Here is a 61,618-nt window from a genome sequence, read left to right on the forward strand (position 1 = left end):
CTTGTGTCGTTATTAAACTCGTATTTTTGCTCAAAAACTCATTCATGAAATAAAAATAGAAAAATCTATTTCTGGTCAGAAATTGATTTCCGGAACATAATAGTTATTATTCGCGCCCTACTATTGAAAATATTAGGTATACCTATCTTGCTATGTAAATCATGTGTCACTCCACTCCTTATTCGCCACGTGTCCGAGTAGGGCTCACTTTTCAGACTTTTTTTCTATCTCCTTTGTTACTCTCTCTTCTCTCACTATTTTCTTCTTTTCTTTTTACCTTTTTGAGGCCATGAACAATGCTCGCAACCGTGGGCAAAAGCATTATCGTCCAGCCATGGACCAAGCTCGTGACCAGCCATGGATGAGCGGCTCATGAGTGACACCAACGCTCATCAATGGCCGGCGTTGGTATCGTTCGAGCAAACTATTAATCCCTTTGCTAAAAGATACCTTACCCGTATTCGTAAAGGACATAGCTATTTGGGGGGAGAAAGAACAGCATTGGTGCCAAAAGTTATGTACGGAGCTCACTTTGGTGTCAAAAGTTTCACTTGGATCACTTAAGTGCCAAAAGTTTACCCCGGCGATCACTTAAGTGCCAAATCGGAGAAAAAACGATTACTTAAGTGCCAACGGCGAGAAATTCCGACCAAATTTAATACGTGGCTTTTATATTTAAATTTTAATGACACGTGGCATTTCCATGTGTATAATTCAATTTTTAAAATTTTTTTTTCTGATTTTTTTCTTTCTTTTCTTTTTCTTCTACCATGGCCGGCCTCGCCGGGCGTCACCTTCCTCCGGGCGAGGGCCGGCGAGGCCGCCGTGGCCTCGGCGAGGGCCGGCCTCGTCGGGGCTCGCCCTGCCCAAGCGAGCCCCAGCGAGGGCTCGCCTTGCCAAATCCGGCAAGGACGGCCCTCGCCCGGAGGAAGGCGACGCCCGGCGAGGCCGGCCATGGCCGGTGGCCGGACGCCGGCCATCGGAAATAAGAAGAAAGAAAAGAAAGGAAAAAAGAAAGAAAAAGAAAAAAAAAGAAAAGAAATGCCACATCAGCCCCCGGCAAGCCACATCAGCTTGAGAAATTAATAAAAAAATACCACGTCGGATTTCCGGCGAAGTGGCACTTAAGTGATCGTTTTTTAAAATTTTTGGCACTGAAATGATCCAAATGAAACTTTTGACACCAAAGTGAGCTCCGTACACAACTTTGGCACCAATGCTGTTCTTCCCCCGCTATTTGGGTATCCACCTTTCTCATCCACCGTGGAGGACGGAGGGATTCTTTCGAAAGATCTCATGATCATTCCATTGTATGACACCAAAAAGTTCTAATTGAATGATCTCATGATCATTTGACCTCTCCCTCACCTAAGCCCGGCCTCTGCACTGACAACCAGATCTAATTGAATGACACCAACGATGGCCATGAATAAGCGTCAGCGTCGCTCATGAGCCACTCATCCCAAGCAAGTGCAACGTCTTCGAAAATGATAACAATATTAAAAAATAGCCGGACGCTATTTTTTTCCCTTTTTTTCCCTTTTTTTCTTTCGAAAGATCTCATGATCAATTCAATTCTAAATGTTTTGTATTTGTACAAATTCAGTCCATCCAGCCAATTTTGGCCGGCTGGCGTTGACGTGGATGCCGGACGATGCTGACGTGACAATTTTAAAATATTTTATGTTTATTTTTTTTGAATTTTTTTTATTTTTTTCCTTTTCTTCTTCCCCTGGCTGGTCCAACAACCGGCTAGGGGCTAGGACCGATGACACTAGTCGCCGCCCACTAGTGAGGCTCGCCCTTGCCGGCACTGGCGAGGTCGAGCAGGGGCCATGGCGAGGCCGCTCGGCCTCCCCTAAATCTAGGCGAGGTCGAGCGGCCTCGCCATGGCTGCTGCTCGGCTGATCTCACCCTCGACAGTGAGGTCGAGGCTTGCCAGTAGCCGGTGACATTGGTTGTCGGCCCTAGCCCCTAGCCGGTCGCCAATCGCTGGACCGGCCAAGGAAAGAAAAAAAGGGAAAAAAATAAAAATTCAAAAAATTCAAAAAATATTAAAAAATTGTCACTTCAGTGTCGTCCGGCATCCACGTCAGCTCCGGCCGACCAAAATTGGCCGGATGGACTGAACTGGCATAAATACAAAAGGTTTAGGACTAAATTAGTAAAAAAAAAAAAAGGTTTAGGACTGAATTGATATAATTACAATAGGTTTACGACTGTTTCGATAATTTTCCTTGGAAATACACTGGGCAAGCAACTCGTCTGACGTGGAAATTAAGCATAAATGGCTCTTGGAAACGACGTCGTCTCGAAAACACAAGATGGCATGATGCTTCCAGTCTTGCAAGAAAGAAAAGATCTTGGAGAGGGTTATGGAACTTCGGTCATTTCAGGGCGAGCATTCAGATCTTGACAATGTATCTCTTCGCAAGCTCCGCCAGGAAAAATGCCAATTCCATAGGATGCTCGTTCTTGAGCGAAGAATCTATGAAGCCTCACAAACTCTCCTTCACATTATGTCCATCGAGCACCCCTCTTGATGGCCGCGAACAGCAAACCCCTCTCCATTCTTGTCATCCTAAGCAGCTTCCCTTCCGGACAAGAGCTGCCTCTCATTTCAAAAGATATGCTGAATATCCCTGAGTCTGTCCCGGCCCTTGAGATTTTGATGATTTGGGAGAAAGAGAAGGAGTAGACTTAATCTTGCATTAGTTCTCCATCTCGATTCATTTTCTTCGAATCCGGCTTCCCCATAAACAACTCCGCTTAAAAGAGCCAATCATGCTGAATTTTAACATTGGATCTACATCAAATGAGTCGCTTGTCACGTATGTTTCCACATCAGCAATTTAATAAAAACATTGGACGGAAGCTTTGGGATTTTTGTGACACGAAAATTAGTTCGCGGTAAACACTTCACAGAAATACCAGTTTGTGATTTTTGGTGACATGTAAATTAGTTTTGGCAAATGTAATCGCAAATGCATCACAAATGTATCATTTTGGAATTTTTTTTTATAATAATGTCCCTTAGTTTTAATACTAATATTTCTTAATAATGCCCTATTTTTGGCAAAATAGGATTTTGGAGTGCGTCTACACAAATTAAAATGGTCAGATTTATTGCAGAAAAGCACTAATAAGCATTAATTAAAAGGCTAATACCACAAAAATCCCAAACTGATATATCCATACTGTATTCATCAAAACTAATTTTTGTACCATAAAACTCCCATATTAGTAGGGGTATGCAAAAGAACCGGGAACTGCCTGGAACCGGTGGTTTCTAAGGGAATCGGTCGGGTTCCCGGTTTCAATTTTTGGGAACCGGTGGGTACCGGTTCGGTTCTTGGTTCCAGGTGTGAAACCGCCCACCTGTCCATCCGAACCGGACCGATAATATAATAATAATATAATATAATATAATATATTTATTTAATTTTTATTTTTTTAAAAAGAAAAATCATAAATCCCTAAACTAAACCTAATTCACTCGACGCTCACAGCCTCACATTGAGCTGAGAAACATCTTCTTTCACTTTTGCCTTATGCTCACTCTTACTCTCTCACTTTTCTCGGTCGATGCTCATCTCACCGTCTCCGACTCTCCATCTCCGTTTCCATCTCTGTCTTTCCATCTCCGTCCTTGGCTAGTGGGGACCGGTTCCATGGATCCACTCGGGGACCCGTTCCATGGACCCACTTGGGAACCGGATCGGATTGGCGGTTTAGTTACCGAGTGGATCCATGGAACCAACGGGCGGTTCCCGGTTCTAATTTTTCGGAACTAGTCCTTAGTGGGTGGTTCCCGGTTCTAGGGTGGGAACCGCCCACCCGGATCATGCTCACTCCTACATATTAGTACATTCGTAATATATTTACCCAAAACTGGTACACACGTGCATCATGAAAAACTCCAAATTGGTAAATCCATGTCACATTTACCCCAAAATTATGGTATGAATGTATCAGTTTAGGGTAAATGCGGCATGAATGTACTGGTTTGGAGATTTTTACTGCACAAAATTTAATTTTGGGTATGAGTTTGAGATTTTTTTGTGATATTAGCCCTTAATTAGATATGGATTAGAAACCAAGCCAGTCATTATTATAACTTCCCTTAATTCTCACGCAAAGAAAATCCTCCCTTTTTTCCATTTTCTTCCACCCGCCCCCATACCTTTTCTTTTTCCATACACAGAAAGAAGAAGGGAAAAAAAAAAAGAGCAGGATAAGGCTTTATTTATTCATATATATAGATGTATATTTTCAAAAATAGAAAAAAACAGGCTAATTCCAAATTCGTGAGCCGAAACTCACTTGAAAGAACTCCAGAAATCAGCTCCGCAAAAGGGATTTCTTCCGATTCCTCCTCCGATTTCTAGGGCTCGATTCTCGCCGGAATTCCGAGCTCCTCTTCCCACGCATCGCCCCCCCCAAATTCCGAGATCAATCTCTACCTCCCTCTCGCCGCGCCGCCGGAACCGGCGCGATTTCTCGGCGGATTCCGGCCGATTCCCGAGGCGGCGGCGGCGGCGGCGCCGGAGGAAGCGAACGGGCAAGTCGGCGAAATTCCCCGGTAGGAGCATTGTTCGGGTCTTTTAGCGCCCCTCTTGATGAGCGGCGAGTTGGTGAATCTCGATGCGGGGATGCGGGATTGGATGCTGAGGGTGATTAGTTCTGAGACGGTGTGGTGGGGGTGACGTCGGTGACTTCGAGTGTGGGTTTGGTTTGTTCAGTTCGCGGGTCGTTTTGTCTTCGCGCTAGTTTAGGGGCGTGGGGATGCGTGCCTTGCGAGCCGGTTTGCTGCAGTCGGTAGTGGAGGGATGAGGCTGAGTTTTGATTCGGGGAGGGGTGAACTTGTGGGGCGCGCGCGCGCGCGCGCTAAACTGATTCGGTGAGGGGGAAGGTGGGATTAGGTTTTGGGGTGCTTGTTTTCTTGGTCTGAAATGTCGTGCGGGCCGAAATGCGTGCGCGAGTCGCGCTTCTCGCGGTGTTTTGTGACACGAGTTGGCTCTTTTCTTTCTGAACTTACTGTCTTAGCAGCACAGAGTTGAGCGTTTCTTTTTGGGGCCTTGATTTTAACTTGAAAATTTGATCTTTCTACTTCACAGGATGTTATGCTCTGGCAGGACAAGTTGGTAGCTGATTATAGGAATTGAAAGTTCAAGAATTATCATTATGTATGGTCAGGGGAGCTATGGTCATCAGGCTGGTCAAGGTGCTAACGGGCAACATCATCTGCCCGCTGCCTTGCCTCCTCCGACTTCTTCCCAACCTCCGGCTGCATCGAATTCGGTAATGCATCGGCCTCCTGCTGCTGTCCCGTCTCAGATCAATCAGGTCTTACCGATGTACGATCATGTTCCTCGAGGACCACCTTTTCAGGGTCCTCCTAGTGGGATGACGAACACTACTAACCCGATTCATGCATCCCTTCCCCAGCCTCCTCCGGTACTTGGAAGAATGCCGGTGACTGGTCCGTATCTCAATTCTCAGCATAACCCACCATTACCTCCTCTCGTTCAAAGGCATGCTACATACTGGCACCCTATCACTTCACAGCCTCAGCAGCCTAGTTCTGTACAAGGTCCTCCAATCCCCAATCCAAATTCAGGCTTCGTTGCTTCGGCTCCTGCAGAAACTCACACAGCTCCCCCACCCCCACCGCCTCCCCCTCCCCAACCTCCACTTCCATCTGCTTCTTCATCACCTGTTCCACCTTCTCCACCATTCTGTAGACCTCTGCTGCCCGCATCTTCTATGGCCAATATTTCTTCTTCCAAATTGGCACTTGATGTTTCTGGACAGAGAAACGACAAAGTTGTCACCTCTGAAGTAAGGGGTGTGGAGTCATTAGGTAAACGGTACGGATCCTTTTCTGCATTGGATAGAAGTACGGCTTTGGAGATAGACATCCATCCAGCTCCACCAAAACCAGCTGACGAGAAAATCATGAAAAGGATCGAAACTTTATGCCAGTTTATTGCTAAGAATGGCCCTGGTTTTGAAGATATGGCTCGAATCAGGGAGTCTGCAAATCCTGAGTTCAAATTTCTTTTTGGTGGTGAGCCTGGAAGTGATGCCGCGGTTGCACATGAATATTATCAATGGGCAAAGAAAAAATACACTTTTGGAGATAAGTTGTGCGAAGATGCCTCAAACTTAAGGCCTTCAGAGGCTGATATTTCCGTGCAATCCAAACCATTCATCATGACTTCTGTAGCGCATCCGAATTCTGATTCTGACATGGAGATGGAAGGTTGGTGCAAGTTTCATGGTGACATTTTCTTTCAATTCATGTCTTTTCTTTTGAGAGACTGCTCGAAGTGTGTGGATATGTTCTATTGTCAACCCATGCAATCTTTTCCTTTATGTGTTTGTACGGTAGTTGTCGAGCCATTCATCTAATTCGAATTTGCTCTACTTAATATATATGTCTGCTGTCTTTGTGTTTCTTTTTTTTTCCCCTGCTTTGCAATATATTGGATTGCTAAGGTTGGTCAATTATGAAAGTATTTGGTTCTTTTCTTGTTTCAAGATGATATTACCCAGGTTGACATGGATCAGGAGATGAAAAGACCGGTTGAATATTATCGTGAGGACTCTGATTTGGTTCGTGATGATCCTGACGGGAAAGAGCTGGCAATGCCACAAATTGTTCAGTGTGCATCAGCTCAGGATATTTTGTGCGATAAAGTTCCTTCTTCAGAGGTTCTAGGTCGTGGCAATTATGGACATCAAGGTAGCCTTGAATATTTATCATTTTCTATCTGTATTATCAGCATATTTTGGGTCTTCGATGAATGACTGGACTACAATTGCCTGAACTAGAATTCATGTGGTGGTACTGGAAATTATACTATACCGTATTTATTTATTAGACTTTAGCTTTAGATGATGTTCTCTCTGTTATAGGTCCAAAATGAAACCCAAAAGTCCCATCTAAACCCTGGTATTTCCTAGTCAAGTCTGATTACTTGTGTAATGCTCTGGGGCCGTGTGGTTGTTAAGTTCCTAGGCAATTTCAATGTCCATTTTGATTCGAAGTCAAGGCCTGGTGGATAGGGCTCCAACCCAATAGTTATTGTCGTACAGGGATTTTGGTATTCTTCTCTAATGTGTTGTGCTTCTTTCTTGGGCCACATTCCTAAATCGGAATCCTTTTTGGCATGCAAGACAATGCAAACATAGTCCATGAGATATTGACTCCGTCTATGTCTATTCCTTTGCTCCCCTTTTTTTTCATTCTTTGTTGTGCCTCATTTTCAAATGTTGGTAATACGTAAAGCTTTCAATTTTGAACTAAGTTTTCCTTCACAACAATCTTGTTCACTTGCGTGTGTGTATCTATTTACTTTTTTATTAGTTTTGTTGAATTGTCATTTTCTTAAGCATATATTTCGAGTTGGGAGATTTTCAATAGCTTTGTGTTTGTCGGTGCCTCTTGTGTTACTGTACTGGTTACCAGTTTCTAGTTTAGTATATATGATAGTGATGTGGACTGACCTCATCATAATTTGATGTCTCATCGGACTTGGTGTCAACGAGTCTTCGTTGCCAATTAAGCTTTTTACAACAAACTAAGCCTTATATCATGTAGCAGGGTTGGCTTTATTAATCTTTTTTGTGACATTACATTGGGTTTGTATGAAGTCCTCTATAAGCTTTATATGCTCCATATTACTTATCATTCTAATGTGAGTGTCCATCACTTGATCACATCTCATCACGTTGTGACTTCTTTTTCTTTTATAATCCTAAAGCAAACTGATGTTGTTCATGCGGTAAGTGCAGGATCTGGTATTTGTCCTAATCACGAGCGGTTGCTACCTGAAAGTCCATCAAATAGGATCTGCTCAGACTCTAATCTGCTGGAACCTGCTGGAGCTGGCATTGCCAAAAAATTGACCGCGGTCCCAGCTGATGTTTCAAGCCCTCCAATTTCTGCATTAGCTGTCAAAAGTGGTAGGCCATTCAGATTAGTGCAAGACTATGCTTCCGATGACAGCTCGGAGAACTCTGCTGTGCCGCATTCCAAAGAAGAGCATACAATGGTTGAACTGTCAGTTGCACCTGGTTATTTGACCAAGTCTGATTATACTGAATGTAGATCTGAGTCAGATTTACGAGCTGCAAACCTCGGCAAGATTGAACAGGTCATTGGACCACTATCAGAATCTGGGAAATCATTTGTGGCTCCAACTCGTGTTTCCCATGTGGAGACTAGGATCATGGAAACTGTTGCAACCTCATCTGAAATTGGGCTGAGTGATAAGCCTTCTGATATGAACTACAATGACCAAGGAACAATTCACAATGCTGCATCTTCAGAAGCTTTCGCTAGAAATAACAGCTCAAGAAGTCTAAGCACTGGGTCACATGAGAATCGTAAGTCTGAGAAGGAAACCGGAGGAGAGAAACTAAGGTCCAATTCAACTGCAGTACAAGTGGATGAATTTGGGAGGCTGGTGAAAAAAGGAGCTAGTGACAGTGATTCCAACGATTCATTCTATGCTGGGAGGCGTCATAAGAAAAGAGAGAGAAGTCGGAGCAGGAGCCAGTCTCCTGTTGGTAGAAGGAGTAGAAGGAGGAGGAGTTTGCAGAGGACCAGAGACAGACGAAACCGATCTCGCAGGTATCTGCCAATATTCATATAAATATATGTAGAGAATGTAGGAGTAGTAGTGTACTATTATATACATGAGTTCATCTTTCTCCTGTCGCTTGGTATGTTTGTTGCTTCAAACTGGTGATTTGTATATATCTATTTGGAGTTATCTCAATCTGAATGCTTTGGTCAAGTCTCTGAAGCTCTTACAGTTTTTAGTAACACAAGATCAGCAAAATATTAAGAAAATAAAAAGGAAATTTCTAAGTGCACCAATTTTTTTGTTCCAGCTGGTCTCCCAGAGGGCGAAGAAGCAGGAGCAGGTCTCCTGTTTTGAGGCATGTGAAAGAATTTGGCAATGATGGTATGAGACGGAATAAAAGCCGGAAGCCCGAGTGTTTTGACTTCCTTCGAGGTAGGTGCTACCGTGGTGCTTCTTGCCGCTATTGGCACAATGAAGCAGAGATGGAGCGATCAAAACGCCAAAGGAGGAGAGCACAGACTCCTGAAATGCCTTTACGCTCCAAAAAACCTGATTCAGTTGAAGAAATGGAGAATCTGTCTGCCAGAGTTCCATATAGCGGGGATGGTGAAGTTAAGAACAAACCTTGGCAAATTCACAAGAACGTGCCCGATGGAATCTCTGATGCTGTTAAACATGAGAAAGGAGATGATTCTCTGGGACATGCCTCGCGAGCTTATGTTTCTGGTAGGGATGGTTTAGCTGGTGAAGATGAACCCAAGAACGATAAGGAGGTTGACATGCATCTGTCATATAGACAATTAGTTCCAGAAGATGATTCTTCTGCTAGAATACCATGTCCTAAGAAATTTGAGGAAGGAATTGGTACTCACCAGCCAATCTCGGTTGATAGGTTTATAGACAAACCTCTGGCGGGTGCTGAATCGCTGAAGTCTTTCACTGATAATGCTTTCAAATCTGCTAGAAGGAATCTATCAGCGTTGTCTTCTCAGTCCAGTCCTTCCAGGGATGGGCCTCAAAATGCTAATAACCTGCCTCAGCTTGATAATTCTTCTCAGCCATTGCCTGACAAAAAAACTGTGATGATCTCTGCAAGTGAATCTCTTCCAGGTATAAGGATATAATGTCTGGTCGACTCATGCATATTCATCAGTTGTTGCAGTAAGTGTTTTAGTTATTGTCTCAGTATCTGGCTTTTAAGTTATTTTTTTCTTGTGCTATATTGCAGATATTCCACACCATCCTCCTCAACTGCCTCAACATCTTTCCCCATACATGCAAGGTGCAGTCACTGGAAATTTGCAGCAGGTGTCTGGTGATCATGTTGTGCAACAGTCTCCTTACGCATCTCAAGGTCTTCCTTCATCAGGCAATCAACAGCATCTTGTTTCTGCAGCACAGAATCCCAACTGGAGCTCCGTGCTGCCGCCTCAGCCATTTCCACATGTACAATATGATTCGGCAGTGAAGGGAGGAGCGGTCGCCCCTGCCCTTTATACGGAAATTCAGCAGAGTCATGTGTCACATACTAACTTCAGTTCTCAGATGTTGAAACCTTACCCAACTGGGAGCTACTCTGCAGAACCGGTTCCTGGTCAATCTCTTAAGCCGAGAGAAGATTATAGATCAAGTACCTACCCTGCTGGCGATAGACCCGGTCCGCAGGTTGCAGGTCCTGGTTCCGCAGGGCTAGCCCATCTTAATGAACCGCAACGTTACCCAAGTGGCAGCCTGCCACCACCTGAAGTCCTGAAGTTCTCTTCGCAAGTTCATCCTTATATGCAGCAGCAAAACCCATCCCCTGCTTTGCAACACGGTGGATCTGCCTTTGCATCTCCAGGAGGGCCGAGCTCATCTACATTTTTGCCTGATGTTTTGGGCAGGAAGCAGACTTCTGCTCTAGATTATGGAGGACTGAGAAGTTCTTCTCACAACCCTTATGCATCTACTTTTGAGCAGCCACTGATCTCCAAATTTGGTTCTGGTGCTTTTGGGCAAGACTACCACAGTAGATATAACACAGCTTTCCCTTTCAGTCATGCATCGGTTGATGGAATAGGCATCGGCAGTGTTGGATCAAGACAAACAACTTCCTCACCAAAATCTACCACGTTGATGGACCGGGCTTTACCACGTGTGGGAGGTGATCAATATGATCCACTTTTTGACAGTATTGAACCCTCTTCAAGTTCAGTCAAGAAAGTTGATCGTGCACATAAAGGGGAATCAGTTGATGATAGCGATGTCATCCTGAGGACCAGCGATTCGAATACGCCATTAGATGTGGAAGAGAACAATAAAAGGAAAGAGATTGGAGCCTTTACTTTATCCACATCTGTAGATGATGATGGGTTTGGTGAGACTGCAGAAGTGGAAGTTGGTGCAGTTGAGAATGCGAGCATCAGTAATCCTATTGATGCAGCAGATGCCACTGAGGTTGAGATGGAGATTGATCAGATTAAAACCCCTGGGAAGAGCAAGAAGCGCAAGGATTCTAGGTCAATGAAGCTTTTCAAAATTTCCCTTGCAGAATTTGTGAAGGAAGTCCTACGGCCATCGTGGCGGCAAGGAAATATGAGCAAAGAGGCATTTAAGACTATTGTGAAGAAAACTGTTGACAAAGTAACTGGAGCTATGAAGAGCCACCACATACCGAAATCTCAAGCAAAGATAAATCACTACATCGATTCTTCACAACGCAAACTTACAAAACTTGTGATGGTAAGTCCTGGTACAAGTATTCACTTCTAACTAGATTTACCATAATTCCAGTGAGGAGAAGTTACATTAAGCATTCTTTTCCTTTCCGCACTCTAACAGCCTGATGGAAGCAATTTGCAGATATCCTGCGAATGCACCTCATGATTATATTTGGGCATGGTTATCTAATGCCACCCTGTTGGTGCTTTTGCAGGGATATGTCGATAAGTATGTCAATGTGTAGATATGAAACTGATGGATTTCAAGGCCATATGTATCATCCCAGAGGTTGGGCTGAGCTCTGTACGATTCAGATGTTGAAATGATATTGAGCAGATAATTCAACCCACCAACTGTTTGCTTTAGTCTATGGATGGGAGTGAAAATTGATTGAGGTTAGGGAAAGAAAGCATCCCGTTACTGCAAGGACAGCATTGAGGTTAAATGTAGATCGAGGAAATCCAAATTACTAGTGTCTTTGACATCAGTACGTTCTCACCGTGCATTTCGAAACAAAATTTGCTTAACCAGTTTTTCACGTTGCAGCTCCAGTGTCACTACTCCCATGCTTTCATTTTCCCCGTGTTTATATTAAATGGTATCTCATTCCATTTCTGCCATTAATATAAACATATGGATGAGATTTTCCTCTCATTTCGTAAATGCACACTTTATGGGTTATGACTTCATCGACAAAACTGAACTCGATCCTTTTCTCAGCCTTTCAGGTATTTGACTGAGTAACTTTGGAGGGCGAGGAAGCTGTGTGATTCATGTACTCTTGTCGTAGGACCGAGAAGAGGGTGTCTCGATTAGCAGTCTCGGAGAAGTTGTTCGTAGAGACTACAGAGCCCGATTACATTTTATCCTATTCGGCTCGACGTTTTTGTGGATTGATGTAGAAAGCTTCACTTGATCCTGAAAGTAGTACAACCTCCTCTGGAAGTTTTTGCTCCCCCAAAGTCGATTCGTCTTTGTGAAGGTGTGTTGTCAAGGTTATTGTGATGAGAGACTGACGGTCTTGTTCCTCGTTGTGAGCACATATGTTCAATATAATATCGCCTGATAACGCATGTTTCTTTTGTTAAGATGTGTCCTATTAGAATCATATGGTAAGATGGACAAAAATCTTAATTTGAATTAGTTAATGTAATTGTGAAAATATCTCCCGTAAACATCTTAATTTTCCAAAACCGTAGGTAGGTCTCATTCATCTCAAACTTAGACCTCTTTTTACGCGAATTTGCATTTGAAGATTTATATATGGAAGTAGTATTTATGTGAGATTCAATGTAAATCTAGCTTTTCGATTAAATACGATATTTGAAGGTATAATTTACTATAATATGGCAGTTTCGCGACTTGATGGTGGGTCTGGCTGCTCGCTAGCTCGTCCGATTCGAGCTTGTGTTACAAAATCGAGAAGGCATATTTGGTTGCCCTTTGATAAGGGCATCTAATGATACACTTTGCGAACCGAATGTCGAATGTTTAACCAATTGACGGAGTTAATTATTTCGTTGAATATTGAATGTCTAACCAATCAACCGAGTTAATTATTTCGTTTAAAGATATGGATAGATGAAACTGAAAAAAAAAAGTAATAGTTTTTTTTTTTTTGAAAAAAAAAGAGTTAATACTACAAAAAAACTTTAAATTTGTACACTCATGATAAATTTACCTTTCATTAGTTTTTGTTTTAATTTGGATTAATATCACGAAAAATTCAAATTGATACACTCGTGACAAACGGAAGGCCAGCATTAAAATTTAACAGGTACTAATGAAAGTTAAATTTATTTCAGGTGTATCGGAAATAAATTTATCACAAATGCATAATTTTAAAATTCTTCGTGATATTAAAAAATAAGGAAAGCGATTAATAAGAATCTTCGAGTCAAATGGAAACACTCAACAGAAAAATCTCAAATCTTGAGAGAACTCCGCACTAAGCAGCGGATTTTCTTTTTAAACAAGAAGAGGCACCCTCTCATTTTTTCGGGTCGTGCGCTTCGGACGCGAGGTGAAGGACGCGATGAAGAGAAGAAGGTGAGGGGGCGGGCGTGCTCTCTTCTCTTCCCCTCGCCATTACCCTCTCTCTCTTGCATGCCCTTCTCTCCCATTTTCCGTCAATGCGTCGTGCGTTTCGTGTGGCGTGGGCATGTTCTTGCGCCCTTCGTTTGAGACCAAGAGGGCTGTGGGATTTCGGAGTTTTTTCCGGTTTTTTTTGGTCCCGCATGTTGTTTTCGTCCGGTTCTTTGTCTTGGGAAGGAAAGGGTGTCTTGAAAATGCTCGTGCATTGGTGGTTCCCTCGTCAAGGTTGGAATTTGCGAAGTGGGTTGTTGGCCTTTCGTGGTGATGCTGCGTTCTGGGTCGGACGAGGACCCTGCTCCTGTTGTTCTGCATGTAACGATACTTTTTGGGAGATAGATGCTTTGTGGAGTGGGTGAAGTGAGGGCATTTGCTGTCACAGTAGTGAAAGTAGCCAACTCCTTAGGCTAATAACCAGCCTAACTGTTCCTCGGGTTAATCGGAGTCGAGCGAACTCTTGGCGGCGATGGTTGTTTCGAGTCTTGGATATGACTGGTTCTTGGTAGCTGTGATATTGTTGAGTTGATTCGGTCGTTTCATAATGTGAATGATTCTTTCACCGTGTAAGTTAACCAAATCTCTGAGAAAGTGAAGAAATTGACTATAGTCCCTGTTGACTAAATATGTTGAGAACTTGTATGGCGGACTGGGAAAGTAGGAGATTCTCCATTTTTCCTTGTAATAAGGTTGATTGCCGTAATGTTCACGATTGTGATCTCCCCATTTTGCAGCTGGAATTTACAATTCACGTGTGCTGGAGACATGGTTGCTAATTTTGCACGAGTTGTTGCCCCTTGAGGTAATCAAAAGGAAAAGCTGGGTGTTTTGCGTGCTTCTCTCTTTGATTTTCATGTGAAGGTTCCTCAAACTGATGTATTAGTGCTTGTGGCTTTGTAGATGGATCATAGGTGGCTTTTGATACTTGTCTGCTGCTGAAGAAATATCTTCAATTGTTTGAGTAGGAAACAGAACGTCATTCATATATGAAAATATATTGGGGCAGTAAACCAGACGAAGAATTGGTATTAGTAAGAGAACTTTTATAGAAATTGTCTGAGTAGGATCCGGTTAATCCTTTTCAGTTAGTGATGAGGATAATTTTGTGTGTTGAAATGTCAAGCAGCTTCTACATTATTGCTTTACGGTGATATAAGTTCAGAATTCCCATTTAATTACGTTAGGAGAAGCAACATCTGATAGATTAAGTCTCATGCATATGAGAATGGATGCAAGAAGGGATAACTTGCATGCAGGAAATAGTTGCCTTATTGAAAAGATATTTGAATGGCCTTGTTATAGATTTAACATTGTTTCTTCGTCTAGTTTATTGCTCTAAGTCTTATCCATTGTTGTATTTTTTCCCCGATCAGAGAATTAGGGGTTTTAGTAGAACTGACTGATTGCATCTTATGGCGGCAGAGCCGTGCGGTGGTGGTAGATCAGTAGTGGACAAGAAGAGAAAGAGGAAGAGGAAGCCGAGGAATAGAAATGGTTTGGATCTTAGGATGGATAAAGAGAATAATTTTCCAGAGAAAAATTCATCAGTGAACGTGATTATTGCTTTACCTCCTCCATCTGATTCCAGCTCAGCCCTGGAGAATTCCAATGCTCAGCCATACAACGAATTAAATCCTTTACCTGCAAAGAGAAGGAAGAGGAATAGGAAGAAGAAAAGAAAGATCCAGGAAACAAGCACTACTCAAGGTGATATTGGTGCAGAAGTCCCATCAAATTCTGTTCTGCAAGCGAATGAGCCGGACGTTAAAGATAATATAACATGTTCCTCTGGCAATTCCCATCAAAGTTTGGATGATGAGAAGATTCGACCAACCGGTGAAACAAGCTGCCTTACCATGAAGCAAAAGAGAAAGATAGAGAAGAGAAAGTTGAGGAGCAGGAGGAAAAAAGAGGCAAGACTCTCTAGGAAGAGCAGTAAGCTCACTGAAGTCCCAAATAATGTTTCGCGAGTCGCTGAACTGGATGAAAATTTTCTGAAGGAATCTTCCTCAACCAGTGGCAAGCAAAGTGACATTAAGAAGAATTTCTGTTCATTAGAAAAAGAAGTTGTGCACGGAGAGGCTCATACTAAAGAGACTTCCTTTCATTCCGATGAAGCTCATATCTCTCATCTTTCAGATGGCAAACCAGAGCAAGTAGAGGAAAGGATACAAGCTGCATCAGCCCAGGCTTCCATGGGAATCTTCAATTTTTTTCTCAGCCTTTCAAGTATTGGACCGCGTACTCTGGACATGGAGGACATGGGAGGACGAGGAAGTTGAGGACTAATGGACTCGCCGTAGAGAAGTGTCGAAAACTTCCATTTCAGGCCTCAATTAGAAGTCTTGGAGAAGTTGTCCAGAGAGACCGCAGAGCCTGTACTCATTCATCCAGTTTGGCTTTATGTTTTTTGTAAATTCATGTGAAGCTTCAGTAGAACGACCTCCTCTGCAAGTTTTTTGTTCCCAAATCAACTCGTGAAGGTGTGTTATCAAGGTTGTGTCTTTGTCAAGCTTGTTTGATGAGAGACTGGCGGTCTTGCTCCTCATTGTGAGCATATATGTTCATAAAATAATATCACCTGATAATGCATGTTTCTTTTGTTAACACGTGTTCTATTACTATCATATAGCAAGATGGATAAAATCTTAATTTGAATTGTTAATGTAATTGTCAAATTATCCCATGAACATCTTTATTTTTCAAAATCTTATGTAGATCTTCTTCATCTCAAACTTAAAAGACAAGTCTTTTATCTTTCGAATGCATCAATGGTCGACACATATAACGCTCGTTCCGCACGTAATACGAGTCCCTGTCGACCGTCGTTAGCCTTGTTGAGCTGCAGGGTTTATATGCTTCCTCGCCATTGTAGTACCTCAGTCAACCTGATTCATCAACAAAACAATTTGAGTTCTTTTAAATTAGCCCTTTGACAAAATTTAAATTTTTTATTTTGCCCAATTCTTTTAAGAGTTAATACCACGAAAAATCTCAAATCGGTATGTATACCTGTGACAAATTTATCTCAAACTAATATTACCACCAAAAACCCCAAACCGGTACTCCGTGACAAATTTACCCTCCGTAAGTTTCCGTTAAATTTTACCGTCAAATTGCTGAGTTTGATGACATGTGACAATTGACGGATGTATCAGTTTGGAGTTTCGCAGGTGTATCGGATTTTGATTTTTCATGATATTAATCCAATTCAAACGAAAAGTAACGGAGGGTAAATTTATTACGAGTTTTTCGTAGCATTAACCCTTTAAACTATTCCTTGGACAGCATTCAAAATTTTTAATATGGCCCAAAAGAAATCCTAATGACTGAATGACGATTAAAAAGTTATTAAAAGTTGTGGGCCTCAGAAGCGAAGGAACCCAAGAAGTTAAACGGACAAACCCTACTCGACAAGCAGTCTCTGAAGACAAAGTCCCACGTTTTTATCCAAACTAAAACATCAAAGCCCGTTTAAAAGCTCAAGCTTTCTCTCTCTCTCTCTCTCTCTCTCTCTCCTGCTCTTCATCTTCTTCAGGTCTATCTCTCCATAGTCCAATCTAAAGGACCACCGAAACAGGAGCCATAGCAGTCGGGGGCTTCTGTTTCCTTTTGGGGCAAGCAAGATCCTTCACGTCGCACGAGGAGAAGCAAGATCCTTCACGTCCATGAGGTTCCTCTCTCTCTCTCTCTCTCTCTCTCTCTCTCTCTCTCTCTCTCTGTGTCTCTCTCTCTCTGTTTCTCTCTCTTGCTGTGCGAAGAATGGTGGGTGCTGCTCGACTTTGCTTCTGCATTTCGTTTTCCGTTTTGATGGGTTTCCGTCTTCTGGGTATTGCGTTCCGAGCGTTCTTTCATGATTACACCGCCTCTCTCTCACCCTCTCTCTGTCTCTCCGTCTCTTTCCGTCTCTCGCTCAATTGGGTTTGCTTCGAATCTTGGATTTGACTGTTTCTTTTTCTATTTTTTTTTGTGCGTAGCTGATATTGTTGAGTAGATTCAGTCGCTTCGTATTGTGAATGATTTTTTCATCATGTGGGTAAACCAAATCTCCGGGAAAGTGAAGAAATTCGACTGTTTCCTGTTCAATTCCAAGCCCATGTTGATTTGTTGTGTTTGAGAACTTGTATGGCGGACCTGAGGAGCTGGGAAAGTAGGAGATTCTACATTTTTCCTTGTAATAATGTTGATTGCCATAAGCTTCGTGATTGTGATCTCGCCATTTTGCTGCTGGAGTTTACTATTCCCGTGTGTAGGAGACAGAGACGTGGTTGCTAATTTAGCACGCATTGGTTGCCACTTGAGGAAATTGAAAAGAATTGCCAGTTTAGCTAAAGCTGGGTGTTTTACGTGCTTCTCTCTTTGATTTTCCTGTGAAGGTTCCTCAAACTGATGTGTTAGTGCTTGTGGCTTTGTAGATAGGTCATAGGTGGCTTTTAATACTTGTCCCCTGCTGAAGCAATATCTTCAATTGTTTGAGTAGGAAACAGAGTGTCAATCAAATCTGAAAATATTTTCGAGTCAGTAAATCCGACGAAGAACCGGTTTTAGTATGATAGTTTTCTTTTTTAGAAATTGTTTGAGTAGGATCAGGTTAATCTTTTTCAGTTACTGATGAGAATACTTTCTGTGTGTCAAAATGTCAATCAGCTTCAAGTTATCGTTTTACGGTGACCTGAGTTCTGAATTCCCAGTTCATCATGTTAGGATAAGCACATCTGATAGATTAAGTCTCATGCGTATGAGTATGGACGCAAGAAGGGATAACGTGGATGCAGGAAATAGTTGCTTAATTGAAAAGATATTTGAATGGCCTTGTTATAGATTTAACATCGTTTCTTGGTCTAGTTTACTCTTCTCGAATGCTGTATTCTTTCCCCAATCAGAGAATTAGGTGTTTTAGTAGAACTGACTGATTGCCTCTTACTGCATATGCTTGCTCGTATAATTATGATTTTTAGAAGGGAACGTAATTAAGGTGTATATATCAAGCTTACGTGTTGGTTTCATCCACATTCACGATGCAGCTTGGGAACGGTCAAAGGGGCATTAAGGATTGAAATAATTTAAATATCCATCTCTGGGAAAATTTTCTTGTTCAGCTTGAAAGAAGAGATCATTGCATGTGGACAAATCTCTATTATCATGTCATGAGGGACCAGACTGCAAAGTTAGGATGCTGGGCATTCGTGTTGGACTTATAGTTCAGCAATATGGATCAATTGTTTTCTGGTCGTTGTTTTCTTAAATAAGTTATGGAGACAGAGCTGTGTAGTGGTAGTAGCTCAGTGGTGGACAAGAAGAGAAAAAGGAAGAGGGAGAAGAGTGACAGAAATGTTTCAGATCTTGGGGTGGATAAAGAGAATTATTTTCCAGAGAAAAATTCGTCGGTGAACGTGATTATTTCTTTACCTTCCCCAGCTGATTCCAGCTCAGCCCAGGAGAATTCCAAGGCTCAGCCATGCAATGAATTAAATCCTTTACCTCCAAAGAAAAAGAAGAAGAATAAGAAGAAGAAAAGAAAGATCCAGGAAACAAGCACTACTCAAGGTGATATTGGTGCAGCAGTCCCATATTCTGTTCTGCAAGCTAATGAGCTGGACATTAAAGATAATATAACATGTTCCTCTAGCAATTCCCATCAAAGTTTGGAGCATGAGAAAATCCGACCAACTGGTGAAACAAACTGTGTTACCATGAAGCGAAAGAGAAAGAAGGAGAGGAGAAAGTTGATGAGGAGGAAAAAAAGAGAGGCAAAACTCTCTGGTAAGAGCGATACGCTCACTGAAATTCCAAATAATGTTTCACAAGTCGCTAAATTGGATGAAAATATTCTGAAGGAATTTCCCTCAATCAGTGGTAACGAAAGTGTCACTGAGAAGAATTTGTGTTCATTAGAAAAAGAAGATGTACATGGAGAAGCTCATACCCTTTTGAGTGATTTCAGCGATATGAGTACCTCTTCAAAGAAGAAAAGTGTCAAAAAACTCGAAACCGATCGGAGGAAAAAACCACCATCAAGGTTAAAAACAGGAACTGTGGATCTTTCTGAGGATCTCGTTCATAAAGAGACTTCTTTTCATTCTGATGAAGCTCATATCTTTCATCTTTCAGATAGTAAACCCGAACAAGTAGAAGAACGAATACAAGTTGCGTTAGCACAGGCTTCCATAGGAACTTTGAAAGCAGAAGCCTCTATTCATAATCCAGAGCAGAGGCTTGATCTTCCAGAAAAACCTGAGACTATCAAGCTGCATGGTGCAGAAGATGGTTATGCTGAAGTTGTTCTAGTTGAAAGTACGACTGTGACTGAGGCTACAGAAAACAAAAATGCCGAAAAGCTTTTCCAGGTTCAGACAGTGGAAGAGCATGTGTCTCATGTTGATAAAGGAATTGAAGCTGCATCCAATTGCAATGGAGAAGCTTCAGTTGATTTTGGGCTTGTTTCTTGTTGTGAGCACTCAAACGGGAATGATGTCAGGGTAAAGAGGCAGATCGATGAAGTAAATCCTTTGTCAGAATTGTTGGTGTCTGAACGTGATATTAAATTAGATATTGATATCAACAAAGGAAGCATGCCTTGGCAAATTCCAGACATATTGTCAGAGAGGACTAGTGGTGAACCTTCTAAAAAAAAGCTTCTTATACTTGATCTGAATGGACTCCTGGCAGATATAATTCCACATGTTGGCTACGGATGTAAACCGGACTTAATTGTGTCAAGAAAAGCAGGTAAAGAGTTGAGTATTGGTGAAAGGTTGTTGATTTTTCTTATATAATCTAAGAACATAGTTCTAACTCATTGTTCTTTATTCTTGCAGTATTCAAAAGGCCCTTTGTTGATGATTTTTTACAGTTTTGCTTTGAGAAATTTGCTGTTGGGGTTTGGTCTTCAAGGACAAAGTATGTTGTTCCGTCTATGACCTGTTCTTGTAATTCCTTTAGCACCATCATAAGACTCTTCTCTCTGGGTACGCGCGCACGTGCACGTGCGTGTGTGCATGGTTGTCAGGATTGTGATTCAGATTGTAGGATCACGATCATACAATCCTACTGCTCAAACCTCTGAACAATCTGGATCGTAAGAAAATTGTATTTAGCTGGGATCGTGATCCGGATCATAGGATTGGGTAGGATTGCCATCCCAACTACGATTCCACTGATCCAGCTTTAGAAGGCAATTCTGTCTTTTCAGGCAAGCAAGAATTTATATCCGAGTGTTCTATCACAAGGGAACCCTACCTTTGAGCTTCAATACACTTTTTAAGGTTAATATGCATCTAATTACAGTGATTTAAGTAAGAATTTCATATTTTAGGGGTCAATTCAATAAAGTTGTAGGATGTTATGATTTTCGATCTGATCATCAAAGATTGCAAAAGGATACTACTTGGGATCCTGATCCTGACAACCTAGTGTTCTGTGGGTGGTGTGTGTCACTTCACAATAAAGGTTGCCCAGCTTTAATAGTCACTGTGGATTATATGGTTTTAGTTGTTCTTTTTACAGGAGAAATGTGGATCCAGTTGTAGACTTTCTTATGGGCGACTCCAAAGGGAAATTGCTTTTCTGTTGGGTAAGCAGCTCTCACATGAAGCTTTTCTTCTCTATATTGGTGTCCATTTTGTCCCATTGTTCATCTTGCATGGATGTAGACTGACTGCAGACCATTAAGAAAGAATAAGAGCTACTTTTCAGTTCCTCATCTGTTTGGTGTAAGATTGATCTCTGAAGCTTAATGGGACTAAGAGCCTGAGTGTAGGATCTGCCTCTTTAATTTCGGCCGAGGAGTGTGGGAAAGTTTTTCTACGTTTGCTTCTATTATCCTGTGGCCTCCTGTTCTTCAGATGGAATGAATACCTAGTATTTATTTTCCAACTGATTATATTCTCTTGATCTTGTTGTCCTTTTATCCTGTGATTATATCTTTTGTCTAGTAAATTAGATGAATAAGTTTTCTCTTTCAACTTTGTGATTGCATTGCTCCTTCTTGAGAATTTATAGGTATATCCTTGGAAGCGAGCCACATTTCACCCTGCTTGTTTGAACTTTATGATATTTTAGTCTTTCGCATTAATAAGAATCCTTAACATCCCTGGTTAAGTTGGAAATTGACTTTGTACCCATGATATGTCCCCATTCCCTTTTTGTAGTTATCCTTAGATCCTTGGTTTAACTTGCATAATTACATTAAAATTTTGCTTACAATGCCTAATTAGTGAAAGCATATACTGAAACTCCTACGAGTAACCGTTTCTGTAGTAGGGTATAAAAACAAAACCGTTTCTGTAGTAGCTATTGGTTCCCAGTTAAAATGTAAATGTCTTAACCTTTGTGCATCTTAGTGATAATAACATCATATCATTTTTATTTTAGTTTATTGCAGTCATTTTTTATTAGATTCTAGTTTATTGCAGTTAAATCTTAATGGAAATTGATGTTACAGGATCAGTCTCACTGTACTATAACAAAGTTCACTACCATTGAGAACAGGGATAAACCCCTGGTTTTGAAGGAACTTAGGAAATTGTGGGATAAGCTTGAGCCAAATCTTCCATGGGAGAAGGGAGCGTATAATGAGTCAAACACTTTGTTGTTGGATGATTCTCCGTACAAAGCCCTTCGCAATCTGGTAAGTCAGATGAGTGGTCTCGTCTTTACAACTGATTTCATTCATATTTGAATAGTTTGACTAACATCGGTTTATCCCTGTTGGACCTATCCTCATCCAGGCAAACACTGGAATATTTCCCTACTCATACCACTATAGAGATGCCAAAGACAATTCTTTAGGTGAGAGACGTTAAAATATGCATGTATTTTCTCTGTTTTAGAAATTACAAATATCGAAGACTTTATTTCTTAAGGCACCTTCGCATAGATCACTTTTTTTATGTTTTATTTAAGATGCATGGAATAATCTCTTGAAGAAGCCATAGCAGGTAGCTGAATGAATGATGGTTCTTTTGGAAAAGGCTCTAATTTCTCTTCTGTTGTGCATTCTAAAAGGGTGCGATAGATAGCTGAATCGATAGCGGGTGCTTTCTTTTAGTTTTTTATGTATAATTCGACGGGAAAATACCAAATAAGTGCCTGAAGTGCTCTCATTTTCTTAAATAATGGTCTAAAGTGGATATTGTCTCAAATAAGGGCCTGAAGTGTTCTCATTCTCAAATAAGAACCTGAAGTGGACTTTGTCTCAAATACGGACCTGAAGTGGCCATATCAGTCTCAAAAAGGGACCTGACTTCGCTGGCCGATGGGCATTTTCGATATTTACTTTTTTTTGAATATTTTTTTTTTATTTTTTTCAATTTTTTTTCGTTTTTCTTTTCTTTTCTTTTCTTTTTTCTTTTTCCTCTTCCCTCCGCTGGCCATTGCCGGGTCTCGTCGATGGCCGACGGAGGTCGCCGGACTCAGGCAAGATGCCGACGAGGGTCGCCTCACCTAGGCTGGGCGGGCGAGAGCCGCCCTTGCCGGTGTCGTGCGAGGGTTGCCTCGCCCTCCCTTGGGCTGGGCAGGCGAGTGCGACCCTCGCCAGATTCGACGAGGGCCACCCTCGTCCTCGCCTAGGCTGGGCAGGCGAGGGCAACCCTCACCAGATCCGGCGAGGGCAACCCTCGCCCTCGCTAGCCCAGGCCGGGGTGAGGGCCGGCGAACCCGCCGGCCATCGCCGTCGCCGTCGCCCCACCGGTGATGGGGTGGCAGCCACAAGTACGAGGGCTGGCACTGCCGCTGGTATTTTTTTTAAAATTATTTTTTTAATCTAATTTAACTAAAATTTATGTTACAATTGTTTTTGGACAAAAATACCCTTGACCGGCCGGAAAATTTGGCCGGCTGGCGAGCCGGTGGGGTTAGGCCCTTATTTGAAACTGTTATAGCCACTTCAGATCCTTATTTGAGAAAATGAAGGCACTTTGGGCTCTTATTTGGAATTTTCCTTAATTTGACCGGGGATAACAGAGTGACATAAACTTGGTCAATGAGTTCATCATCCTGGACATTCTTATAGTTGGCACTTTATTTATTTTACTATGCTAGAAGTATTAGTATCACCTTGTGATCTGTTAACAGTTTTGTTTGTCAGCAGACATGCAAATCTACTGGTTGTTTGCCCCTAATTTTGTTATTACAGCTGTCCCTTAGTCTCCAGATTTCCCCAAGCTCATGGAATCTTATGATCATGGCTGAATAAGCTATGGACCAAACTTTTTCTGCCTATCGTAATACTTGCATATTTTTGCGGGTGAGCAGGTCACCTTGTGCATTATTTTGCTACCTCTCATCTGCTACTGTATCATTAAAGTTATTATGTCTTTCTCGGAAAAAAGATCATCCAGTGGCTGATAATGCTCTCTTTCTCCCAGTCGCAGTTTTTCATCAGTGCTCTAAATATTTTATTCGCAATTAATGCTTCATGCAGGACCTGGAGGTGACCTGCGGGTCTACTTAGAAAGCTTAGCTTCGGCTGACGATGTTCAGAAGTATGTAGAGCAGAATCCATTTGGTCAAAGGGCAATTACAAAGTCAAATCCGTCCTGGAATTATTATAAGAGGGTGTTAGCTGCAGACCCCCTTGAAGATGCTACTTCTATATCGAAGTGAGCACATTTCTCGTCCTTAACTTGAATGACAGCTTAATTTCTGACAACTTGAACATCTTTTTTGTTCGAGCTTGTTTAAGAATTAAACAAGCATGTGCGTGCTGCGTAGCAGCCCCTGGAAGTGTTAAGTTCACCTAGAATAGTCTTTACTCTCGTCACATTGACAATCTTTTGTTTTTTGGGGTGAGAAAAACTTCATGTTTTGACAGTCAAGTTTTAGATGGTGTCTATCTCTATACGTGATGAAAATTTTTGTAATACTTCAAGCCAGTCGCTTGTGCACAATAAAATGTAAGCTTCGTAATTCAGCCTAGCTCTGTACTGACAAAAGAGAAGACTATTTAATATACTGTGCCTTGATGCAATTGCATGGTCTGTTCCACGATTAGGTGGGAATGAAAGAAAAGCTTCTCTTGCATAGTCATTGTCGCCTTTTCTTCCTGCATCATCTTCTATTGTTAGGTCTGACTTTGGATTGCTCAGTCCTACATGGTATGTTAATGACCTGGAACTGTTGATCTGGGAGGATCATGTGACCTGTTTGGCTTTTGGCAAATACAATGTAATACCAACCTCGTCAGTGTCAACATCTTCTTGAAGAAGGTAGTTGGAGTTCATCTTTCTGCAATTCTGTGCCCAACCACCGCAACATGTAAGATTTCACATGCTCAGAGCACTCATGTGTGAAGTGTCATCTGAATCTGCCAGAGCGTTCAGCAACATCATCCACATGTATGATGATATCTGTCATTTCACATTACACATATAGTATAAGGGGAAGTACCAAACAAATGAACAGATATAGAAGATATTCCTCAAATAAGCTATTTGGGCAGGAGTTAAATAGGAGAAGTAAGCTATTTGTGTACATTTGTTGGGCCCACAGATGAGGCCCACCATCATAGCTAACTAATTGGACCCTTTGTTAAAGTGTTGGGCCCATGAAGGCAGGTGGAGAAACTCCCAGAAGTCCAAATAACATCTGGTTTATTTAGTTTTATTGTAAGTGTTCTGTTTCTCATGCATTTGTTTTTTCATGCCCAACCAACTCGTAAATGAAATGGTTGGTAGACTTTCCATCAACTTGGTCATGTGCAATCCGATGGGGGGAGCTTCTGATTCCAGTGATCTGGCAACTCAACTTCATGACTTGGAGTTGCCCTCAAGCTAGGTCATGACCTTTGTTAGGGCATACCCCCCTCTTGAAAAGGCAACAATTTCACATTACACAAGGAAGTGGACCCTTGGGCCATGAGAAAGTGCATCACATAAAGTAATGCTTCTATCAAAAGTATATCACATAAAGCAATTCCTCTATCAGAAGTTGGTATCATGAAACAATCGAATGTTGTTCCTCGGGATGATAACAATTGTGTTGAGAGTATTCAATTGACTTATTGATATCAAATCAGCATGTTACAAACGCAATATGAAAACTCTTTTTTGATCAAAAGGTCGATATGATTGGAATGTTACCAAATCCGCCTGTCTAGTCATAAGAATTAATTGCATAGTCTTAAGAGTAGACCAATCATTTTCGCCTAATGAATCAGTTGAAATGGGTACTAATGAAAGAGACAGCATTGGTCATAAGTGAGAGGCCCTCATGTTGGTCCCTAAAAGTTCAGCCAATGACTTGGTCGTTGATGCATATGCACACTTGCAGGCACATGATCAGTTGTCACCACTAATTGAGCTCATCTTAACTTCTTTAATTATTCTAAAGAACAACCAGAAAATCGGAGCAAAAAAAAAAAAAGACAAACACAAAAATGAAATAAAAAAAAAAGATGAGTAACACGAATTTAAATTGAGTAATAATTAGGAAATTTATGGGGGGAATATAAAGCATCACTCAGTACATTTGATCGCAAATTAATTGATGAATGACTTCTATAGAAACCAATTAGTTTAAGTTAATTCCAATCCTCTTAACTCGGGAGAAGTGTCAAAAAAGTCCTAAACCTTTTACATTGATTCCAATTTAGTCCTAAACCTTTTTTTGGTGCCAATTCAGTCCTAAACCTTTTGCATTTGTGCCAATTGAGTCCTAAACCTTTTTTTTGGTGCCAATTCAGTCCTAAACCTTTTGTATTTGTGCCAATTCAGTCCTAAACCTTTTGCATTGGTGCCAATTGAGTCCTAAACCTTTTTTTGGTGCCAATTGAGTCCTAAACCTTTTGCATTGGTGCCAATTCAGTCCTAAACCTTTTGTATTTGTGCCAATTCAGTCCTTCCGATTAATTTAGCTAAAAAAGATTTAGGACTGAATTGGCACCAATGCAAAAGGTTTAGGACTGAATTGGCACCAATGCAAAAGGTTTAAGACTCAATTGGCACCAAAAAAAGGTTTAGGACTCAATTGGCACTAATGCAAAAAGTTTAGGACTAAATTGGCATCAATACAAAAGGTTTAGGACTCAATTGGCACAAATGCAAAAGGTTTAGGACTGAATTGGCACCAAAAAAAGGTTTAGGACTAAATTGGAACCAATGTAAAAGGTTTAGGACTAAATTGGCACAAATGCAAAAGGTTTAGGACTTTTTTGACACTTTTCGCCTCTTAACTCTTACTAAGTGAATAACCTGGTCCTTGAATTGCTCTTTTCGCTCTCTTGTTTTACAATCAAGTCCTCTAACTGTTTAAACGACGCAATATACCGGCACAGACAAATGTGCTTAACGGTAACTTTATATTGCAAGACAATTGCACATCTTTTATATGATATTCACAAAAGCTTAGAACTCTTCTGTTCAGCTATTACTTTCCTTATGATTCGTGCTTTTTTTTTTTTTATCTATGTTCTTCCAATTCAGCCTATGTATCCAGCATCTCAATTTCACTCAAAGGCTATGAATTTGTGTACTTGAGGTTTTCACGTATGTCAATTCATTTATATTGCATATATCCGTACATATATATTCTTCTTCTTTTTGGCACTTGCGCACACATATATTCTTGAATTTAAATGAATTACTCTCTCATACACGCACGCACACACGCACGCGCACATGCGCAAAGAGAACTTGCAATAATTGATTGGATAGGTAATGTCCATGTAGGGTGTGATTCCATGCAAAATGTATAGATATTTGTTCTCCCTCCCAATGATGTGACCAATGGACACAATGATTTTAGTGGGGTTTGAGCTACCTTGGAAAGTAAGGCATCATTGTTCCAATCAAAGTAAGCCAAATTCTTTTTTTTTTATGTCTCCCAAAACCTTGGTCTTCGAGCAATATTGGGACAGGCTATAGTTATTATTGCCTCATCATCTTCAAGCATACCCTTTCTCTCTTCTCTCTTTTCTTCCTTTTTCACTTTATGTGCTTGTGTAGAGATCACACATGCATATGAATATATGTAATATACAATCAAAGACTTGACTTTAGAATTGAACTTGCATTCTGTTTTTTCTTTTTGGGGGTTTTTGATGGGGCAGGTAATTTTGTGAAGCCCAATCTAGATGGATCACATTCACAACTCTAACGAGTCAATTAGATTTTTCCATTTAATTTTTTCCCCTTTTTCGTAAGGTTGTGAATTGTCGGGTTTGAATGAAAATGAACCGGGCGCATGTGGGAGTTAAAGAATTTCTTCTTTCTCTCAAGCTGCAAAGGTTGACTGTATATAAAATTCGACCTGCATATGCTAGTCTAGGCCTTCCAGATCATATCAAATTAACATTATAGCTTATAAATGAATACATATATTATCAATAATTATTTGTACTCTATGTATGGAGAGAGAGAATCTTGACAATTGACAATAGAAGGTGAAGGGTAAAAGACAAGAGCAGCCACATGCCTTGGGAATCTCAACAAGCCTTTTTTGGGGGCGGCTAGAAAATATTAAAAAAAAATGGAAAATATCAACAGGCCATTTTTTTTTTGGGAAAAAACCACCAAAAACCTCAAACTTTGCCATCTGTGACACATTTACCCTGAACTTTTTTTTGTGACACCAAAAACCCCGAACTTTGCTTTTTGTGACACATTTACCCCAATGTATTTAGTCCATGGGCATTTTCGTCTTTTCTCGCTTTTTCTTTTTTTTTTTTTTTTTTTTTTCCTTCCGTGAGGGGGGCCTCGCCGGCGTCTGCCTCGCGGATCCGGCGAGGGGCCCTCGCCGGCATCGAGCGAGGGCGGCCCTCGCCCGATCCGGCGAGGCGGCCCTCGCCGGCGTCGGGCGAGGTTCGCCTCGCCCGGGCGAGCGAGGCGGCCTCGCCCGACTCGGGCGAGGTCGACCTCGCCGGCGTCGGGCGAGGGTCGACCTCGCTGAGTCGGGCGAGGGCCGCCCTCGCCGCCCGCGAGGGCGACCTCGCCGGCGTCGGGCGAGGTCCGCCCTCGCCCGGGCGAGCGAGGCGGCCCTCGCCCGACTCAGCGAGGTCGACCCTCGCCCGACACCGCGAGGGTCGACCTCGCCAGATCGGGCGAGGCCGCCTCGCTCGCCCAGCGAGGCGAACCAGCGAGGCCGCCTCGCCGTCTGGGCGAGGTCGACCTCGCCGGCGCCGAGCGAGGCGGCCCTCGCCAGATCCCTGGCGGGAGGCCCTCGCCCGACTCAGCGAGGTCGACCCTCGCCGACGCCGGCGAGGGTCGACCTCGCCGAGCCGGGCGAGGCGGCCCTCGCTCGCCCAGCGAGGGCGAACCTCGCCCGACGCCGGCGAGGGTCGCCCTCGCCCGGGCGAGCGAGGGCCGCCCTCGCCCGACTCAGCGAGGTCGACCTCGCCGCGCCGGCGAGAGCCGCCTCGCCGCCTGTGCGAGGCGAACCTCGCCCGACCTCGGCGCGAGGGCCGCCCTCGCCCGGGCGAGCGAGGGCGGCCTCGCCCGACGCCGGCGAGGGTCGCCGCCCGGGCGAGCGAGGCGGCCTCGCCCGACTCAGCGAGGTCGACCTCGCCGACGCCGGCAAGGGTCGACCTCGCCAGATCGGGCGAGGGCCGCCCTCGCTCGCCCGGGCGAGGCGAACCAGCGAGGGCCGCCCTCGCCCGTCGGCGAGGTCGACCCTCGCGGCGTCGAGCGAGGGCGGCCCTCGCAGATCCGGCGGGAGGCCCTCGCCGACTCAGCGAGGTCGACCTCGCCCGACGCCGGCGGGGTCGACCTCGCTGAGTCCGGGCGGCGGCCTCGCTCGCCCGAGCGAGGGCGAACCTCGCCCGACGCCGGCGAGGGTCGCCCTCGCCCGGGCGAGCGAGGGCCGCCTCGCCCGGACTCGAGCGAGGTCGACCTCGCCGGCTGCCGGCGAGGGCCGCCCTCGCTCGCCCAGCGGGGCGAACCTCGCCCGACTCCGGCGAGGGCCGCCCTCGCCGGATCCGGCGAGGGCCGCCCTAGCTCGACGCCGGCGAGGGCCCCCTCGCCGGATCCGGCGAGGCCGACGCGGCGAGGCCCCCTCGCCGGAAAGGAAAAAAAAAAAAAAAAAAAAAAGAAAAAGCAGAAAAGACGAAAATGCCCATGGACTAAATACATTGGGGTAAATGTGTCACAAAAAGCAAAGTTCGGGGTTTTTGGTATCACAAAAAAAAGTTCGGGGTAAATGTGTCACAGATGGCAAAGTTTGGGGTTTTTGGTGGTTTTTTCCCTTTTTTTTTTGGGTCAAGAAAGACAGGCATTTAAAATACCACTCTTTTTTCACTATTTTATTTTTTCCTCAATCTATAAAAAAAACATTTTGTCTTATTGATATAGGTAAAAGCAATAGTAAAATTGGAAGGACAGAGCAGACATATGGAGGTGAACATGCAGAGAATTATTCTCCTGAATTTTTCAGGTAGATCAAAGTGTCGCCATGTAAAAGTCGAATTCGATAATTAATTTCTTCCTCAAAAAATTTATTATAATGCCTTTACTGGGAAAACAAAGAGCTGAATTATGATATATTTCTCTGTAAATACTTTTTGCACTTCTCTTGTCAGCAGTGACCTCAATTTAACGATTTGTTTATGTGTCACACTAAATGCATTAAAAAAAAAAAGAAACTGGTTGAGTGGTTCCAATAATTAGATAATTATTTGGAATGAACAATAAAATTCAACTGCTTCACAAATACGTGTCGGCCACTATGTCCTATGAGTTGAAAAAAGGTTCACTTCCACAAATTAAAAGCTTTTTTTTTAACTCTCTAGCTTCTCTTATTGATGATTGATTATTGCCCTTCATCATCAAAGCTATCATTCATCAACCTATCTACCCTACTGGTAAAATTTTGTCAAATAAAAAGTGGGGTCATGTTTTAATTCTCAAATTTGCCTGATTATCCTCGTGATATACACAGTCGACACTTTAAAAATTGAATATTATATATCTAAAACGTGTGTAACAAGTTTAACAAGTTTTCCGAGGTTATTCGTTAACAATTTTTTTTGGCCGAGTCATTAAGTTAAAAGTTTCGGAGCCCATTTGTTTTTTGGGTCAAGTGGTTTCATTTTCCCAACTTGTGCAAGTTGGCATTCACATTGAATACAAGAGTAAATAATTTGGCAACCACTAATATCAATCATCTTCTTTCCATTCATTCATGCATATCTCATGGTCCAGGACATATAGATAGAGACATTGTACTCTGCTTGACAAATTAGTGCTCTAAAGTGAAATACTTGCATGTGAACTTGTAACATCACATGAAAGACACATGAATAGGTGGCTACGTGAGACAAAAGAAGAACCAAATCCATCGAACCAAACTCAAGATTTCCAAATTCATAATCAATTTGGAAAAACAAAGAGACAGAGAGAGAAGGGGTGAAACGGCTCGTTCTTTCATTTTGATATTGTCATGTTGTTCAAGAAGAATCAAGTATCGCATTCACCTAATGCGTGGCTTCAAAAGATTTACGGCGACTATCATAATGGGATGTCACATCCCACATCAACATGGCATGGAATGCAACAAATTGGTTTGTGTGCAAAAGAAGGACAACGATAGTATGATAGATAAACAAAAACTAAAGTATCATGCTAAGTGAAACAAAAATCGCAAAGTAGTACATTATGATAAAGATTCTTCCTAAAAAAGACCATTGAATTTTGTCTTATAGTTTCAGTTTTTCAAACGTCGCAATCTGAGTCATATAATGATTCATGTTATATTATAAAACACTAACAAGAAAATCAGAACCACAATAGGATTCAAGAATGAAACATCAAATTATCAAAAAAAAGTACTAGATTTTCTTTCTATGCCACAAATAAATTTAATTCCCACTCTGCTAACCATAGTGCTAAGAAGAAAAAAAGACTAAACCTATTGCCCATCAAATGCCCTTCTAGATGGGTTCTCTGGTCGATAAACACCAGATAAAGAAACTGCTTACTGCATGTCCACAGTCCACCCTATAAACTCTCTCTCTCTCTCTCTCTCTCTCTCTCTCTGTGACAAGCTCACATGTTGACACGGACAGCTTTAGACCCACTCACAAACTCATCCCACATGGATGTTTGAGCCAAGAGTGTAATGTATGAGTACATCTGCATTTTGACCCACGAAAATCCACACCCCTGCATTAAATATTTCCCTCTCTCTCTCTCTCTCTCTCTCACCAGCTTGGTTTACTTTATCACATTTTCTTTGGTATGACATACTCTTCCTGTCTCATCTCTTCTGCTTGGTCTCTTCCTTTTGTTCCTCTGCTCAGGATAAATACTAAAAACATCTCTTTTCTTGGATCTGCAAAGATTCCTACATGTTCTCGCCTCTGGGTCTGCATTTATATCGGTGGTGTTTGTTGGAGGTGATACTGCAAAGAAACAGTTGGTGATTTCTCTCTGAACATTGTATCGGTTCCTGGGTGAATCTCCTTATCTTCAACCCTCTGAGGAAAAAAAGAATTTTCTCATTGGTCCTGTGATATCAGATTCAAGTAGTCTTGTTCCTTTTCATTTGTGTAGCATTCTCGAGCTTTGAGTTTCCCTTGTATCTGACAGACTGAATTTTTGGGACGAATTTGTGGGAATGCCATTAAGGGTGGTTGTACAATTGCAGAAGAAAGTGGACTTCTGATTGCAAGAAGAGACTAAATCTGTCTTTGAGCTGTAATTAGCTGGAATAAGGTGGGGCTTCCAGAGAGAAATTCGGGTGGCTTTCCTTTGTATGTATCCTGAAGAAAATGATTTGATTGTGTGGAAATTTCTATATTTGGAGGTCCCCATCTCGGGAGCTACATGAGTGTGGAAAGTGCTCTCTTCTTTTGAGGTTCAAGCAAATGCATGAAAGCCTCTCTCATGGTCCTTTCTTGCTTCTAACTACTTTTGCTGAAGAGTGAGAGGCACAGGATTGCTCTTTTGGCTTTCAGACTCTTGAATATCCGATATTTTCTCCAGTGTTGTTTTGTTCATAACAATGCCAAAATTGTCGAAGAGCCTATGGTCAGATTCTTTTGAAATAGAAGTATGAATGTTGCAGCTTAGAACAGGAGATAGGTTGTCCCTGAGATTGAGAGAGATAAAATTTGTATCATTTTGTGAGAAGTAAAAGAAAGGCAGTGGAGATGGCTGCGAAGCTTCTGCAAACATTGGCTGACGACAACCCAGATTTGCAGAAACAAATTGGATGCATGACCGGGATTTTTCAGATTTTCGATCGTCCCCAAATGGTTGCTGGTAGGCGCTATAGCAACAAAAGGCTTCTTCTCGGTAATTTCCGACCCTTTGCTGGGAGTCCCTGTGAGCTAATTCTGATTAGTACTTTGATCAATCTTGTGTGATGCTTTTTTCTGAAAAGTTAATATCCTGACTTACTGTTTCAAATTTGGCTGTTTATTCTCCGCTATTAGATATCTTCTGATTAACTTTAATAGTACTCAGACTGGACTCTATGCTCGAGAGGCCGATGTACGATTTGATTTGGCGCAAGAGAGAGCTTCTCATTGAATGATAATAGTCCTCTTGCTCTTTCCAGAGTCATAAAATATAGTTTCTTGTAGATTGTGCTCGGCATGGAGCTAGCCAAAAGATTTTAGCATTCAAAATTACCAACTTGTAATGCGACTTTATCATGCAAGTCCAAATCTGTTCATGCCAGTGGTATATATATACTTCTTCCATGTATCTTGCCATGCCTATGTATCAACTGTCGATAAATGGTTGCCTTTTTCTGAATGCTTAAAACTTGCAAGCACAATTACCTGAGATCCATTTGAACTCACACATGTCAAATCTAATGCATCCTCTTCCTACCAGGTAATTCTCAATCCAATGATCTCCGCATAGATAGAGAATCTGCGAACATGTACCTTCGACAAGCGCCTGATGTAAGCTCTCTATATCTGTTTAATCCCATTTCCGTTATGGAATTGCAACTGCTACTTCATTGTTCAAATTCATTAAGGCAAGGGAAATTTGAGTTTAGATGTTCAAACAATGTCATGTATAGCAAATATTTGTTTGCCTGGTCACACTTTCGTGCATTAACTATATATCTAATGGCTCATGACTAATTTGCTAACTGAACTATCTTTGCAAGTACAAGTTATTTTCTTTGCGTTTCTTGCAGATTAATATCTCAATGTTGTTCATAGACCGAAGACATGGCATTGGTCTCTAGATTTCTTGATTTGATATTTTTTCTTTCTTTCTTTTTGATATAGTAGTCTGGCTCCAATTTGGCCTTCCACACAGTTTGGCGCTCAGCTCGTTTCGTGGTTTAAATAGTGGTATTAAGAACTGATTGACGTTCTTTATGGCAGGAAGTAAATTTTTACAAAAGTGTGAGCGAGAAACAGAGATTTTCCACCGAATCATCCAGAGCTTCTTTTTCGTCCACTTGTTCATCTTCCATGTCCTCTCTGGAATGTGGTAGAACAGTTCAACCCGAAACCTCTTCCTTCGATCGAATCACATTTCCGGAAGCTCCATCAAGGGATGCTATGGTGAGCCAATCTAGCTCCTCTCCTAATTTATGCCGCAAGTCGTTGGATCTACGGGATGTAGTCAAAGATTCAATGTATAGGGAAGCTCGAGGTCTACCAGTAAACACTACGGCTAGAGAGGAAGTAACCGGACGCAAAGGGAGATATAGAGACTCGCTGAAGCCATTACAGCCACCGAAACCCACTGAAGGTTCTTCTAGATATGGTTTTGAAGTCAAGCAGAATGTGCCTGCAGATCTTAACGAATCTCTGAAGGTTCTTACAAAACTCCAGGAAGCACCTTGGTACTTCAACGATGTTCGGGAGCTTTCGAGACCGACGTACGAAGCAAGAGATGGGGCTGTGCATTTGATATCAAAGGATGCACCTCGATTTTCTTACGATGGAAGAGAGCTAAATCGTTTGTCCTTTGAATCACGGGAGACCATTAAATCCACCCCGAAGCTGAAAGAGCGACCCAGACTTTCACTAGACAGTAGGGAGAGTTCAATCCTGATCTCTAACTCTAATTCAAAAACCAATCTTCTAAGAAGTGTGTCAAAGGGTAGCAGCAACTCAAATGAGAGAGCCCAGAATCCACCACAATCATGTGAGTCTCAGAAGCGCCCTCCCAGTGTTGTAGCAAAGTTGATGGGCTTGGAGGCATTGCCAGATTCTGCCTCGGCTGCCGATGCTCTGCTTGGTTCTGTCAAATCCAGCTCATCTGAACCTGGGGATTCATTCTCAAGACCATTGAAAGAAGATGGACTAGGCAGACCTATCAGAAATTTCGAGTCGTTGAGAAATTCGAGTAAAGAGCCTGAGTCGCCACGGTGGAGAAATCTCGATGCCGTCATGAAACCCATTTCAAGGTCTCCGAATGAACCAGCGCCTTGGAGGCAGATGGACGGCAATCGAAGTTCTCAAAAAGTTCCTTTTAAACCTACCAAAGCTTCTCAAAAGCCAATTGACCCCTATCCTTCGGTTTATGGTGAAATCGAGAAAAGATTGAAGGATCTTCAATTTAGACAGTCTGGGAAGGATCTCAGAGCTCTGAAGCAAATTCTGGAAGCAATTCAGGCTAAGGGACTTTTGGAAACCAGGAAAGAAGAGCAAGCTTCACATTTCGGAAACCAAAAAGACCCTGTGGGAAAATCTAGAAGCCTCAACCAGAACTCGAGATTGCAAAGGCAACAGAATCCGCAAAGCAACCGTGGAACTGCTCCAAACAGTGGGGGATCTGAAAGTTCGAGGTCTTTTGAATCCCCAATCGTGATTATGAAACCTGCAAAACTTGTCGAGAAACACGGGTTCAATGCTGCCTCAATGATCCCATTGGACACGCTCTCCAATCTGCATAAAATCCGGAGCAATACAGATTCTAGAAACAATCCAACTTCTAGCCGGCCGGCTAAAGATCCGTCTCCTAAGACTGGTCGCCTTGAGTCCACTAGCAGCTCTGCTGATAAGAAAGCCAGTGGCAGGAGTACAAAATCTATACATACATCATCAAGGCCTCAGCAAGTTTCTAAAGAGAACCCCGCGAGTTCTGCAAAGGGCTCGGGTTCAGTGAGCCCCAGATTGCAGCAAAAGAAGCTGGAGTTGGAGAGACGTTCTCGTCCACCCACTCCTCCATCAGATCCGAATAAACCCAGAAAGCTGTCCAACAGGCAGAGTAGTGAATCCAGTTTGCTGGGTGGAAGACGCAGGCACAGATCTTCCAATCTGCACTCTACTGATGACCAACTGACTGAAATTAGTAACGATTCAAGAACGCCAAGTTGTCAAGGAGATGACATGTCTGTCCATTCAGACAGTACTATTTTCTTTGAGTCAAAAATCGATACAGAAGTCGTAAACAGTGAACTGCCTACTGTGGAGAAGAGCAGCCAGAGTCCATGCATGGAAACCTCTAGCTACTCAGAAACCGGGCTGAAGCAAAAGGTAGGTGCCTGTGCTTCCAGTTGTTACTTCTATCCCTGAAACAATAATCACAATTGTAATAATCGCTGATTAACTAATAGCATCTTATTTTCCCATATGTATTGAAGAAGTCAATTCTCATAGTGGATGAAGATGAAATGTTGGCGGAACTTAATACAGCAGCTACAGAATATCACAGTCCAGTGTCAGTCCTTGACTCATCGGTACACACGGAAGATGCTCCAACTCCTCTAAAGCAGATGGTAAATTCTTTCGAAGGTAAAGCTTTTATACTCAAAACATTCGAGTGCAAGTGAGCTAATCATCTAGGTTTTTGAACTGTTAATTCAAGTTGAATGATTCTAATATGCTACCATTAGCTGTTATAGGTTTGCAACTGTGATTGTTGCGCCAACATTGTATTGTGAATCTCAGTTGGAATACTGTCCATGATGCAGATAACGTTGCTTATGAGTCTGACTACAATCATGTCCAAGATCAGTGGAACACGACAGAGAGCCTCCAGCCAGATTGCTCGGGCACCATTGCTACCTCCGTGGTTAATCGCAGGAAGTTGCAGAATGTCGAGCAATTGGTTCAGAAGCTTAGAAAACTCAACTCCAGCCATGATGAAGAAAGAACAGATTACATTGCCTCTCTTTGCGAGAACACGGACCCTGACCACCGATATGTTTCCGAGATATTGCTAGCGTCAGGCCTCCTGCTCAGAGACCTTGGCTCGAGCATGACTGCATTTCAGCTGCACCCATCAGGCCACCCCATAAACCCGGAGTTGTTCTTTGTTTTAGAGCAAACGAAATCGAGCGCTATAACAAAAGAAGACCCAGTCAGTGGCAAGGCTGCGACTTTGAAGATGAACCAGGAGAAAATTCACAGGAAACTCATCTTCGATGCCGTCAATGAGATTCTTGTCGGAAAGCTATCATTTTTGGGCGTTTCTCATGACCCATGGTTGAAATCAGAAAAGCTAGCGCAGAAGACGCTCACTGCACAGAAGCTTTTGAAAGAATTGTGCATGGAGATCGAGCAGCTCGATGCCAAGAATCCACCGTTCAATTTTCAGGAAGAGGACGATGGTCTAAAGAGCATCTTGTGGGAGGATGTGCTGCACAGGTCCGAGAGCTGGACGGAGTTCAACAGCGAGACATCTGCGATGGTATTAGACATTGAGCGCTCGATCTTCAAAGACCTGATCAATGAGGTTGTGACAGGCGAAACAGGTGGATCCAGAGCCAGGCCAAGTAGGCGCCGTGAATTGTTCGGCTGCTGATATCTTCAGTTCTCATTCTTTTTGACAAATCCTTTTTCGTCCTTCTTTTCTTTTGTGATTTTCGTTTTGGATGTTTGTTTTGAGAGCATAATAATTGGTGTGACAAAGTTCTTATCCATGGATGATCAAGAAAGCTGTGATTGTCTTGGAACATTATGTCATACATATTGGTAAAATGAGCAATATACAATCCACTGTTTAACTCTTAACTTCAGGATTGCATCATTCACTGGAAGCTCTGATCTATATCTTCTCAATGGTAAATCATCCATGAGATTCCTGAAAAACTCCACAGGTTGTAAAACCCGTAATTGGAGGAAGTTTGACGGCTACCAATTTGCCGAATACACGTATTTTGTCTGTTGCGTGAAAGATGATATGAACCTCGAATGTTCGACATGACTGGATAGTACATATACTAGAACCTCGTGCATTGAAAGATCGGTCGAACTCCCTCATCGCGAAGGCTCTGGCAATGAGCAAACCTGCGAAGCGTGCGAATCAGAGACACGGAGTCGAACGAGAGGTGGCTATACCTTCGGCCGAGGGCGCAAATAGGATGGGACCTAGGAAGCGTAGGCTACATTTGAGACCTGTGTAGTAAGAGAAGGGGAAAGAAAAGGATGTTGGAATGACCCACTTGATAGGGCATCTTGATGGTGAAAGGGATAATGCAGAAGTTTGTGTTGATACTGAATTTGACTTCTTATGGCTCAAAAACCCCCAGTGCAGGTGTGGCCACAAAGAGCCCCAATCCAATGGAGATATTAAAAATAAAAATAAAAAAAAACAAAAAGAGAGAGAAAAAGCATAGTAATAACCAAAAGAAAATCCCTTCAGGGCTAAGATAAATAATAAAAAGGGATATATTTATATATATATATATATATATAGAGAGAGAGAGAGAGAGAGAGAGAGAGCTAAGAGCAACTCAACATTTTTCATAATTTTATCAAATGAGAGATCTCCAATTTGTTTACTGTCTGGAAGCTAAAAATAAAATAACATTTAAATATAATTATCCAGACAAACCAGCATCAACGGGGCCTCCGTAGCATAGTGGTAGTGCGTTCGCTTCGTAAGCGAAAGGTCGCGAGTTCGATCCTCGCCGGGGGCTTCTTCAATTTTTCTTTTCTTTTCTTTTATTAGGATAATTACATAAATGGTCCGTAAATTTTACCTCAATCTGCAATGTCACCCATGAATTTTTAGTAAATGTTCAATCTAATCCCTGAATTATTATATCCATGGATTCAATTTGGTTCTTGGATTATCAAGTTCAGCGACTAAATTTAACATGCATCAAAAATTCATGAATCACATTGCACGTTAGGGCAAAATTCAATGACTATTTGTTTTATTTTTCCTTTTTTATTCAACTTTTTTTTCTTTTTGTCAACACCCTCGTCGCTTTTGTTCCCCAATTTGGGTCTGGTATGAGTGAGAACAAGAGCCCTTTCCACAAGGGTTCTTGGGATCGACCCACCAACCAACATGGGCCCTTCGCATGACCTTTTTTAGCCTTCTTCTCATTCCTTGATTCTCGCTCTTCATTGCTCTCAGCTGTCAAATGATTGTCTCTCTTCACTCGTCAAGTCAGATCCCAATGTCATTGGATTGGCAATGTGTATGACTCGAATTGAGTTTGTGTACTCCATCTGTGATTCGTCGCATCGCAGCTTGACTCCGCAATGTTCGCGCGTGGATGACCGAAATGAAGATCGGTCACGAAAACAGCAGATAGCAGCCGGGCCATCTTGCTGCTCGAAATCGCCGTAAATGAGTCATTGGATCTCAAACCAAGCGTCGCAAACTCAAGTGAGTGTTCGGTCGGGAGTTAAGTTCGGACTCCCAGTTCAAGATTGAGGAGGGTTTTCGCTATGTCTTCGACTTACTCTTTCGTCTACACGAGATTAAACTAAGCAAATCTTTTGTTCTTTTTAAAGTATATATGTACTTCAATTAATTTGTTGATTGTTATCGTTTCTTAGATCGCAGCGGTCTAAATCTTGCGTCTCTCGCACCCAACAAACATTGAGTTGCTTGGGAGTTTTAATTTGCCCGTAATGGAGTTCCTTTTCAAATGCCTAATGATGAAGACAATACTTCAAATGCGGTCCACCATTATACATAGCAACCGCCAAAATTTATACGTGTATAGGACCACGGAAATACATACTATGCAGCAAAAAATCTCACTGGTGTAGTAGTTCATCTGCATGTCTGCATTGTATGATGGGACTACTAGGGCCCGGCCCGGGTCATCAAAGCTTGTGGTCCAGTCTCAGATTATTGGCAAGAAAAATACATAATCCGAGAAACTTGTGCATATGAAGGCGGGCTTTACTTACTCGGCCGTTAAAATACGTAATGCACCTTGGTGTCCCTGGAAATATTATGTCGGGCTGAATTGGTAATAAGTGAAAAGACTGTAACATCCACGATTCTAGTTATGAGAAATGGCTATCGAACTGATGTGCCGATAGTGGGGGAAATCGGCCATAGACCCATCCAAGGATTAGTCATGGATCGATCAACCTGATCGGAAGGGTAATTAAGGGATCAGCCACGGCCTAATCGAAGGATCGGCCCTGTAATGATTGAGGGATCGGCAGTGAACCAACCCAATGACCACGCAAGTGACCCAAGCTATTCAGCCATGGTTCCGCTACTTGACCATAAGAGTTGGTCGTGGGATGGTCACGTACCACCATGGATTGATGGACAATCATGGATCGATCCCGTGCAGTTCTATTCCGATTGCGGGTGATTCCGTATGGTCATGTACCTGCCGAGGACGGCCATGGATCGATCCGTGGAACCGTGTGTCGATCACGGAATGATCGATCCCACACAACTACATAACAATCGAGAGTCGGGAACGGATCGAGTATACTTGGCCATGGGCCGGTCATGAACTGGCCGTGGCCCACTTGGATGGGTCACGGACCAGTCATGGATTGGTCACGGAATTGGTTCGGCGACCCTACCAATTAGGCTATGTGCCAAGTCGTGAGCCAGGCCTTGTGCCAGGCCATGTGCCCAGACTTGGACCCTACTGTAAGGCCACAAGCCAGCACAGGCACCGGCCAGCCCGTGGACCCTGCTGTCAGGCCGTGAGCCAGGACAGGCACGGGCCATGCGCCCAGTCAGCCCGTCCCTACACCTGGCCAGTGTCGGCCATGGAGCCCATGCAGTGGACCACCGGCTTAGCCAATCTAGGTAAGTTTGGCCATGACCCATCACATCCGATAGTGACTCGGCTACGAACCTCGGTTTGGTTGGCACAGTCGATCGTGGATGGACATGAGAAACTCATACCCAACCAAATTAGCGCTTCCATTGGCCTAATTCTTATGTTTACCACATTCTTGAAAATGGACATAATAGAAGATTCTAGAACATTGGCCATTAATGCGAGGGATGAATCATCATCTTAGGCCATTAATGCGAGGGATGAACCATCATCTTAGGTGGCATTATGAATATTTGGTAATGATAGCCAAAGATTTGGCTTGGAGAGCAAGCTAGGCAAGAAACATGTGACAAAATCCAAGCCCCATCATGATCATATCTTGAGCATTTAATGAAGGTGTGAGTTATCTACTTAGGTGGCAAGGTAAGATATGGTTGATGGCAAAAAGATTTAGCTTGGAGAAGAAGCAAGTGATTCATGGCTTAGGTGGCCTTAGGAAGATTTGGCTTGGAGAAGAAGTTAGTGACTCATGACCAAGTGTACTAATTAGAAATGCACACATTGGCTTCATCATTTCCCTAAGAATTTAGGCATGCCACACAATTCCATTAAGCATGCCACCTCTTCTTGGTAGACTTGCCACTCATCCAATAGACTAGCCAACTCATTTTAGTAGGCTTGCCACTTCAAGAAAACCAATTGGACCACTTGGACAAGCAATGATGAAGATGGAGCCTATAAATAGAAGCACTCCCTCTTTCAATTCCACACCTTGGGCTAGCTATCTCATCTTCGTCTCCCTTGCATGCCACCTCCTCCTTTTAGACCATTTCTTGGCAAGCCCTCTCCAGTTCATCTATAGGTAAGTGAAATTACTAACCCTTAGTTAGGGCGATATGCTGCATTGTTGAATTTGAACGTGTGCTCACCCGTACTTTGTCGTGAGTATGAAGATGAATGCTTTTGTATGGTTTATTCATGTGGCATGCTTGAGTGTATTCACGCCCCGGGACAAGGTCGAGGTTCGCTCGACTTGGAATCAACGTTAAGGCGAGATAAACCAAGCCGCAAGGCCTTGGTCGGTATTGAGGCATGTCGGTTTCAAGTCTTGCTCGGTGCGGGAATCGACGCTAGGCGTTCGATTCAAGCCACGAATCAAGGATTGTTCCCGGCATACTATATAGTAAGGGTCATGACACACACACTAGTTTGAACACACCCCGGGTCACGAACAAATCTCGCTCGGTTATGGGAATCGGCATCGAGACGTGATGGTTTGGACCTCGCTTGGCATTAGATTGGCATTAAGGCGTGTCGATTCAAGCCTCGCTTGACTTCTAACCGACGTCAATGCATGTCGACCCAAACCACGAGTCACGTGTCGTGCTCGGTTCATCAGTTTATCTATGATATTATAGGTCATGACACACATACACACCTATATGAGCACGCCTTCGGGCTTTGTTTGCATAGGTTAAGAAATAAATATAAGAATATGACTTGCGTGAATGCTTGTTGTGTGGTCACATAAAAGAAATAGCCGTCGCCAATGGATTTTGGTGACGTTGCCCGGTGGATTTCGAATGCCCAGCTTGAAGCTAGAAGTCTCTGAAAGTATGGGAAACCCCTAAGAGTATGGGATGCCTGATAGATTCTTGATGCCTAGCCTGAGGTTGGAAGCCCCTGAAAGTATGGAAAGAACCGTGTGAGACGGTTAATAAACCTTTGATGCATGTTGACATGTGTTGTTGTTAAGTTTATTCGTAAGACAAAGGTAAATCGTGCATTAACGATAAGCCGGAATTGATCACATGCATATAATCGAAGTACAGCAATAGTACTGTTATTGATTTGCCATCGATGCTGTGGTGCAAGTGATGTTCGCATGCTGAGTTTGGTGACGAGACGTCCTCCTAACTCAGGATTAGTGATTTTACTTACTGAGTCTTCGACTCACTCGGTTATCTTTCAGACTTGTAGGTATGGACGTCTCACCTCCTCTTCGTCATGGTGTACCAATTTTGGAGTTGCAGCCTTGCTAGAGGAGATAGGAATCCCCCGGCCTATGTTTTTGGATAGAAGGATGATGTAAACAAGCAGTGCCCGTAAAAAAAAAGGAGGCTTGTAAATGTACTGGGGCAATATGGAAGTAGTATGTTATGTATGGTGTTTTCTTGGCTGCTTATTTATTGTTTTATTTGGAAGTTTGTTTGTACATGTTTCCGCATGTGCATTTTAACAAGATCAAAGAAACAAGACGACGACGAGTCTAGGACGTCGCAACAATAACCCCCGACGACCGTGGTTCGTGACAAAGACTGTGATGTACAGGTTCCGAAGGATAGGACCCTACTGGAGATTCCTCCAACTGATGCAATGAAGCGCGAACGGCTCAGGATTGTAGCCCGGCATCGTTGTGATGCTCCATATCATTCAACTCGACATGCATACGTATATGCAGCAGATGCATATGTACAATACACGTGGATTTTCGCCTATCTTCTTCTGGGGGGATACGAGTAAGTATTACCCTATCCTTTTAACTTTACTTTAGGACCACCACAAGAAACCTTTTCTTTGAAGCCAACTTTAAACCCAACTTGCCACTGGGGAAATCCTTTAATGTTCTTCTTGGATCCTGTGACGACCCCGTCACGAGAGAGAGAGAGAGAGAGAGAGAGAGAGAGAGAGAGATATGAGGATGTACTGCTTCAGAATTCAGTCCCCATCTGCCTATCTGCCACTCTCTCTCGAATTCAGTCCCTATCTGCCACTCTCTCTCTCTCTCTCTCCTATCCTTTTCATCTGTCTAAGTCTGAGGAGAGAATGGCATGTTCTACGACCCCACAACTCCTATTCCTTTTCCTTGGCTGTGGATTCTTTCATGCCATATACTTATCTTCCGTTGGATTGGAGTAAAGCGTCGCCAAGAAAATGACACATAAGGCCTTTTTTACGCGCGCCTTCACAGACAGAGAGGGAGCAGATAAGTTATACCATGAATTGAGTTAGAGGGTGCAGCTGTGTTTAGTTTAATTAAGCTGCTTAAGAGTGATGTCGAACATATTTTGTATCTTAACACTCTTCCACAAAAGACCGATTTGGTGACGAACGCCTCCGGGGCGAGAATCCCATAGGTGGGTCGGCGAAAGATTTATTGAAGCCATCATGCATAGTGAAAAGAAACTCGGGAGGACTTGAGGAGTCAAATTTTAGACCTTCAACTCTGATACCACTTAGAGTTATATGTACAACCGCGTATTCAGAAAAAACTTAAGTCGTCGGAGGACAATCGGAATATACTTTGTGATCTCTTATCTTATTTATGATTTTACAAGACTAATTCAAATCATATCTCGAGAAGACCATGGATCCATTTAAACTAGACCTCATAAAAAATACATATCCTGACATATTTTTTACGACCTATGATGGTGAGAGAGATTGCCACCTGGCTAGCATAGATAAATTCGAGCCCGTGAAGTAGCTCATTACCCTTGTAAGTTAGGTAAGGCGTGATCTAAAAGCTCAGGCGAAATGGCTTAAACATGAAGCTGTTGCACTTAGTGATGTCGCAGATCGCTTTGATTGTGTGTGTAATTTATGCACGCGGATCCACATGAGATTAATTTTCTTTCCAACATCGAATATATAGTATATTCACCTCTTGTGCAGTCAGAATACGAGATTACTCTCGTCAGACTATGATTAACCATCATGAAGTTAAAATCGTCTCTTTGTAGTCTACACAATACATAGAGGGAGGCCTGTTGTAAAGTTCTAGGGTTTCCAAATGTTGCAGGGGGTCAGTGTCATTCTCTCTTTCTTTCTTTCTTTTCTTACTTTCTTTCTTTTTCATGTAAGTAAATGCAGTGCTTTTGTGGGATCTATGTAGGGGGGGCTCCATGGATTGATTGTCCTTGACATTGTGAAATAATGCAGCCCCCTACTTTATACAATGACGTGTTCACATGCACTAGCTCGGCGTGCTTCCTTGCATGCGCATGGGTTTTTTTCATCTTCTTATGCGATGCATGTGTGAAGAGGGGACTGAAGTGTGTGGCTTGTATATAGATAGGTTAAAAAAATTTTACTGTGTTTTTTCTTCTTCTTTTTCTCCATTCTTACACACTTACACACTTGTCAACATCAAGCCTTCAATTATAAATCACGGGTACGTAAAAAGGAAGGGTAAAAAATAATAATTAGACCCTTTTGTAATGTGTCGAGTACCGTTATCGATTCGTCTTATCGATGAGTTGATAGATCTGGCGTGCCGGAAAGTTTTGCTCGAGTCATGTGATTTGTTGCATGTGTCTTATATAGCGTGTTCTTTATTGCGGGTGAAAATAAGCGGCAACTAAAGATGTTAGACCAAGGGTAGAGAGTAATTTTGGGCATATAGTGTTGTGTAGGGTAGAGATTTGATAAGTTTCAACCTTCTTCCACGAGCCTAGCTATTGCAAGACTTGCGGAAATATTAGCCAAATAGCTAGGGTTTTTAAACCATGGTTCTGCAACATTTGAAGGGCCAAAATCAACGAGTTCTACCAGATTTAGTTAGGGTTTGGTTGCACTAATTAAACGTGCTTGCTTCTCTTTTTCTTGTATCATGATAACAAAATTAATTAGACGTTTATGATCAGTTAGGTAATTTGATATGCCGGCCCCAAAAGGGCATGGGAAAAAAGGGCTACCTCGGTGATTAATTTTCTTTCATCGTAGAGCATTGGCTTAATTAATGATGTGTTGTACGTGTATCACAAAAGAAAACTATCGAGAAGCCGCAATTACAATAAATATCTAAATAGGATCTTGATACCTAAACTTTTCGTCCAAAGATCTCATTCACATTTCATAAAAATTAGGTATCTAATCCGCAATTTGATCCTTTAAGAAAACCATCTAGTGTACCACGTTATCGTTCTTTGGTGCATCTATCAGCATCTAGAAATTAGGGATATCTTTTTAATAAGACCACAAGTTTTTGTGGGCCAACCTGATATGCGATCCGTGATGAATTTTTCTTGCGCCGAATTTAAACAAGCTCGAAGTTCGCCGCGGGCAGCTAAACTAAGGTGGAAACCTCGATCTCTCTCATTCACACAACCCTATTCATTTTCAACCGTAAACCTCGACCGCATTTCATAACTTGATTTTTGGCTTAGCTTGAAACAAGGGTAATTGGAACTAGGCTAGGAAGTAAATCAAGTTAGAGAAGGATGGAGCTGGAAATGTTGGTAAACATGAGAGAGAGAGAGAGAGAGAGAGAGAGAGAGAGAGAGAGAGAGAGAGAGAGAGAGAGAGAGAGAGAGAGAGAGAGAGAGAGAGAGAGAGAGAGAGAGAGAGGTGGGGGGCGATTCCATTCTTGGAATCCTCGAGCCCGCACAAATGGGGGAGCTCCTTCGTTAGTTTTGGGAAGAATTCTTGGACAACAAAGACATTCGCATGATGCCATCTCCATGATTCGAGCTCCTTGGCAATTTGAAAGGAGAACAAAAGAAGAGGGGGGGAAGACGGACATTCTCGTGGGATTCTTGGTCTGCACTGTGACTATTCAACCCCCGTTTTGACCCATTTTGATGTTCATGGACCGGGTGGCTTGGGAAGCAACTCATGGACCAAGGTTAAGGCGTTTTCACCTCACTATTCCAACCGAGTTTCAATCGGAACACTGACTGAACAGCCCCTGCTCGGCCTAAATCTACCTTGTCAGGAGCCGGTCTCATCAGCGTCTAGGTCTAGGCGAGCTTCCCCCCCGGAAGCATATGGAATTCCTCTGGTGGTATGTTTTTAGTTTCCATGAATTCAAAGTCAAAGCCGCACAAGTTTCTTTTGGGGAAATTGTCCGATCAGTCCTAAACATATTGTACAGATGCCAATTCAGTCATAAATTTCTTAATTTTGCTAATGTAGTCCTGAATCTTTACCTCAAATTTCAATGCAGTCATTCCAGTTAATTTTCGCCTAAACTTGCTAACGTAGCAATATACCACGTAAGATGGACGGCAATGACTGAACCAATGCCAATTGTCCAATCAGTCCTAAACCTATTGTACGGATTCCAACTCAGCCTTAAGCTTTTTACTTTTGCCAATTTAGTTTTGAACATTTATGTCAAATTCCAATGCAGTCCTTCCAGCCAATTTTTGCCTAAAATTGCTGACATGGTAGTGTGCCACGTAGGATGAACGGCAATAATTGGACCGATGCCAATTGTCTAATTAGTCATAAACCTATGGTATGAATGCCAATTCAATCTTGAAATTCTTAATTTTGCCAATTAAATCATAAACCTTTGAATCAAATTGCAATATAGTCCTTCTAGTCAATTTTCGCTTGAAATCGCTAATGTGGTGATGTGCCATGTAGGATGGATGGCAATAACTGGACCACCACGTCATCGATTTTCGGCAAACATTAACTGGAATGGCTATATTAAAATTCCACGCAAAGGTTAAAAACTAAATTGGCCAAATTAAAACATGCAGAACTGAATTGACATCCATATAGTAGGTTTAAGACTAATTGGGCGATATACACTTTTTAGCTTAGAGGCGTTGGCACATGTTTAAGAATTGTTGCATTCCATCCTAGAAGTTTTAGCTTATTAATTGCAAAGAACCTAGGCGTATGTTTAATCTTAGTTTTCATGAGATATCGGTATGTTTGAGATCTTTCATTCATGAGCTCACAGGATCCTTTCCTAGAGCGTTATAAATAGGGTTTATATTTATTTTGTTCAATACGGCTCAGGTTGCTTTCACGTTTGCTTTAACTATATGTTTAGTGAGTTGATTTTATTGCTTGCGCACTTAATTATGGTCTAGAAAAGGTTAGCGGTCACTATAACCTCATTTGATTTAATAATAAACGAAAAATCAAGTTATGATCAGTAAGGTTTGGGACAACCCGTGTGAGATGTAAGTGTCACCTCATAAGAGAGTTATACGCGTCTGCCTAGCAATCCATTGCACCCCCTTGAGGTTCATCCTCGGGAGGATCGCAACATTGGGTAAGTTTATATATAGCCCGCGCTCATATATATGTTTCATGAAACACTTATGATCAAGCTGAAGTGTTCGAGTTCAAAAATTGATGTTTATTATCATTTTCTACAATTGAGCGATGTGGGATCACTTTAACATATCTTTTCATGCGCAGATCAAATAAAAGGTGTCACGCGAAATTAAAGAATAGATCATAAAATGAGCAAGAAATCTTATGACAGAAGTAGATATTAAAAGAAGTATCAAGTTATCGAAAACAACTTCATTATCACGTACGTCCCAAAAAGAAAAAAATTTGGAGGAATTCAAGATTAGTCGTACGGTGATGTTAAAATAATCTTAATATAAATAAGAATTAACGACAAATCAAAAGTCAACAAAAAGAAAAAAGAAGGAAAAAAGAGCAAGCAATGCATTCATGTTCGTGTGTACGTGAATGGTCACAATCAACAGTCAAAACTAGCTAGGGTTGGTTACTTTCTTCTGTTTTTTTTTCTTGGCCAGTTAGCTAGGGTTGGTTCATTATGTGCTGTAGCTGTGATTAATTTGGAGGTAGATGGACCGAAATCAAAGAATATGTAAATGACTTTACATAGTTATTCAGCTTAAACTTTACTGGCTGTGAATTGCTGAAGGACAGAAAATAACATGTTGGGTAAAACATGCAGCATGCAAAGCATATCAGATTCATCACATTATTCTAACCTGAGTTTAGAAAAGCTACATACGAAGAGAAACTATATATGAACTCGAGACCATCGTCGAAAAGCAATTAACCAGAATATGATGCAAAATGGGCGTCGACTCGTGAAATTTTTCGAACTTAGGAAACTGTAAACGAGTCCCTGTAGATTTCCAGACACGACAATAAGCATGCCGGGTTTAGTAGGGGAAGCTTTATCGCTATTAATAAACTAAATCGTACCCAAAGAGAGAGGAGGGGCCGTGCAACGAGTTCTGGCAGAAATACTGATTTTTAATGCGTTTTCGTCAGATCCAAATGATGTATAACCCTAGCATTCTCGTTCATTCTTATTCTGGTTTGCTTCATGCTGATGCACTTTTCACTTGTATATGGACCTCCTGTTGTATCATTCTTCAAAGAGGTGTGTAAACCATACACATAAATGGGTGTATTACAAAAACAACATAGATGCGTTTATTTTTTTCTCACTGTTATGAGTGCTGCTTTTTTCTAAGGTACTGCCTAATCTAATTACAACATTGAGCTGTAAATGTTTTTAATTCACATGGAAATTATTATAAAAATTTGCTAAATGCATAGTAGAATTAAGACATCCACTTAATAAGAATGTCCAGGAATTGACAACATGGTAAGCATGTCCAAAAATTAACACTTAAATTAAAGAATTCTGGGGCAGGATCCGAGAGGGGAACAAAAAACGATATCGATCTTCAGATAATTAAAGACATAATTAAGTTTATGCTATGATACACACGGCGGATGTCGAATAAATGTGCACTTACTTAACATATGGAGTTTTCGGCTGTAAACATCCCGTGTATAAGGTATCTTATGCATGATAAGCACTCGAATACAAGGCCAAAACAGGAAAAACAAAAGAAAAGGAAATACTATGATTTTGTATGAGAGTCCTTGTTGCATTCTTCAAATCATTTGGCCATGATATACGACTGAGATGCTACTCTAGAAGCTGCAGGAACAAAAGAAACATTAAATAGAAGCATCTTACTCTGTTGCAGAAGTTGTTGATGATGAGCCAGGCAAAATACTCCGTGGAGCTTTATAATTCTTGTCTGACCAAACTGAGGCACTTATGAAGCGTTTGTGGGAGACAAATCTACAGGAGAAAACTGTTGCCACCTTGATGATGTTGCTGCTTATTAGTCCATATACTTTTTTCAAGAATTTTGCAACTTCTTGTTCATGACCATATCCTAAAGCAGCAATCTCTCACAAAGATTATTGAATAATAAACCCTCATCAAGAGATCTTAGGGAGATCATTGTCCAAAGTGATCTTCATCCAAGAGGGTGTTCCCCGAGTTTGGATTCAAGAACCGTTTCCATCCTCGTCTTCTTCGCTCTCGTCATCATCTTGCCGATGAAGAAATTTGGCACTAGTGCTCGTTTGGAATGGCAATCTCATTGGCGAGCTCATCAATTGAAGGGACGGCACGAGGGAAGTAGGCAAGATGTGTTGTTGCGAACTCGAGTTCAATAGATGAAGATGGTTCAGTTGCCTCGGATCTGTCTCGACAGTAGGGGTAAGATACGAAGGGTAGGACGGAAAAATCGGCGTCATCGTCGCGGACGGGCAGAAGTATAACTGGGGAGCAGCGGACGGAAGAGCCGAAGAGGAAGCGATTGATGTGGAATTTAGGGGATTTTGATCCGGTAGCAATTGAAAGCCGTGAGTCCCGAGTTGAGACAATGACAAATTCGAAGGCTCCCATTGATTATTATAGGAGTACGGCAAGGTGCTGTTCGGCAAGCCACTCAAGGAATAACTAACGATTGGGAAGAAGTTCTGAGCTGATACTTGTGCATGATGAGAGTTGACTGATGATCCCAAATGGTCATGCACTTCATCGGTCTCAATCCACTTGCCCTTCTCAGAAAGAGGCTGACCATTATGATCATCTATTTCGACTTCCTTGTTCTTCGCTCTCAGTGTGTTATAAGCATCGATGTTCCAAAACTTTGACCTCGCCATTGCTGAAGATTCGCTATCATTAACCCCGTGATCGACACTACTCTCAGTGATCTTGACCCCGTGCTTCAAGAATGTTGTTGAGCTTGTGGGGAGAAAGGGAGAGATCAAGGAAGGTTGAGAGTTGGCGCTTGACGGTTCATGTGGGAATAGGATTTGCTGGTGGAATTGGCCGAAATTTGGAGGCAGCTGGAGCGGCGGCAACCTGTCGATGTCTTGTTTAGAGGCATCTAGCAACCAATCGATGACTTTGCTGGGTTGGCTGAGCCCTAGCTTGTCTTGAAGATCATACAATTGAATTGCTGTGGGCACGGAGAGCCTAATCCTCCTATCCCTCAGACCCCTAATAGTGCAGACCTTGCTGTGCCTATCTTTGCCTCCGAAGGAGCGCGAGACGCGCACGATCCTCGGGTTTCGGAAACCTGACCACTGCCTGGAAGTTGATGGCGGCACCAAGCGGGACATACTCCTGCTGATCTCATGCTTTTCTTCCTCTTGCTTCGCTGATTGAAAACCTCCTCCTCCTCCTCCTCCTCCTGGAATTGGGTTCATCTTACTCCTCTCATGATCATCAGGACGCAGAAGATTGGCTGCGATAAGAATTCTCAAATTGTTAACCTATGAAGTCACCTCCTTTCCTCTATATAATCTCAAGCACAATTCAGCTGATTTAGGTTGTCATGCATTGATTTGCAGCAGTATGCAATAACTACAGATTAATTAATAAGAGCGAAAAAAGTGATATTGAGTAATTAGTTACAGAATGAAACATATCACCAAACAAGCATGTTCTTTCTCCTTATGACATGAAGCAACTGAAAGAAGAACCCTATGACAAGTACACTTTCCCAAATCAAGAATTGGCGTAGAGTGCGACTTTTGTTTTTCGATGATTCGAGAATTCTTTAATCGAGTACTCAACAAACCACCATTTAATTTGGTTAAAAGACATCTCCTGATTGCTAAATGCTCAGTGTCCCAATTTGAAAACCTAATGGATGATCGTTGAGCATCTTGAAGTGAAAGTAGAACCTAATTTTGGCCAAAGAGGAAAGAATCTTGCACCTGTCAACAGATCTGGAGTTCAATTATCTGATTCTGAAGAAGGAAACCTACTTTGAGGAAACATAATGAGCTAGTATTTGCACATCCTCTTTTGAAAAAGAATGTTTTAGCGAATATAAACTCAACAAAAATTCTCAAGAAAATATGTAAATCACTGCTCGATCATGAACTTACTTCAGCTAGAGAGCAATAACCATCTTGATAGCAGATCAAGATCGGTCCCTTCACTTCCCAAGAACTGCAAACGAGAACAATATGTATCGCTTGAGAGGACGACGAGTCCGGGGAGAGAGTGGAAGCGAGCGAGCGAGCAAGAGAGAGAAAGAGAGAGTATCAATCTACAGACAGTGAACTGCACTTTCACAATATAAGTTCAATTGAAGAAATATTCACTCTTTGCTGGAGGATGGAAAACAAAAAGATGCCGAAAAATTAACCATGGCATGTTGCATACTATGTTGCATGGGAATGATGTGAAAAGAGGTATGGCATATCTTGCTCCCATTTGTTATCTGCTGAAGTTGCCACGTCAGCCGGACGATTCAAGAGTCCTGTAAATCATAATTATTATACATCATGTATACCGAATTGAGATTAGCTAGTATTAATACAACACGTGTTATTTCTCTTCTTTTTCCTGTCATTAAGAGATCAGTTAAAAATTGAAACAAACCCATCAAAAGGGTAGGTTTTAAACTCAAAGGGGACCATTGCAAAGACATAATTGAAAAAGAGAGAGAGAGAGAGAGAGAGAGAGAGAGAGAGAGAGAGACTAGCACTTTATTTGACGCAACAAGAGAAGAGAATAGCTTTATGGGGTGTACTCCATATAGCATGATATGATAAATGCATGCGTAGCGGAGTGAAAATGATAGCAAGGTAGTGAAAAATATCATGCCGTAGAATTATAATTCTGTCATCTTGTGCGATCGTAGAAAATATTTATACATAAGACAGCAAAAACACACACATAAAATCTTGTTTTAGCTGAAGCAATATAGTTTGTGAATTTTGTGAATGAATGAGAGAATGTGACTGCTATCAATCGAAAGAGAATGGTTTTCTGTTTTTAAAGAAAGTGTGTGTGAAGTGAATCAAAAGTCAGAGAAGAGATGGGTCATGATCGTCTTGTGGCTTCCGAAGTTGTGGTGTGAGCAAAACTGGTAGTTTTTCATCAAAACTGCTTGGATTTAGATGACGGATTTCTAGCTCTGCCTACATTGTAGGGGAGGGACCAAAAAACAAATGGGTTCTTTAAAGCATCCACTCAGTGTGTAGAGAGAGAGAGAGAGAGAGAGAGAGAGAGAGAGACCGCACGTATTGGCAGTGAGATATGCATATTGTACATATATACAGAGATCTCAAACCTAATAAATACTAACTACACCCAAGAAAACTGCAGCTGTATATCTTCTTGGGCCTTTTTTCTTCTCTCTATGCTTTCTTTGCCTATACTGCTAAATTAAACAGATTTCTAATTGTTGAAGATCTGGCTTCAAATATGGTTCTTGATCCAAAAGGACTTTTTTTTCTTTCTTTTATGGTAAGCAAGTCACTCTAATTAAATTACAGATGGAGGAGCAAATTTTCTTATAGCTTCTTGACTATAGGAACATGGCTTTTTCAGGTTCAATACATGTGTGGAGCTCCTTTATGGGAGAGGTGCGAACACACAAATTATAAAGTTCAAGCGGTAATGAAAAGACCTCAGCTAAGCCCTAAGAGAACACTTAAAAAATTGCTTTTACTATGTATATATATATATAGAGAGAGAGAGAGAGAGAGAGAGAGAGAGAGAGATGTTTCAGAGAAAACCTTAATGATCTGGAAGAAAAAAAAAAAGGAAAAATGGAATCTTCACCAAAATAATTGAAAAGCTGAGAGATTTGCACGCAGTGTTGCAGTTGTTCCAGTCAAAAGCTGAGGTCTACTTTTATTTGCCCAGTACCTTTTTTTTTTCTTCTTGAAATAAGGAACCCTAGTAATCTCTCAAAGTTTGAAAGCCCTAGAAAAACCCTAAGACCTGTGCCATTTGCAGCTTTTAGGAAGCAATCAGAAATAATTCTTGTTTCTGTTCTCAGTGTTATAACAAGCAGCCAAAAAGGGAAAAGGAAGGAAAAAAAAACTGGACCTCTTTTCTTTAATAGTGTTCGAAGACAAGCAGACACTGGCAAGATACGGGTGATACACGTTCCATTTTTCTGTTTTTGGCTACTCTCTCACTCACTCTCACTCTCTCTCAAACACAGCAAACCACATTCCCTAAGCTTCATTCTATGAGATTTGATTTTAGTTCAGATAGTTTTTTTTGGTGAGGATTTTAGTTCAGATAGTTTTTTTTTTTTTGGTTAAAATTTTAGTTCAGATAGTTACTATTTACATATTCAAACGAAAGGACTCAAATTGGTATATGCCACTATGTACACATCATTAGTTTGATCTAAATGAGTTTAGCTAGCTAATGTTTACAGTTTGTCTATTCTAACATATAATTCTCTCAGAGAACTATGAGTGAATTTTGCTTTCGTCGCACTAAAATCTTTTTCTCGTGCTGTTGTCTACTAAGGCTACACAGAGACATGGTCCCTACATTGGCAGATCCCAAAGCAGGCATGCTGCTTTGCAAATGACATTAATCTTCTCATCAGTCATGAGCTCTCCCAATTTATCTTGCCATTTCAAGCCAGAGAAGAATATGAAAAACGATTCTGACCGATCAGTTATTTATTTAATCTGCAGAAGTTAAATGGGGCAAAAGATGATGTCCATTTAAATAATTTTCAAGAAATGTTCTTTCTGATGCAGAATTAAGGAATTCTAGCTTTCTCTTGAATTCTTGAACCAATAATTCACAACCCATGAAAGTGGGATTCAACGAATAGTGTAGTTCCAACCAAATGTCAGTCTTAGCTACAACTGAGGGAAGGGACTTCAGTCTTTCGAATCGACCAATTGGCAAGGAATTACTTTGGAAACGGAACTTAAGTATTATCTACATCTTTCGCTAGCTTAAAGCTTAGCAAAAGTTCTTTCCCTTGGATATACTTAAGCATACCTGAATAGGGATGAACCCCTCAGGCAATTCTTAGGATGAGAACTGACGCTTCTCATCTAAGTGAAAGTAAAGATCTCCTTGTAGAACATCACCTAGAAACTGTCGTATATAGGTGTCGATGAAGAGCCTTTCAAGCAGAAAGATGTTTGTTAAATCAAGTTCAGCAAGTGTGGACCTCAAGATGCTCCTACCAGTTACTTACTATCACCATCATCACTGTCGTCATCATGACTCATTGTTGCATCAGAGAGAGAGAGAGAGAGAGAGAGATCCACAGTCTAGTTGTCTCTTGGAAGGGAATAATGGGGTGGATAGATACTGAGATATGGAATAACAAAATGATGAAAGAATCATAGGCGATGGCATAAAAAAAGAGAAAAAAGTATTTATACATTAAAGTCTTTATGGGTACATGGTGTTTACTAATTCAAGGAGCATCTGTGGATTCTGGCTTTTCCTACTCTCTTTCTGTCTCCATCTTCTCTGATGAGGCCATTACTATAATATGCCCAAGAAAATGACAGCTAAAGCTCAGAAAAGAACAAGGAGTGAACCAGCAGTGATCTAGCCCAAGATAAATGCCTTCTGCTCATCAATACGTACACAGATGGAGCAGAGGAGACAAACAGCAGAATTACCTCTTTCCCCCTCTCTGCAGCTCACCTCCACGGTCATTAAATTTCCTTCTGCTAAAAGACTGACAATCAGAAGTTGCTACCTTTGGAAATGCGAGGATACCCATTGAATAAACGCCTAGAGAATAGGCGCTTCCAATATCTCCCCATAAACCACGAGATGATAGCCGTTGGATCATAAAAGAATAGATCCCGATCATTCATTTTGAGAACTTTTCTGCTGTGCGTATGCTACTATTCCTTGCATTTTACTTACAAACAACCAGGATCAGGTTCTCGAGAAACCTTAAGGCTGCGAATAATAATCATTTTGTTTCTCTATTCTGTTCCAGAAATAGGTTTGAAACAGAAATCCGTTTGGTAACGCAATTCCATTTTCTATTTCTGGAATAAATTTTTGTTCTAGAAATAAGTTTGAAACAGAATTCAGAAGTTAAAATTTTTTGCTTTTTTATTTCTGGAACAAAAATGAGAAGTTAAAATTTTTCTCTTCGCTCGTCTTTGCTACTAGCCGGTCGCCCACCCGTTGCCCATTGCCGCCTACTTGCCGGCCACGGCCACCCGCCACCGCCCGCCTCCCACCGCTAGCCGCCATCCACTGGCCACCGGCTCCCGCCGCCGCCTGCCACTGTCTCTTGCCGCCGGCCTCCTTCCTCTCGCAGCCACCTGCCTTCGGCCGCCGCGCTGCTGTCCACCGGCCACCGCTCCCACCTCCCCCCGCCCTCCTCTCGCCGCCGGCCACCGTCTCCCACTACTGGCTGCACTCCTCCCGCTGCCACCCGCCTCCCACCACCAGCCATCGTCTCCCGCCACCGGCCTCCCTCCTCCCGTCACCGCCCGCCCGCCTTCGACCACCTCCCATCGCCGATCGTCGTGGGCCGCCACCCGCCGCCCACCAGCCACCGGTCGCGCCTCCGACCGCCCTCCTCCCATCGCCGCTCGCCTCCCGTCGCCGTGGGCCACCGCCTGCCATCCACCGGCCACCGTCTCCCGCCACCAGTCACCCTCCTCCCGCCATTGTCCTCCTCCCATCGCCGGCCACCTCCAGCCGCCATCCTCCGCATTGGCCGCATCGCTGTCCGCTGCCGCCTCCCCCCACCATCCGCCACCGCCATTCGCTGCCACCATTCGCCGCCTGCCGTCCGCCACCCGCCATCCACTCTCCGGCCACCCAAGAGGGAGAAATTTTGTGCCATTATCAAACAAATTTCTGTTTCTGGAATAGAAATTTCGTGTCGTTATCAAACGTTTTTTTTTGCTCAGAAACTTCTTCAGGAACAGAAATAAAAAAAAATCAATTTCTGATCAGAAATTAATTTCTAAAACAAAATGATTGTCATTGGCAACCTTAAATGGCCCAGCTTAAGATATCTAAAGTGACATAATGTTACGCGCAAAGTTTAGTATTCTTATATAGCTTTTTTATTTCTCCCGAACAGAAATTGAGAAGCTAGATCATTTAACTTTTCGCTTCTCGCCATACTCTTTTCTCCTCGTAGTATATAACGACGACGGCAATCATCAATCGATATATTCTCCCAGTACGGGCACTTGGTGTGATTTCCTGTAACCATTTACCTTCACTCCAAGTGACACAAACATGCCAGCAAAATAAGGCCAAATCCCACCATATAGAGCAAAGTGAATAAAAAAATTAAGCATTTTCTACATGCATCAACATTTAACCCCCACGTTCTTACCAAAAAAAAAAACATTTAACCCCCACGGAATACCTCGACTCTTCTACATGTTCATCAGCCAGTTCTATCCGAACAGGACAAGAAGGACCCCTTCTTCACCAGCTGTTAACTTCCAGTTTACAGATTGTCTGATCACAGTTAAACAGCTGACTGAAGCTCGAACTCCTGCTGGTGCCAGGCAGACTTTTCTACAAAATATGTAGTGTTGCTTTCACTCTTTCATCAACAGAGAAGGAAAAGAAAAAAATATATGTCTATGTATATATGTATACACGTACATATAGATGTACATATATAATCAATGTGCTCAGAGAAGACTTTAAGTTACTGACAGTTACAAGAAAGTTGCTGAGGCCCCAATATGCTGCATATAGCATAAGTCAATGATCAATCAGAATGAGGTCCAGGAGTAACTAATGCCGTTGCTTGCAGCTCTGTCCTGCTCATCCATTTTGTCGGGGTCTCTTCCCCATGTCTCCTCCCCGCCTTTCCTCTTTTTATCTTTTAGTAGGTAAGAAACTGGCCTCGGACCTCGTGTCTCTCTCTTAGTCTCCTGCACAAAATCATTAATGCATCATCCTCAGAGAGTGAGCTTAAACTGCTCTTACTAAACGTTAGTGATGCACTGTGCCTAAGAAGAATTAAAGTAATTTAATTCTTTTTACTTTGCTGTTTTAACTTCCGGATACCACTAATGAAGTAGATATGTTCCAGGGATAGGTGACAGCAGATTACAATAATATCCCTCTCTTAAGCAGACATTGTAGTATCAAAATGCCAACAAGCACTTTCAGCACATTCGTAGCACTAGCACAGAGATATGTTGTGCGCAACAAAACTGCAAGCATCATTGGCTGTGAGTTTTGGAAAAAGCAAGAAGTATGGTTCCTCCTGTTGGGTTTGGTGTGCCATGAAGTCAGGCGTTGGCACTCAAGCATTGTTTAAATGTCCACGATGACTGCCCTTGAGCTTTTCTTTAAACATAAATAAGCGATCCAAAGAAGGATAACAGGTAACCCGAAGAGCAAGAAGGCAAGGGAATATATAAGATCGTGATGGAAGTATTCCGTCAATAAGCCATTAGAAAGAGAAGTGGTGAGCTTTTTCAGCGATGAAATGTGAGAAGGACAAAAACTCTTAGGCAGACATGGTAGTACAACAGAACTTGAAGGACTGGCCATGAGGCTGAGAGTGACATCGTTTGCATTAGAAAATGTCGGTAGCACAAATTTTTGGCCATAACTTCTGCACTTAAGCTAAACAGCTGCATTTCTTAGCATCAAAAATTGACCAGTGCACAACTTAAAAAAACAAAACAAAAAAAAGTAAACTTGCCACTCTTAGACAAGTAAATTACATCAAATTCACCTTTTTATAACTGTGAAGAGAACTTCTCTGCAACATAGGGATTAGTTTTGATATTTTCCCTTTCCCATGATATAAACCATTATCATAATTCTAAATTATGTAAGCTGATAACTATATCCATAACAGAAGATGAAAACCAATACAGACAATGCCTGCAACCCCAATTTCCTCCTCTCTGCAAACATAATGCAAGACTTCATTATCTGAACCCAAGTCATGCAAAGGCAAAACCATGGAAGAATTGGAGATGGTCCATAAGATCCATAAAAAAGTTGACAAGTCGGCAACCACATTGCCAGGCTGCCCGTGCGTTAGGAGGTCATAATAAATGACTTTAAATACGGTCTAATGAAAAATATACCACTGCATTCTCGTGAAAATTCAAATGAACTTTATGTAGTAAGTTCAGAGGTTTTAGTCAAGAAACTGAGTAAACTTCGGTCCTATCAAGCACATGCCTTAGCCTCATTAATACGCGAACTCTATTTAGGGGGGAAAAGGTCTTGTCTTCGTATTTTCTGAAGTCATCATCCTCGTAATCAAAATTTCAATAAGAGTTCTCCAGTCATAACTCAGCTAGAACCAGCTACACAGACTGGGCTGAGAATACCACTAAAAGCGCAAATCAACAAATTGACCCATTTTAGTCCACAAGCTACACCAAGAAGTTTCACAGTTGAGTCGTTCAGACTTATCAGGGTTCCACAGTGCTTCCACTTTCCTCTCAATTGCACTGGCAGGACATAGCAACCTTAACTTTCAAAATCAAAGTCCACCTTCCCAGACTTGCCAAACCCGCTGTTACATAGACAAATTGTATTTGCATTATCAACAAAACTTGTGATGCTTTGGACACAAGATGATGTAAATCCAGAAGACCGTGTGCCAATCATCTATGTAAATCAATACAATCGAGTCATAGCAACATTTGGCAAATGTAAAAAGGAATAGGAGCAGTATATGCGCACTGCAGATATTTTGAAATGGTATCAGCAAAATCCATGGTAAAGATGTGCAATAACAATGGTGGCTGGGAAAAAAGGCTGCTGCGGAGGAACAGAGTTCTGTAGTCAATATATAATTGAACTGTTGTAACAAGTGAACTCACAACAATTGTTGAGCAGACCAAAAGAAAACCATTCCAAATCATAACAAGATTATATTAATATTGATTCATGGCGAGAATATTGCAAATTCTTATTTGAAGATTTCGAGATTAATCTCTAGGAATAGAATATACTTTCATGATCTGCAAGTGTATTTTGTATATTTTTAGCATTGCTTTTATCAATATTAGGTTTTCTGTAATATTGTATACCCCTGAATCTTTCATTGTAATACACATGAGTGATTGAATAAAATTCCTTCATGGGAATCATCTCCTTGTTATCTTCTCTTTGTTTTCCTCTCTGTCCCTTCTTTTGACTTCCTAGGTCCGTGAGTTATCAAGAGATTTTTTGTATCCTTGGAGTGGCCTACTAAGGTGGTGATTCGGCTAAGGGAGACCTAGATGATTAGTCTCTTCCTTCCTCTTCTCCATATCGGAAAACCCTTTATTTACCTATTCATTCAAGACATTCCCGGCACAATTGGGTATCGCATTCCATACTTCCCGGCGTCACTAATTCTTACTGATCATGGCAATCTGCCCTCCGAAACAAGCCACAGGAATTACCATAAGATGAATTCGGCGACTCTGGTGAAGGTCTACTCTTCATCATGCTCATGACCTCTGTATATCATTCTCGCATTACACACGCTGCTAGCCAGGGCAAAGGCTCGCTAGCTGCCGCCTGAGTTGCGACGAACATCCGGGCAACGTCAAGACCCCGGATCGACTCGGGCCGGTCTCAGCTGACCCTTTAATGTACGCAGCAACAAAGCATCACAAACCATCGGAAACTCACGAAACTGCACGAACCAAAATGACCCCCAATTCGGCACACCACAACTCAGACCAGGACTCCGTGGAACCCCACAGTCGAGACCCCCCAACCGATATCAACATTCGCTCGATTGCCATCGGTACCCAAAAAAAGATGCGGCAATATACGGAAAAGCAGGCAAGCCATTGCAATCACACAAGCGAACTACAGAGAGAACGAGAGGAAAATGGGAAAGGTTTCGCAGTTTTCTGTACCTTGTCCGAGGGATGCCCGGAAACGATGCGACGCCGCGACCTTCCTTTAGACAAGGACGCTCGAGGAAGCGCCGGAAGCATCGCCGACCGGCGACGTCTCGTGGGTTCACCGGAGGCGCAGAGGATGGAATCGCCATGGCCAAAGCTGGAAGCCGGAGCTGAAGCTCCGGTTGAGTCGCCACACTGAGAGTGACGATGCCGCATTGTTCATTTTTGGGATAATAGCACAAAGGTCCCTGAACACTTGATCAACGTGCAATGTCGTCCTTAAATTTTTTTTATTTTTGCACTATGGTCCCAAACTTTGGCACGATGTGCAATGACATCCATAAACTTTCAATTTATTCGATATAATCCCTGAATTATTAGTAAATGTTCAATATTGTCCGTAAATTTTTAAACATTTTCATATAATCTAAGGATTACATTGAACATTGAACCAAAGTTCAAGGACCACATCGAACAAATCAAAAGTTCAGATACGACATTGTACATTAGACTAAAGTGTAAGGATCATATTGAAACCGATTCCTAAAAGTGGAACCGGTGTCCGGGTGGTCCGATTCCCGATTCCAAGAGAGAACCAGACTTACTACATATACTTTTTTTTCTTCAAAAAAAATAATAAAATGTGAATTAATCCCTACGTGAACTTCATTAACATAAACTTATTGACAAAAATTAGTAAAATGTGAACTAAACTCTAAGGTAGCGCATGATAACCATTCTGGTTCTGTCCAGAACTAGTTTTCTGTTCCACAAACAGTTTTGGAACAGAAACCCGTTTGGTAACGCAATATCATTTTTCTATTTCCGGGACAACTTTTTGTTTCAGAACCGATTCTGAACCAAAAATCAGAACAAAAAAAAAGTAGGTTTTCTATTTCTAGACAAAAAATGAGAATCATTTATGAGAGAACTCTTTCTTCAAAACACATGTTCATCTAGAAGTCACAATCTTTGAGGTAGGAAAAAAAAGCAAAAAATCAAAAATTTCAAAACTTCACAGAATGACTTAGAATACATGTGGCCATCCACTTTGAGCGAAATTTAAATTTTTTTAGATGCCGAAAAAAATAAAAAAAACTTCAAAACTTCACAGAATTGCTTAGAATACATGTGGCCACCCACTTTGAGCGAAATTTAATTTTTTTAGGTGCCGAAAAAAAATAAAAATAAGCAAAAAAGCAAAAATTTCAAAACTTCACAGAATGGCTTAAAATACCTGTGGCCACCCACATTGAGCGAAATTTTATATTTTTTAGGTGCCGAAAAAAAGAGAGCAAAAAATTAAAAATTTCAAAACTTCACAAAATGGCTTAGAATACATGTGGCCATCCACTTTGAGTGAAATTTAATTTTCTTTATGTGCCGAAAAAAATTAAAAAATCAAAAATACCATTAGGGCACCTAAAAAAATTAAATTTCACTCAAAGTGGGTGGCTAGAGGCATTCTAAGTCATTCTGTGAAATTTTGAATTTTTTTATTTTTTATGTATTTATTTTTTTTTCGGCACCTAAAAAAATTTAAATTTCGCTCAAAGTGGGTGGCCACAGATATTCTAAGTCATTCTGTGAAATTTTGAAATTTTTTATTTTTTGCTTTTTTTTCACCTCAAAAAATTAAAATTTCATTTAAAGTGGGTGGCCACAAGTATTCTAAGTCATTCTGTGAAGTTTTGAAATTTTTGAGTTTTTGAATTTTTTTTGGGCAC

The 61,618-nt window shown here is 42.0% G+C and overlaps 7 protein-coding genes and 1 non-coding gene across 21 annotated transcripts; 5 read left to right on the top strand and 3 right to left on the bottom strand.

Moving 5' to 3' along the window:
- Positions 1-4,286: 4,286 nt before the first annotated feature.
- LOC115691626 (uncharacterized) lies at positions 4,287-12,385 on the top strand. 4 transcript variants are annotated; one of them, XR_008818245.1, is made up of 8 exons: positions 4,287-4,582; positions 5,118-6,265; positions 6,545-6,748; positions 7,801-8,641; positions 8,905-9,707; positions 9,826-11,318; positions 11,512-11,895; positions 12,018-12,385. XR_008818245.1 is itself a non-coding variant. In XM_056319072.1 (8 exons), the coding sequence occupies exons 2-7, from the start codon at positions 5,185-5,187 to the stop codon at positions 11,539-11,541; spliced, it is 4,452 nt and encodes a 1,483-aa protein (XP_056175047.1). In that variant the 5' UTR covers positions 4,287-4,582; positions 5,118-5,184; the 3' UTR covers positions 11,542-11,585; positions 12,018-12,385. The 4 variants fall into 4 exon arrangements, 1 of the variants encoding a protein (XP_056175047.1); XR_008818243.1 differs by having other exon boundaries at positions 11,512-11,784; XR_008818244.1 differs by having other exon boundaries at positions 11,512-11,692.
- An 881-nt stretch (positions 12,386-13,266) lies between these two features.
- LOC130140201 (uncharacterized) lies at positions 13,267-15,992 on the top strand. 7 transcript variants are annotated; one of them, XM_056318964.1, is made up of 3 exons: positions 13,267-13,346; positions 14,120-14,187; positions 14,759-15,992. In XM_056318964.1, the coding sequence occupies exon 3, from the start codon at positions 14,798-14,800 to the stop codon at positions 15,665-15,667; it is 870 nt and encodes a 289-aa protein (XP_056174939.1). In that variant the 5' UTR covers positions 13,267-13,346; positions 14,120-14,187; positions 14,759-14,797; the 3' UTR covers positions 15,668-15,992. The 7 variants fall into 7 exon arrangements, with proteins under 7 accessions (XP_056174939.1, XP_056174942.1, XP_056174944.1 ...); XM_056318967.1 differs by having other exon boundaries at positions 13,274-13,346; positions 14,808-15,992; XM_056318969.1 differs by lacking the exon at positions 13,267-13,346 and having other exon boundaries at positions 13,358-14,187; positions 14,759-15,320; positions 15,525-15,992.
- An 868-nt stretch (positions 15,993-16,860) lies between these two features.
- On the top strand, positions 16,861-24,354 carry LOC115691639 (uncharacterized). Of its 2 annotated transcripts, XR_008818294.1 has the most exons (8): positions 16,861-17,058; positions 18,410-20,114; positions 20,204-20,285; positions 20,892-20,958; positions 21,829-22,014; positions 22,115-22,175; positions 23,476-23,631; positions 23,809-23,898. XR_008818294.1 is itself a non-coding variant. In XM_030618340.2 (7 exons), the coding sequence occupies exons 2-7, from the start codon at positions 18,638-18,640 to the stop codon at positions 23,988-23,990; spliced, it is 2,055 nt and encodes a 684-aa protein (XP_030474200.1). In that variant the 5' UTR covers positions 16,862-17,058; positions 18,410-18,637; the 3' UTR covers positions 23,991-24,354. The 2 variants fall into 2 exon arrangements, 1 of the variants encoding a protein (XP_030474200.1); XM_030618340.2 differs by lacking the exon at positions 23,476-23,631 and having other exon boundaries at positions 16,862-17,058; positions 23,809-24,354.
- A 7,123-nt stretch (positions 24,355-31,477) lies between these two features.
- On the top strand, positions 31,478-37,248 carry LOC115691640 (protein LONGIFOLIA 1). Of its 2 annotated transcripts, none has more exons than XM_030618345.2 (5): positions 31,478-32,611; positions 33,158-33,228; positions 33,664-35,769; positions 35,880-36,027; positions 36,207-37,248. In XM_030618345.2, the coding sequence occupies exons 1-5, from the start codon at positions 32,467-32,469 to the stop codon at positions 37,037-37,039; spliced, it is 3,303 nt and encodes a 1,100-aa protein (XP_030474205.1). In that variant the 5' UTR covers positions 31,478-32,466; the 3' UTR covers positions 37,040-37,248. The 2 variants fall into 2 exon arrangements, with proteins under 2 accessions (XP_030474205.1, XP_030474203.1); XM_030618343.2 differs by having other exon boundaries at positions 31,479-32,611; positions 35,877-36,027.
- Positions 37,249-38,084: 836 nt separating this feature from the next.
- Positions 38,085-38,156, top strand: TRNAT-CGU (transfer RNA threonine (anticodon CGU)). The gene has a single exon. It is a non-coding gene; the product is annotated as a tRNA-Thr (tRNA).
- A 10,476-nt stretch (positions 38,157-48,632) lies between these two features.
- LOC115691624 (transcription factor TCP5-like) lies at positions 48,633-51,401 on the bottom strand. The gene is made up of 2 exons (XM_030618325.2): positions 51,180-51,401; positions 48,633-50,530 (listed from the first exon to the last, which is right to left on the bottom strand). Exon 2 carries the CDS (start codon positions 50,490-50,492, stop codon positions 49,281-49,283), a length of 1,212 nt encoding a protein of 403 aa, XP_030474185.1. The 5' UTR covers positions 50,493-50,530; positions 51,180-51,401; the 3' UTR covers positions 48,633-49,280.
- A 3,834-nt stretch (positions 51,402-55,235) lies between these two features.
- On the bottom strand, positions 55,236-55,823 carry LOC130140291 (uncharacterized). The gene has a single exon (XM_056319314.1). The coding sequence runs from the start codon at positions 55,821-55,823 to the stop codon at positions 55,236-55,238; it is 588 nt and encodes a 195-aa protein (XP_056175289.1).
- Positions 55,824-56,533: 710 nt separating this feature from the next.
- LOC115691621 (uncharacterized) lies at positions 56,534-60,125 on the bottom strand. 3 transcript variants are annotated; one of them, XR_008818296.1, is made up of 3 exons: positions 59,904-60,121; positions 56,728-56,948; positions 56,534-56,578 (listed from the first exon to the last, which is right to left on the bottom strand). XR_008818296.1 is itself a non-coding variant. In XM_056319216.1 (2 exons), exons 1-2 carry the CDS (start codon positions 60,105-60,107, stop codon positions 56,787-56,789), a joined length of 366 nt encoding a protein of 121 aa, XP_056175191.1. In that variant the 5' UTR covers positions 60,108-60,125; the 3' UTR covers positions 56,630-56,786. The 3 variants fall into 3 exon arrangements, 1 of the variants encoding a protein (XP_056175191.1); XR_008818295.1 differs by having other exon boundaries at positions 56,534-56,583; XM_056319216.1 differs by lacking the exon at positions 56,534-56,578 and having other exon boundaries at positions 56,630-56,948; positions 59,904-60,125.
- Between the last annotated feature and the right edge of the window lie 1,493 nt (positions 60,126-61,618).

This window comes from Syzygium oleosum, unplaced genomic scaffold (assembly GCF_021117445.2).
Source record: "Syzygium oleosum isolate NSW1041296 unplaced genomic scaffold, Sole_v2.1 Sole_v2.17, whole genome shotgun sequence".
Classification (NCBI taxonomy): domain Eukaryota; kingdom Viridiplantae; phylum Streptophyta; class Magnoliopsida; order Myrtales; family Myrtaceae; genus Syzygium; species Syzygium oleosum.

Excerpts from the sequence above, each read along its gene's own strand:
- LOC130140291 (XM_056319314.1), bottom strand. The coding sequence starts at position 55,823 with ATGGTGGCAGCGAATGGCGGTGGCGGATGGTGGGGGGAGGCGGCAGCG.
- LOC115691639 (XM_030618340.2), top strand. The coding sequence starts at position 18,638 with ATGGAGACAGAGCTGTGTAGTGGTAGTAGCTCAGTGGTGGACAAGAAG. Across the intron at positions 20,115-20,203 it reads AATTGTGTCAAGAAAAGCAG|TATTCAAAAGGCCCTTTGTT; the intron begins GTAAAGAGTTGA and ends TTATTCTTGCAG. Across the intron at positions 22,176-23,808 it reads TGCCAAAGACAATTCTTTAG|GACCTGGAGGTGACCTGCGG; the intron begins GTGAGAGACGTT and ends TGCTTCATGCAG.
- LOC130140201 (XM_056318964.1), top strand. The coding sequence starts at position 14,798 with ATGGCGGCAGAGCCGTGCGGTGGTGGTAGATCAGTAGTGGACAAGAAG.
- LOC115691624 (XM_030618325.2), bottom strand. The coding sequence starts at position 50,492 with ATGAACCCAATTCCAGGAGGAGGAGGAGGAGGAGGAGGTTTTCAATCA.
- LOC115691626 (XM_056319072.1), top strand. The coding sequence starts at position 5,185 with ATGTATGGTCAGGGGAGCTATGGTCATCAGGCTGGTCAAGGTGCTAAC. Across the intron at positions 8,642-8,904 it reads AGACGAAACCGATCTCGCAG|CTGGTCTCCCAGAGGGCGAA; the intron begins GTATCTGCCAAT and ends TTTTTGTTCCAG. Across the intron at positions 11,319-11,511 it reads AACTTACAAAACTTGTGATG|GGATATGTCGATAAGTATGT; the intron begins GTAAGTCCTGGT and ends GTGCTTTTGCAG.
- LOC115691621 (XM_056319216.1), bottom strand. The coding sequence starts at position 60,107 with ATGCGGCATCGTCACTCTCAGTGTGGCGACTCAACCGGAGCTTCAGCT. Across the intron at positions 56,949-59,903 it reads CCGGGCATCCCTCGGACAAG|GAGACTAAGAGAGAGACACG; the intron begins GTACAGAAAACT and ends GATTTTGTGCAG.
- LOC115691640 (XM_030618343.2), top strand. The coding sequence starts at position 32,467 with ATGGCTGCGAAGCTTCTGCAAACATTGGCTGACGACAACCCAGATTTG. Across the intron at positions 35,770-35,876 it reads AAACCGGGCTGAAGCAAAAG|AAGTCAATTCTCATAGTGGA; the intron begins GTAGGTGCCTGT and ends TATGTATTGAAG. Across the intron at positions 36,028-36,206 it reads GATGGTAAATTCTTTCGAAG|ATAACGTTGCTTATGAGTCT; the intron begins GTAAAGCTTTTA and ends TCCATGATGCAG.